Here is a 72,089-nt window from a genome sequence, read left to right as displayed (position 1 = left end):
TCGGTCTGTCTACTCTATGTAGACTATCTCATAACGAAGTCAAAAATGCACACCTCCCTCGTCACTCTTGATTTTTTAAGAGCCTTCGATCGAGTAGGTGTGCACTCCATAATCCAGCAATTGCAGGAATGGAAAACGGGCCCCAAAATAATAAAGTACATTAAAAACATCATGAGTAACAGGAAAATAACTGTCCGCGTCGGTCCGCATACATCAAACCCATTACCCCTATTCAACGGAATCCCACAAGGTTCACCCATATCCGTGATACTATTCCTCATAGCATTCAATAAATTATCCAACATCAAATCCCTACACAAAGAAATTAATTTTAATGCATACGCGGACGACTTCTTCCTTATAATAAATTTCAACAAAAACGCAAATACAAACTTCAGCTTAGACAACCTATTTGACGATATAGAAAATTGGTGCTCCTACTCAGGGGCATCGCTTTCCCTATCCAAATGTCAACACCTCCACATATGCAGAAAGCACCACTGCACATGCAGGATAAGCTGCAACAACATCCAAATTCCTACCGTTACTTCCTTAAAAGTTCTGGGAATGACCTTAAACAACAAATACAAATGGAACACACACATATACCTACTTCTACCCAAACTACACAATAAGCTAAATATAATAAAATGCCTATCTAGTCTTAAATTTAATTGCAACGCGCATACACTAATTAATGTCGCAAAAGCAAAAAATCTAGCCAAACTATAGTATGGTTTGTTTCTGTACGGCCATGCTTCCAAAAGCATTTTAAACAAAATAAAAACACCATTTAACTCCGCAATCCGTCTAGCTCTCGGCGCCTATCGCTCTAACCCAATAAATAACTTACTTTACGAATCAAATACTCCCTCTTTAGAAATGAAGCGAGACCTTCAAATAGCCAAACTATCTCAAAACCTAATCTTCTCCAAAAACACACCAATACATAAGTTCGTTAGGCATAAAAAAACTAAAAAGAAAAAAAACATCAACAATAGACCGAACCATCAAGCTTAGCCTAGAACTTAACCTACCCTACAAACTAGTAAAACTCCATAAATACAGGCCATCATGGACCCTCCCCAATATAATTGACACATCACTCAGAATCCATAAGATAGAACAAACATCTCCAGATCAATACTGAAAATTATACGAACACACAAAGAATAACCTTAAACCACATAATTTCATATTCACTGAAGGTTCAAAAATTAATTACACAATATCATTCACCATTACAACGGAGACAAACGTCTTGAAATACGGAATACTGCCTCCATATTCATCCTTCCTCACCTCCGAAACAATCGCCATCATAGAAGAAATAGAACTTAATAAAAACCGAAGAGGCAAATTTATTATCTGTTTCGACTCCCTATCAGCAATAGATTCAACCCAAAACACAAATAATAGCAACTTTTACCCAAGCAGAATACGATCGCTAATAACGCAACATGCACCCAAAATTAAAATAATGTGGATTCCTGGCCATTCAGGAATAAAAGGAAATGAACTAGCCGATCAAGCTGCAAAATCAGCAAGCAATATGCCACTTATCCTCACCACAAACATAAATACCACAGATATAAAAAAAACAGCTTAAAGCCGACCTTGCGACAAAAAAGAAAGAAAACATAATTAACTGCAGTCCATGGTACCAATCTATTAACACGAACACCTCACACACATGCGATTACCTCAAACAATCTCACCCAAATTGGACCAGACTCGACCAAATAAAAATGATACGACTTCGACTAGGACACACAAACATAACCCACCAACACTACCTAAATCCCAATTTTGCCAAGGTGATACTTCAATAAGCCACATATTAAACTCATGCCCATCCCTCCTACAATCCAACCAAGACATTTAACAACACCAACCCTCTAGACCTTCTTAGCAAACCCAATCCAGATAACATACAAAAACTCATACTTTTCCTCAAAAAAAAACAAATTATACCACAAAATTTAAAAACAAAACAAGCAATTGTACATAACAAGCCAGCAACTAGTTAGCAAATTAGCTATTAACTAAATTAAGATATAATAACATTGTAAATAAATATAGCTGTAAGCTCCGTAGCCAATGCTATACTATCTAAGTTAGTCTAGTTTTGTAAACTCTTCTATCTATCACAATAAAAAAATAAATAAATAGCCCAAATGACAATTATGATGAACATTTTCACGCTTTTATTATCAAAACTTGACAAATGAACATCTAACAATCGCCATCTGGAATGCTAACGGACTTTCACGCCAAAATTTTTTTTTTATTCGTTGCTTTGTTTATTGAAGCTTCTCATTATGAGACCAATAAGTTTGCAAATCATAAAAATTACTCAACTAACAGTCACTATTGCAACTGATATGAGATCGTGTGGCCCTAATAATTATTGTTGGGTTGGCATAGCCATGACGAAGTCGGGTTCGGCTAGATAGCCGTGTTGAGTCGCAAGCCTGTTCGGATGGGCTGTCATCTGTCAAGATGAATACCTAGATACGATTTTTTTGATTTTGGAATAACATTGTTCTTTAGTATGAGCGAAGGGCAATCTTGTCTCTTGAGGGTAAAAATTACGTGTTTACATTTCTGTTCATTGACTTTTATTCGCTAGTCAGAAAGCCATTTCTCTATATGTGCCAGATAGAGAGCAAGTTGGGCAGTAGCTTGCCATGGACATTAAGAGCGGCTTGCAGTGTCATCGGCAAATTGAGATATTGTTAGCTGCCTCGATGTTGGTATATCGGCTGTATATTGTAGATATAGTGTTGGGCCAAGTACGCTGCCTTGAGGAACCCCAGCTTCTATGATGTGGTCCTCAGACGTAACAGTGCTGCATCTAACTGAAAACACTCTATTGTGCAAGTACGACTTTAAAAGCCCATGCGTGCATTCAGGGAGTGTTGACATAATTTTATTGTGGTTTGCGTACATATATATTTAGAGTACATATTTACATAGAGCACAATGTACTCAGAATACTTGCATAAATCAATAACATAATTACATACGAATTGGCAGTGCTAGCATAAACAATAATGTTCAAGTGGAAGCGTCATATGATCCCCCGCTTCTGAAGCACTCTGCACAAATGCATGGTCAGCATTCCCACGCAAACCAAATGCCGATATATACATACTGTGCACACATAGCATTTTTGCTCAACATATATAGTAGCCGCTTCTCTACCGACTTCACCAGGCAGCGAAGGCGCAATTCATAGCCTAAGAAGAATATTGTATTAGCTTTAAGAATCAGTCGAGTTTTACCACTGACACGAGTCTTACTATAAAAAAAACGGAGCTATGCTCCATAAAGAAACATTCAAAGGATTTTCAATATTACATGGCGACCGTGACAGGACCAGGATGTAAGGCCTAAGGACAAATGGCCTAAGGACTACAAAGGATTAGGGACTACTAAAATCACAATCAAATCAAAAATTGTATTGGACTTGACTGGAGATACGGATGGAAAACAAAATTCTGAGTGAGTAGAGTGAGGCAATGGGAAACAAGCGCGGCGGTGTGCGGCAACAGTTAAAAACGAGAATAGCTCACCTAAAATGGCTATTATATTCTCATACGCCACCACCAGCCTGGTCAACTGCTCGCAAACTACAAGCAGAGCTTGATTTCTTACAAATAGAATTAAAAAAAGAGCCAATAAAAACCCAAAGCCCAACTCTCATTCATCAAAACCACAAATATCACAAAAATTAAATCTGCAACACCACAACCCAGAGCCAGCATACCAGTTTACAAGGAACAATGCCCGTTGGATTGCGAGGTACCATGGAGCGCCTATTGCAAGTACACTTGCAAACATTGTAAGGACATCAACCAGCAGAAGGAAGGATGCGCGACAACCAGCACCGGCACCGCTTATAATCAAAAAAAAAAAATTCCTTAAACAAAGAACTAATAAAATCCAAAATAAAATTACTAATAGTAATACCATTTTTAGCGTAAATGTCAATAGTGACAAACAGAATATATAAGGAAGAAATTTACGAAAAAACTGAAGAAATCTTAAAACCCCAAATGGGCTCAATTGATACAAAAACAGTGGATTCTACTGCCAATGTAATAAACAAAGTGGAGATAGAGTCAAACAATTTAAGCTATATAACTATACTCTTGTTAGCAATTTTTATATTAATGATAATACATGCATGTTTAAAGAAATGCTATAATAGCAGGGCCAATGGCCTAGAAACAATTTAATTTTTTCATAATGAGGTCAATAATGAAATAAAAATAATAATAAAATAAAAAAAAAAAAATCTTCTAAATGCTTAAAAATGTCTCAAATAAATTATAGATTGGCAAAATTTAACAGCCATCTTAAATGAAATAAAAGATATAAAAATATAAATGTTTATCTCAGAATAGAACAATCCAAAAACAAACTGCTAGTAAGCATATAAGCATAAGAGTCATTTAATCAGGCTAGATCCCGTTTACATGAACAAAGAGGGAAACTAGACAAAAAACAGTGGACAACAGCGTCCAAATTTTTGATTAGACTAAGAAGTAATCTAATAAATATCAAAGAAAGGTTCGATCTAAACATATTGATACCAACAATTCTTAATTTTGACTCTAGGTGAATAAGAAACAGAATAACTTAATGATTCTGACTCGGAACTAGAAATAAAAGAAGAAGATCTGAACGATCTTACAATACCAGCAATGTTGCAATTGCCAGAAGATTGAGGAAATAAAGAAGATCAGGAAATAAAATTAAGCAACATTACAGATAATTCAGCCGCCATCAGGGCCTACATAAGGGAAGTGTCGAGCGCAGTACCGGAGTTTGATGGACAAAAGATCCATCTTCAGAGGTTTATTATGGCCATAAAATTAGTAGACCTTGCAAAAGGACCATTTAAGGACATTTCAGTCCAAGTAATATAATCAAAATTGATTGGCACTACTCTGAACCTGGTACTGAGCGAATCAATTGAAGCAATAATTAATAAACTGCAAACTTCAATTGTAGGGGAAACATCCCAAAACATCAAGGCAAATTATCCACTGTACAGCAAAGAGGCAAAACAGCTACACAGTTCACAACCGAAGTTAATAATTTCCGTAAGCTCTTAGAAGCCTCGTATATCGATGAAGGTGTACAAAGTGAGCAAGTCAATAGATTGAGTACTAGGGATGCCACCGATGTTATGAACAAGAAGACCGAACACGAATGTGTGAAAACTGTGCTAGAAGCAGGTACGTGCACAACTATGGATGCTGCCATAGGTGCGTGCATAAGAACTAGCACCAGAGTAACCGGAAATGTGAATCATGTAATGTATTCAAAGAGAGGTTACTCTAACTCTAACTATAGAGGCCAAGGTTATAGAGGTAATGGTCGCGGCAGAGGCCATTACAATAACCGATACAATAACAATTACGGCAATAACGGTAACCAAAATAATGGTAGCAATTATAGAGGCCGTTGCTACTCAAATAGAGGAAGCCGATGACATTATAATAACAATAATATTGCTGATGTGAGAGTAACCCAAAATAGTTCGGGAAACTCGCAACAACCCTCAGATACAAGGCAATAAATAAAGCTCATGTGCATTTAATCAATCTAAGTTTAAATATATTCCTTACAATTAACCATGTGGCAACAGGAAAATATAATAAATATTCAAGGCACATACCAAGAGATTATTGAATCCAACGGCTGAACCTCAATTAAACTTCAAACCTAAAGAAGATTGGTTTATAATTAGACCCAATTATTTAAAATTTTCGATTTATGTTTCAATAACATACAACTCTGGTAATAATATTCTATTAGAGATCACAAGTTGTCCGAAAAATCAATATAACTTCAATTGAAGATACAAATATATTGATTCCAAGCCAAGAATAGAAACAATACAATTGTATTATTAATGTCCGAATATTAAATACGCATCATACTGATAAACTAGTAGATGCAAACAACTTAAAATACGAGCCATTTTCAAACTATGACTTGGTTCAACAAAATAAAGAAACAAGAGAACAAACTGTCATGTCTCAATTGTCAAAAAATTTCCCACCACAATTCAAAACCCAGCAGAAAATGCTTTGTAGTAACTACTCTGATATATGTGGTCTGACAACAGAACCAATATCGGCTAATAATTTATACACACAAAGATAAAGATTTAAAGATAATGAGGCAGTATATATTAAAAATTATAGAAATCATACTCATAGTCAAAAAGACGAAATTCAAGAACAAGTACAAAAATTGATCAATGATAAAATAGTCGAACCATCAGTATCGGAATACAATAGTCCATTACTATTAGTACCGAAAAAATCTCTTCAAGGCTCAGATGAAAAGAAATGGCGATTAGTAATTGACTATCGTCAAATCAATAAAAAACTGTTGTCTGATAATTTTCCACTCCCTAGAATTGAGGACATTTTGGATCAACTAGGTCGAGCCAAATATTTTTCATCACTTGACTTGATGTCAGGTTTTCACCAAATTGAACTTGAGAAGAGTTCAAGAGATATAACTTCATTTTCAAAACAAACGGTTCATATCGTATTACGTGATTTCCATTTGCACTGAAAATAGCGCCGAATTTTTTTCAAAGAATGTTGACTATTGCATTTTCTGGCCTTGAGCCAACGCAAGCATTTATCTATATGGATGATTTAATAGAAATAGGTTTGTAACGAACTGATTTTCTTATTTCGCTCGCTACGGGTTGCAGCGGCTAGCTCAGGGAGTTTGTGCGTTCGTCCCGACAAATTTATGAATTGTGTGATTGCCCGACCAAGGAAAAGCAATGGGTTCTTAATATAGTCGTTTATTCTGCTGTTTCTTATATTAATTCTTTGGAGATCTCACTACTCCTGCGGCGTTTCTCCTGCAACGCCTTGCCTCCGTGGTACTGCTTGCTCCTTGACGTGGACGACGAGTCGGCCCGGCCGGGACTAGGATGTTATGGGGCACGGTGTATAGTCCTTGGGCGAGGCAACGTTCGTCCTGGGACCACCTTTGCCGACCACTGACTCCACTGTCCTTCTCGAACCCGCTACGTCGCAGTCGTCTCCTCTGGAAGACCACCCGCCGGTCGGTCTGGGTTTAGGATGTTATGGGGTAGGGTGTATCGTCCTTGGGCGAGGCAACGCTAGTCCTGGGACCACCTGTACCGACCACTGACTCCACTGACCCTTACGGACACGTCAGTGTCTTGCCTTCCCTTCTGAAGGTCCTTCTGCCGGCCGGAACGGATTTAGGATAATTTGGAGCAGGGTGTATCGTCCTTGGGCGAGGCAACGCTCGTCCTGGGACCACCTTTGCTGGCCACTGACTCCACTGAACCTTGCGACACGCCAGATTCTTCTCCTCCACTATCAGGATCTCCAATTGCTTGCGGTGATCGTCCTTCGGGCTTCTTGCCGCCCGATGCTTGCACTGCTCCTTTCCTTCTGACTTGACCGCGCGTCCACACTTCCGAGATCCTTCCGTTAACACTCAGACGCTCGGCCTTCTTCCGTACGCGATCTCGCTGTCTCCTCCGCCTTCAGACCCCGTTCCGACTGCGCGCTGACCGCGCGACTTGCGCCGATACTCTCCTCGACTATCCTCGCGTACGTACTCCTCGCGTGTTGAGACTGACTGCCTCGAGCTGCACTTGCGCCGTCCCTTTATAGGCCGCGGGGATCCCGTTATTTTCCCTTTTGCGCACGGCCCGCTCGGGTACAAGGTCCAACAGTTGTACCGTTAGTTCACGGTGCGTCCTCTTTGTGCACGCACCGTTACCGTTCGACCCCTGTGCCCTTGGCCCGCTCGAGTCCAAGACCTAACGGGGTACCGTTAATTCACGGTCTCTCTGCTTTGCCCTGTCCGCCTTGCATCGCGGCTTTTCCTGGGCCACTGCCCTACACGAGATTTGTGGGGAGTTTTAAGACTCCTCACAGGTTGTTTCGAAAACCATATGATTAAAAACTTATCAAATGTTTTTGACAAATGCAGGAAATACAATCTAAAACTATATCCGGAGAAATGTTCATTCTTTATGCGTGAAGTCAGATTTTTGAGACATAAATGCACAGATAGAGGAATACTGCCAAATGACAAGAAGTATGACGCCATCAAAAATTACCCAGTACCTCATGATGCAGATAGCGCAAGGCGTTTCGTTGCATTTTGTAACTATTCACCTCACATAACTAGATTATGTAAAAAGAATGTTCCTTTTGAATGGACAGAAGACTGTCAAAAATCATTTTTACACTTAAAAACAAAACTGATGGAACCTACTCTCTTACAATAGCACAATACAGTCAAAACTGATCATAGACCACTAACCCTTTTATTTTCAATGACTAATCCTGGCTCAAAATTGACTCTTGAGACTTGAATTGGAGGAAAATAATTTTACAGTAGAGTAACTGAGGGGTAAAGGCAACTATGTAGCTGATTCGTTATCAAGAATAACCGGAAATATTAAGAAAGTCACTACAAGATTACAACAAACAAATCTGAATTGCATACTCAATCATTAAAAAAGCTTCAATGCCCGACGTTTACCAAGTCATCAATATTGACGAGGTACGTAAAGTAGTGACCTTGCAAGTTAAACATGGAAAAAAGATTACTGCAAGATATGATATCGATGATTTATATACAAATGGAGTTCTTGATTTAGATCAATTTTTCCAAAGGCTTGAAATGCAGGCCGGTATATATAAAATCAATCATCTAAAAATGGCACCGTGGGAAAATATCTTTGAATACGTTTCAATAGATAATTTTAAGCAAAAGGGCAATAAAATTATAACAAATTTAAGAGTAGCGCTACTCGACCCGGTGACCTTAATAAACAACGAAAAACAAAAAGAAGCAATTTTGTCTACACTACATGATGATCCATTACAAGGAGGTCATACAGGCATTGCAAAAACCTTGGCCAAAGACCCCAATGACTTTATCTGAAACCCCTGATCATGTTTTCGACAGAGTGATAGTGGACACTATAGGTCCTCTACCAAAGTCGGAAAATGGCAACGAATATGCAGTCACTCTCATTTGTGACTACATATTTAGTTGCAATTTCCATACCAACAACAGTCGCTAAAGCAATTTTCGAATCTTTTATTCTAACTTATGGTCCAATGAAGACGTTCATTACGGACATGGGTACAGAGTATAAGAATTCAATCATTACAGATCTTTGCAAAAAAATAGAACAAATAATTTACCTAGAATTTTCACTAATATAACTAGCATAGAACCAATATACAATACAGATGATTATGCTAAGGAAAGTAAATATAGATTAGAAGTAACATATAAAAGAGCTAGAACTATGCTTGAAGAGCATAAAAGAAAAAGTAAGGAAAATTATGATTTACAAACAAAAAATATAGAAATAACAGTAGGAGATAAAGTTCTATTAAAAAATGAAGTAGGTCATAATTTAGATTTTAAATATACGGGACCCTATATGGTAGAAAAGATAGAAGACAGAGACAACATAACAATATCAAACAATAAAAATAAAAAACGAATAGTACTTTATGTTATGTATGATCCATTAAAAGTTTTTTATTCATGATTTACATCATGATTTAATACAAAAAGCATAATAATAATGGAAAAGTACAATTTAAGATGTCACAAAGAAAAAAAAATAAAAGAAATAAATAAAAAAAAAAAATAATAATAATAGAATAAAAAAACAATAATAATAGAATAAAATAACCACACTATGTTACGTTATCTTTTAAATGGAGGGAGATGTGGTATGCGTATGTCGGCGCATACTTTTGTAAGCTGGTGGATGTGCTAGAATATTTCACAAGAATAATAATTCTATCAGTTCGGGGAAATCATTGGTATGTCATCATATTGTATTGTGTGTTAGAATATTCCAGAAGTACAGTAATTTCATCATTTCGGGGAAATCATTGTTGCATACTGCGTTGCTATTGGTCGGCTGTATTTTTGCAGCTTTGGCATCTCCCGTTACAGCGCGCGGCGGCAGCGTGTGGTCGCTGTCGCCGAGTGTGGTTCGAAGGATAGCACGGAGAAGAAGTGAGTGACACAAATTAATTGTGTGTAGATCTTCGGTGCGTTCGAAACTCGCTGCGCGAAATGGAGAATAATAATTGTGCTCCGACACGTACATATATATTTAGAGTACATATTTATTATTATTATTATTATTATTATTATTATTATTATTATTATTATTATTATTATTATTATTATTATTATTATTATTATTATTATTATTATTATTATTATTATTATTATTATTATTATTATTATTATTATTATTATTATTATTATTATTATTATTATTATTATTATTATTATTATTATTATTATTATTATTATTATTATTATTATTATTATTATTATTATTATTATTATTATTATTATTATTATTATTATTATTATTATTATTATTATTATTATTATTATTATTATTATTATTATTATTATTATTATTATTATTATTATTATTATTATTATTATTATTATTATTATTATTATTATTATTATTATTATTATTATTATTATTATTATTATTATTATTATTAAATGGGTTTCTATGTGTACTGCGACCTAGTAGGATCTATTGTACTACTTCATGACTCAAAGATCTCCCTAAAGTCTAATGTATAAAAGCCAGAATATTGGGGTTCAGGGCTGCAAATGTTTCCCGTGGGACTACATACATGCCCAGGAGTCTGTTCCTCCTGATGGAAAGCGCCGTGCAGTCACATATAATATGTGCAGAGCTCTCCTCCTCCATGCAACAGAAGCCACAGAGTTCACTGTCTGCAATGCCAATCTTATGCAAATGACTGCGAAGTCGGCAGTGCCCCGTAAGAAGAAAGACCTACGTTTTTCTTCCTCTATTGACTTCAGTAAGCCCAGTTTTCTGTGTTGACCAACACCACAGAATGGTTCGGGCCCAATTAGAGGGTTCTCTGCCCCTTTCTTGGCTAGGTTGTCCGCTAGCTCATTTCCCGGGATGTTGTTGTGTCCCGGGATGTTGTTGTGTCCCGGGACCCACCTTATTGAGAGTTTGTTGACAGCTCCTAGTTTGTTATCTTTGCTTTGCTGAGCGCCTTCATGGCTGTTTGACTACCAGACAGTATAGCAATGTCCTTGCCACGATAGTTCCTTTGCAGATTAAACTCCGCACAGCGTCCAATAGCACAGACTTCAGCTTGAAAAATGCTGGTGTATCTGCCCATTGATTCGTGGTATTTTAACCTGGGGCCTACAACCCCCAGCCCACTTCCCTCGTCGGTGAGGGATCCGTCTGTATACCACTTTATTGTTTGTGGTTTCATAGGGTGTACTTTCCCCAGGGTTGTCCAACTGTTTTTATTACTGAGATGAGTGCTGAAGTTCTGAGCGAACCTGTGCTCAGCTGGCATCTCATCCCTTGGTTGCATCAGCAAAGGGATATCACATTCAGCATCCTTTCTTGTAAGGTTGCAGTCATTTCCTGCTCCCTCAATTCTTATTAGGGTGGCTTTCCGTTTCATTTCAATGACGATTAGTACTTCTAGGGCTGCAGTGGGACAGGTACGCATTGATCCTTTCATGCATATGCAGGCCATTCTTTGGAGCTTAAGTTTCACCTTAGTGGTGTTAAGGCGTGCTCTATCACCCCAGGCTATTACCCCATAGGCTAGTATGGGTCTGACTACCATGAGGTACAGCCATCTTATAATGCTTGGTGAGGTTCCCCACGATTTTCCAGCAATTTTTCTACACGTGAAAAGTGCTCTGGTGCACATATCAGTTGTGTTATCGACATGAGTTTTGAAGCTAAGTTTGGAGTCAAGGGTTACCCCAAAATACTTAACTTCTTTGCTGGCCTCTATGCGACATTCTGACAGGGTTATTGCCTTCATTCTCTGTAGCATGTACCTATTTGTGAAAGGAACAATAACAGTTTTGATAGTATTTAGGCTCAGGCGTACTTCCTTGCACCATTCGCTGGTCATATTGAGGCCCAGTTGAATGATATCGCAGAGTGTTTCCTCATATTTACCTCTGGCTATAATGACGATATCGTCAGCATAGCCCTGGCAAAGTATACCTCTGCGGGTCAGTCTGTCCAGCAGCTAATCTACCAGCAAGCTCCACAAGAGAGGCGAGTGGACACCCCCTTGGGGGCAACCCCTTGTGGTAGATACTGTGGACGACTGTCCTTCTATAGTGGCCATGGCTCGCCTTGATGCCAGTAGTGATTTGATCCATCTGCTGGTTGTTGCATCTAGTCCTCTTCTTGCCAGGGATGCGTTGACAGCCTCATGGGAGGTGTTTAGCTATTGAGCTTTTTCAATAGCTGTTGCGAATAACAAAACCGAAGAAAGTTTTAGTTGGCGCTTGGAACGCCACTTGGAACGCTGCTGGAGCAACGTCAAGTACTCTTCCTTCCATCGCGACCAAAATATTTCCTGAAGAAAGGAGATGCGCTGCCAAGAGTCAAGCCGATTATAGTTTAGGCCCGTTATATTTGGCTCGTCAAACGACGAAGGCGGACCACCATTGAGAAAATGCGCCGGAGTGAGGACATCCAGATCGGCGGGGTTCTCTGAAATGGGAACTAAAGGTCTGGAGTTAATAACTGCCGAGATGTGGCACACCAGCGTCCTCAGCTCGTCGAAGGTCAGAACCGCCGTACCCACAGCGCGGTAGAAATGATGCTTGGCCGTTTTTACCGCTGCTTCCCAAAGTCCACCGAAATGGGGCGACCGTGGAGGGGTGAACCGCCAGTCAATATGCTTCGGCTTCCGCCGGGTGCATATGAACCTCTTGAGTCCGCACAGAAACGCAACTGTCGAGAGATCCTTGATCCGCTCCAGGTGCACTGCCTTGGTTGCAAAGCATATAAATACGCAGACGTAGCATTTACTCGCGGGCTTGTTGCGACTATCCGACTTGTGAAAGAAGGGTCCACAGAAGTCTATACCAGTCACCTCAAAAGCGTGAGATCCTTCCAAACGCTCCTTGGGAAGGTCCGCCATTATGTGCTCTATCAGCCGCGGCTTACTCCGAAAACATCTGATGCACCTGTTCACGGCCTTGGTAACCGTCTTCCTCCCCCCAATAGGCCAATATTGGGATCGAATTGCACCCAGAAGAGCCCGAGGTCCGGCATGAAGATTGCTTTCATGATAATGCGAGATAATTGCTAGAGTCACCGGATGGGACCTTGGAAGGATTTTCGGGTGGCGGCCATCAAAGTCCAATGACGAATTCCGGAGGCGACCGCCTACTCTAAGAAGTCCAAATTGATCCAGGAACGGCGAGAGCGATGATATGGGACTAGACGACGAAACTCTTCCCAGCGTTTTTAGGGACTGCAGGTCCTCCCATAAATGCGCGCGCTGCACCAACCGCAGCATCATATGAGTACCCTCTTGAATGTGTGCGACGGTGAGCCCAGGATGACGAATTCCATTACAAAATTTGTAAATGTATGCAAATACTCGTTGCAGTGAGGGGTAAGAATTTGCGAATTTGGAGCTAGCAATTACATCCACGTACGGCGACTTTACGATGAACACACTTCGACGAAGCTCAAGCACCGGTTTGTCAGGACAAACAGCTGTTGGCCAATCTCTTTCAGGCTCCGTAAGATAGGCGGGTCCATGCGACCAGAGTGACGATTCGCTAAGCTCAGACGGCAGGGATCCTCTGGATAAGATGTCAGCCGGATTTAACGCTGTTGGAACATACCGCCAAGCCGTGACATCTGTCAGCTCCTGAATGGCAGCAACCCTATTTGCCACAAATATGTTGGAGAGGTCCGGATGGCTGTCGATTATGCTCGTGAACACGGAGTTAAAATCCGCCCAGTTTGCGTAGCCTCCGCCAAACGTTGGCAGCTGCACAGGCGGCAACGGCATCGGCCTCGGCCGCGGCTGCGTTTGAGGACCACTACACTGGTGGGGCACAACACCTTCCGCAAGCGTTGAGTGCGGCGCGAAGTGCACATTGCGTTTGGCTATTTCCGCGCGCACACTAGCCTTGAGTTCAACGATAAATTCATCAAAAGACTCGCTCATTTCACTGCCAATTTCGTCGAAATCCAATTCCTCCAGTTCTGTATGCAGAACATTGAAGGCACCTTGCAGCTCATTAATCTGCTCCAGCCTCACCGTAAGAGTGGGTTCGTCGTATCCGCTAAGCGTCTCATTAGACAGCGACGTTTGTAGCCTCTGCAACCTGCTGAACAGCGCATTGGCTTTGCGCTTTAAAAAGGTCACCCTGTTTTTTTCACCTTCAGCGGGCATAGCAACAAATCGCCTTTGATTCGGTTCAGCGGGAAGATGAGCACAAAATAGATGCCGAAAATGCAAGCGGGGTCAATGCACGCAACGATATATGTAGCAATGTATGTATATATGCAATGCTAGCTCGCTTAAACACAGCCACTATCACCGAAATCTTCACTCACTTGTCCAACCGATTGCGATTTAATGTATTTATATTTATTTATAAACGGGATAAGTGCATTAATTAATGCATGTAAATTAACACGATCACGTCGGGGTCACCAAATGTTTAGCTATTGAGCTTTTTCAATAGCTGTTGCGAATAACAAAACCGTAGAAAGTTTTATTTTTATAACGACAGTTTTTATTTTGCGAATTGTTATTATTTTACGATAGCGATAATCGAATGCGTAAGTTTAGTCTTTTCCGAAACACGAAGAATTGGCAACTGGCGGGCAGGCAGCCGAAATGCAGCGCCCAAGCTTAACGTAGGTGGCTAACAACAACAAACAAGGAATGAGCGCCGTACAGATAAATGCGTGCGAGAGCAGCGGTTTGCACTATGGGCATCGCAACTGCTACCACTGATTAATTTGTCTTATAATATTAAAGAATATGATTAGTCTACTGTACAGTTTTGGCGGCTGCATGACCCAACAGGAGGTATTGTCGAATTCACCCTGTATGTCTAAGAAGGCACATAGCGACACTTCCTTATGAGTAAGTGAATCCTCAATAAGGCTTTTCAGGTGATATAGGGCAGTATCAGTTGATCTGCCCGCCCTGTAGGCATGCTGCGTCCGTTGGAGCGGATGCTGTACAAGCAGAGTGCTTCTAATGCTGACATCCACTAGCTTTTCCAACGTTTTTAGCAAAAACGATGTCAAGCTGATGGGTCTGAACGACTTAGGATCAGTGATGTCTTTCTTTCCAGCTTTTGGAATGAAGACCACTTTTGCTACACTCCAGGCAGTAGGTATGTGTCCTAAAGCTAGGCTGCTGATCAGTATTTTCCTGATCGGCACTGCGAGCTGATTTAGCGCTCGTTGTAGCAGGATTGGCTGAATGCCATCTTTTTTTTTTTTTATTCGACTTACGGTAGGAAAATTAAAATCTTCTAAAGATACCACCTACTGTTCGTAGGTGGCATGCACGATTCACAAGCCCTATTGGAATTATGCCCACGTACTAAAACAAAAACCTCCGCGTGCTCTTCACTTTAGCTGCTCCCTCTCCGCCGTGAACCTGGAGCAGTGCATTAGCACATGTTCTGCTGTTTCCTCACCGTCGACGCAGAACAAGCATCGGGCTGACTCTACGTGACGGAACCGGAGTAGGTAGTCCCCGAAGCAGCCATGGTCCGTAAGAAACTGGGTTAGGTGGTAGTCCAAGCGTTTGTGCTGGCACTCTGCCCAGACCGTCAACTCAGGGATGAGCTGATGAGTCCACCTCCCCCGTCGCGAAGTTTGCCATCTGCTCTGCCATTCACCTGTTAGCCACTCGTGTGCCTCTTGCTTGGAAGCGCCACTTCGCATTAGGCTGAGAGCCTTGATCTCCAGATCAATTGGCGGCAGGCCTGCCAGGGCTAGCGCCGCGTCCTCGGATATGGTCCTGAAACCTCTAATAAGCCTGAGGGCCATTGACCGTAGCACCGAACGAGCTCCTTTCAGGTATGAACCCCTGCTAGTGGCATTGCTCCAGATTGGTGCAGCGTATAGCAGAGAAGCCTTTGCTACTGACACCAGCAGTTTCCTGGCCGGGTGTCTTGGGCCACCGACGTTGGGCATCAGCCTAGCCAACGAAGAGGCTGTGACTGCTGCCTTCTTGCTGGCGTAGCTCGCGTGGTCCTTGAACGATAGCCTGCGATCTATCATTACTCCCAGGTACTTTAGGGACTCTTGAGAGGTCACCTGTGTTCCATTGACGGAGACCAGCATGTTCTCCACCTTTTTCCTGCTGCTGAGAAGGACTGCTTCGGTCTTGTGAGCCGCTATTGCTAGCCCGGCTTTCTCGAGCCACAGGATGGCAGCACCGATCGTAGAGTTGCATTTGTCCTCCAACCCTGCGATTGTTTTGGAGACATCTGTGATTGCCACATCAGCAAAACAGTGCAGCTCTACTCCTACGGGCCTGTTGATGCCCAAGATCCCATCGTACATAATGTTCCATAGGATTGGTCCAAGTACCGATCCTTGGGGAACACCTGCCGAAACTCGGTATCTTTTTGGGCTATCTTCCGTATCGTACCATAGAACCCGGTCCCTAAAGTAGCTGCCAACGACTATCCTTAGGTACTCCGGGATCCCCATGCGGTTCATGGCTGCGAGTATTACGGGCCATCTGGCGGTGTTGAATGCGTTCCTTACGTCCAGAGTCACAATTGCGCAGTATTCCTTCCTGCCCCCTAACCATCTATCACCAGATAAAGCGGTCTTGGCGATGTTACTAACGGCCGAAAGAGCGTCCAGTGTGCTCTTTCCTTTCCGGAAGCCATATTGATGGCTTCCCAGGCCGTTGGTGCTCTCGGTGATTGCCTGTATTCTAGTATACAGGATACGTTCGAATAGTTTTCCTACTATATCCAGTAGGCATAGGTGGCGGTAGCTGTTTGCAGCATGTGCTGGTCCCTTGCCTTTCGGCAACAGGACTAGCGTCTGGCTTTTCCACCTTGTTGGGAAGGTTCCGTCCAGAAGGCATTGCTGGAAGGTGGCCCTGAAGATTTCAGGTCTACCCAGCGCCACTGCTTTTATAACAGCTCCAGGAATACCGTCTAGTCCAGGGGCTTTGTTAGGTTTGATGCGCTTGGCTGCCTCGACGACTTCAAATTCTGTGACGCACTGGAAATCGGGGGCAGGGCCTCTGTTGGCCTCCATAGTGGCCTCCATAGTGGTTTGCTTTGGGAATAGCTCCCCTACTATGTTAGCCAGGACCCCCGGGTCGGATGGGGTTGCCGCTCTCCTCCTTAGCTTGTTGGTAACAAGTTTGTTGGCCCTCTGCTGACAAAGGTAACGTCAATAAAGGACGTACCCCTATCGTTGTTGAACGTCGGCTTCCGTCCGTCGTTCAGCAGTATAAGGTCCAGCAATCCCATGGCGTCAATCACAGCTCGGCCTCTGGCGTTGGATGTCCTGCTGCCCCATTCCACTGCCCAGGCATTAAAGTCGCCGGCAACGACCTTCGGGCTTCGCCCTCTCGCATGGTCCACGAGCGCCTCCAGAAACTCCTCGAACTGATCGGGGGTGTCGCTCGGCGGAGCGTAGCCGCTGTACTATACATATATGTGCACGTGGTTAAGCTTCGCATAAGCGATACCCCGCATAGGTAAAGCAGCCAGTTCCTGGACGTGGAGAGAGCTGCAGCATTTGATAGCTGCTTTACCTGTCTCGTCAAGGATCATGGATGATTGTCCACTACCAGAGACGTAGGGTTCGCTTAGGAGCATGATGTCTACATTGCGCTCAGCCGCAGTCTGGGCCAGGAGGCTCTGAGCTGCTGCGCAATGATTGACATTGAGCTGTACTACGCTAATGTGGGCGTGCATTAAGGTGGCTCTTGGCTTCTTTCAGGGTCGCTCTGTAGGTCGGGCACGCAAAGCTACCCGTCGGGTGGTTTCTGTCCACCTCGCTGCTGCAGATCAGGCATTTTGGAGCTGCAACGCACCCCTTTGCTTTGTGCCCACGCTCACCGAATCTAAGACAGCAATCTGCCCTATCGGTGTCCTTGCAGGTTGCTGAACGATGTCCATATCCCAAACACCTGTAGCATCTCGTGGGTCGGACGTCCTGGGTGAAGCGACATCTTGACCATCCCACGATTACGGTGCCCTGTTTAAGGACTGGTATCGCCACGTTCGCGTTAAGCAGCACTGAGGCTATCTGCGTGCCATCCCGCATTCTGCGAAGGCCCCTGATATCTTCAGCGTTTATCTGCAGACCCTGGAATTGGGCGACCATGCAGCTGTGGAGCTCATCTGCTGTCGTAGCCTCGTCCAAACCGTTGCATGATAGGGCTATTCTTTGCGCACCCGTGCGCACAGAGGCCAAGTCATTGAGCGCCGCTTCCAGGTCGCTCTTAAGCTTGGGAACGCTTTCCGAAGCTTTCCCCTCTACCTCGAGCAACAGCTCACCTTTCTGCGTTCTCCGGATTTTTCGTACGTGGCTGCCCAGTTCGCTAAGGCTCGGGTCCGATCTTAGCTTCCGAAACATCTCTGCGTACGAAGCCTCTCCTGTCTTTTTTACAATGAGTGCCTCAGGTTTTTTACGCAGGCGCGTAGGCTTCACCTTGGTCCACTCTGCACCCGTGCTAGCATTCTTGGCGACAGATGCGTAGCTGCGGCTTGGACTCGTTAGGTCTGGACGCCTTTTCTTCACCGTTGCTCGGCTTAGGCGCCTGGGCGTTTGGCACTTGCACCTTGGGTACCTGCGCCTTTTGAGGAGCCTTTTTGGAAGGCTTTTGTGCCTCCGTCTGGGTAGCACTGCTCTTCAAGCGGTGCTCGCTAGAACTACCTTCGTACAGCTCTATAGCCCTGTTGTTAAGGGCTGAGAGTTCGGAAGCTATGCCCTTTGTCTCTCGTGTCACGTGCCGTTGGGTCTCGAAAGCGGATAGCAGGATGTTGATCTTGCCATTCATCCTGGTGAGAATGCCCCTCAGGTCCTCGTTCTGGAGAGCCGTGGTCAGGTCCGAAGACCGATGAGGGGAACCAGCTGGGGACTTCCCACCCGTCTTTTGCGGTGGCACGGCAATTTGGTCCATCGTCTTCTGACTTGTCGCGGTCGTAGATGCTGTAGGAGCCAAGTTCTCCACCTCTACAGCATCGCTGCAGTCGCTAGTCAACAGCGGCTGGGAGCCTGCGTGCTCACCCCTCGCCACCGACGGGACTGAGATTCCGTCACCATGGGTCGGGTTACTGACTCCTCTGGTGGGGGATCTCGAAAGTCGGGAGCTCCTCCTGAACGGGTCGTTGCGATCAGGGGGACTGCCCCCCACTGAGCTGTCCATCAACTGAAGGATGGCGTAAGGTTACCTAGGCGAAGCACCAGCCAGAAAGGGGGTTCCCACGTAGGCCACGGATTTCCCCCTGGCTTATACGGATGGAGGTTTGTACCGCCTCGACTCGGACACCAGAGCCTCTGCTTAGGCACCAACACGGTGAGAGGATGATATTTGGTCTGTCCGCGACCTTTGCGCCTTTTCCCCTTTCTTAACGACTTGTGCGCTCCCAGTAACCAGTAACAAAATTAAATTTAAATTAAATTTCAACGTTTTGATTTTGAATTTAATTTTGAATTTCGCGCCCTACTGTCGCAACACAACACTGATCACACGGTTGATCTGGCAACGCCGCCCTCTCCAGATCACCCGTTGCGCCTAGTTGGCAGCGCTATCAGCTGTTTTATCCGCTGCAACAAACGCCAGCTTATAAATTACCTATTTACCTGAAACAGGCGCGCAATTAACTCGCGTGATTGCAGCGCAAAGCTGTGGCGCGACTCCACCGTGTGGTTTTGTCAGTTTGCCGCACACACCGGCCGACACAACTTTTATAGTTTCGAATTTTCGCGCAGCGTTAATTTAAGACGTCCGAGTCCGATGTAGACTTGGTCTCCGCTGAATGCCATCTGGACCAGGAGATTTGTAGGGCTGGAATGTAACAATTGCCCATCTTATTCTCTCCGTTGTTCCTATTGATTTTGCTTTGGCCCAATCAGTAGCACACGGTCTACTTTGTGCCGTTACCGGTGTATTCCCATCCGTTTGAAGCGTGCTTCCCGGAAAGTGAGTTGCCAGTAGTACCTCAAGTTTCTCCTTACTTCCTATAGTATAGGAGTTATCCTTCGTACGTAGTGCCTGATTTGATTCTGGCACTCCTTTGGAGATTTCTCTGTTAAGTCTTGCGCCTTCACATGTGTTTACTATTGCCTCACAGAAGGTTCTATAGTTCCTTCGTTTGGCGTTCCTGATCTCATGGTTATACATAGTCAGTTTATTCCGGTAGGCATCCCAGTTCCCTTCTCTTTTTGCTTTGTTAAAGAGACGCCTGGTCGCTTTCCGTAACTTCTCCAATTGGTCGTTCCACCATGGAACATCTTTTTCCCTCTTGGCTCGACCAAGGGAGCAGTTTTCTCCAAACGCGTTAGTAAGACACGAGTTAATATCTTCTACGGCTGCCTCCAGTTCTAGAGTGGTACGGAGTTTCCCGGTTACCCCAGAAGCTGGATTCCGCAGTAAGGAGGCATTGAACCCTTCCCAGTTCGTATTCCTGGGATTGCGCCTACGCTCGCTGCATTCTAGATTCAGCCCTATGTTAAAACGAATAATTCTGTGATCTGACATTGACTCCTCAGGAGATACGTGCCAGTCGCTTATATGCGAAGCCACTGATCTGCTGGAAAGTGTAATGTCTAGAACCTCAGATCTTACCCTGGTAACAAATGTCGGAACATTGCCGACATTTAGGATTTCTAGATTGTTATTCAAGATAAATTCTAAGAGTGACTCATCTCTTTGATTTACGTCGCTGCTGCCCCATATCACGTGATGTGCATTTGCATCACATCCGATGATGATGGGTGAGTGTATCCTCTTGCAGTATTTTGCCAGTGCAGTGATTTCGGGCGGTGGGCACGCCTCGTCACCGGCAAAGTATACCGATGCCACCACAGTCTTCTTGGCTGCTCCCACATCTTCTACCACGATCGGTACACAGTCCCGCGTGAGAAATTCTAATTAATACTTCTACATGCCAGGATACAGGCTCTAGGGCTAGAGGCCCGTTGATCCCAAATCACCTTGGCGTTCTTCACGTACAGTCCTTTTATTCCCTGGTTATACCAGGGTTCCTGTACCAGGGCTAGCCCAAGATGTTGTTTGGTGAACATCCTTGCCAGCACAGCCGAGGCCGCCTTGGCGCGATGGATGTTCACCTGAGCTATCCCTGTACTTCCGACCATTAGATGGTCGTTTCCATCGTCTACATTGCTGATCTGGAGATACCCAGATCACCATCCACCGGTATCGCTTCTTCCTTACTCAGCAGGTCTAGTTCCATGTCTAGCTCCTGAGAGGAAAACGGGGTCTGATCCCCCATCTCGATGATGGTCGCATCAAGATCCTCATCATCCGCCAGATCCTCGCTGGATTCGGAGAGCTTATTGGGCTTCTTCTTCTCCGCGGAGACTGGTAGATTTCGAGGAGTCTCGACCTGTCTTGTGCCGGATTTGATCGCTTTGGCCTTTTTTAGACCACAAACTGAGATGTCTCCAAACCTGAAGCTCAGCTTGTGGTCACGAGAGATAATCTTGGCGCATGAGTTGTCATCAATGCCAAGGCTGAGGAGCGAGCCACCACCCTCATTCTTCCTTGATATGAGATGCCAGTGCTCAGTGTCCAAGTCATTCTGTTTCTTGATCAATTCCATGATCCACTTTGTTGTTTTGTCCCCTGTCCTGGGGCAGAAGATGGTGTTGTTGTGTGACGATGGCAGGTCGTCTCCCATCCTTACCTCCAGGGAGACACCGCTCCACTTACTGAGGCTGGGGACTGCTGATTGCAGCCACTCAGCAGTGGTTGCGTTGCGGCAGTCCACTATCAGGTGGCCCACCCTGAAGTGGATTCCTCCAAACTTGATTGGAGAATCCCAACCGGAGAGGACTAGTTCCTCCAGTAGTGCGTCCTCGAGCTGTGATAGGTTTTGCCCTGCTGAGGATGACTTTGGGGTACCCCTCTGGTACGACCGCAACCTTAATGGCCCCAGATATGGTCGCATATGATGGCTTGCGTACCTCAGTTGCCTTTGCAGCCCTTGAGGTACTTGGGCCATCGAAGGGATGGGGGCTCTTCTCCACCTTCTGCCTCTTAGGCGTTTCCGTCGGAGGCGTCAGGGTGGTGTTTGCCCGTTTCGAAGCAGAGTTGGGCTTTTGCTCTAGCGGCTGCGGTGTTTTGGCCAGAGACAAAGCTTCTGCGGGTGACCTCCCCTGCTGAAGGTAATGAAGATACCACTTCGTTCTGGCCCCGCTCAGCGCCTTAGGGTTAGGGTCATCCCGGGCCCCAGGCTGACCAAGTTGCGGTAATGGGTTTTTAGCCCGTCCCGCTTGGCCGGCTTGGACCACATTCGAGTGACTCGGCGTGGCTGCTTGATCCTCCCGCAACTGGGCGTGCTTGTGCCGTTGGCGCACTCCGTTTAGGAGCATTTTTTGGTGTTACCACCGAAGTAGGCCGCTCTCCGTCAAGGAGACGGTCCTCGTAATGTCTTGCGACATTTCCCGCAGTCAAGGCCTGCGGTATTTTAAAATTATTTGGTCTATTGCTCATAGTACCCACGAGTTGCAGAGAAATAAACGGTCCACCCGGGCAGAGATCCGCAGTACGCGGGTAAGGGTTAGCCTTGACCGGACGGACGCCACTTGCCCGGACTCTCCGTTAGCGACTGGGCTAGTTATTACACGGGCCCCCAGCCTGGCAGACGTTCGGCACGGGTCGAATGACACCTAAGTCCGGCCCGGAGGTGTGGAAATTTTTGAGAGTTACCAGCTCCAGCCCAACTACGATTAGCCAGCACTCTTAGCAGAGACATGACCTAACTAAGAGCCTGTTTCCAGCCGCCCTCGCGTGGAGAGTGTAGTTGCACTTCCAGTAGTGTGTCACAATTACGGCGCGTACCACCTTTGGTGGCGCGTTGATCCCCTTGTGATACCTAACCTATACCTATGTACCCAAGTACATAATAAATTAAATAAGTACATAAATAAATACAATCTAAAGTAAGTTAAGGAAATATAAGGAAATGGTTTTCTTCCCGGTGTATAATTTGAAAAAATTCTGTTTGTTAAGTTCATTAAGTTCATTTCTCTACGTAATTTCTTTTAGTGTATTTCGTGTGTCATTTCCCAAATAATTTAATCCTCAACGAAAGTTCTCCCGGCGCAGACGGGCTGAAATAAAAGGGCGGCATTTTCCACAAATACTTTGTAAATGTACATACGAACACACAGATAATTTCACTCGACATTCGAATCAAACGACTTTTAAATAGACTATAGTAACTTATGTAGTTACCGCTTTATTTAATTACTTAGTGCAATATATAATTATTTTATACCGTAAGCTTGTTGCGCGGCGGAGTTGAAGTTTCAGTGTGTCCAGTCTGACGATATCAGAAGATATCGTCCTCCAGGAAAGGTCTTGGCGTTAGTACCTGTTTTCGCCGTCATGCCAGACCGGGCTTCAGTCTGGGCGCCACAAGACTTTTTTTCCACATTTAACCCGAAATTTAAACGCTCACTCTCTGAAAATGTATCCATCTTGGGAAAATAATTAGATGAGGTAAGATTAAATAATATAAGAAAATATTAAATACTAAAAAGAATTCGATTTAAGAAAAATTAAATATTCAAAAGTAATGTAAACTAAGTCTCCTCCACGGGTACACAATTAAAAAACATTATTGAAAAACATTATAATATATAATTTAAAAATATAATGTTCGGATATAATGTTTTGTCAGCGTAAATTCGCAGTTCGCTAATTTTTTTTGGCGATGCAGGGTTAGGTCACACAGACTTTATCAAGCCATTTATATATATATATATTTTTATTTTTTATATTTACTTCATCGGACACTTATATCGCTCTCTTATATCCAGCAATTATCGAACGGTCTCTGACGGTCTTAAACCTAGCTCTTCAATTAAATACCACTGCTTCTAAAGTATACATTAATTAACACTGCGTTAAAACACACAAAGTAATACAAATCCAGTAGCCCCAACATGGCCGCTGTGCCTCCTAACCTAAGCGACAACCGGTATGCACCGCTTGCCATCAGCCAGCCCCCCATCGAAAAAAAAAATACAACCCCAAAAACTGGACATTGCATCGCCCTTCCTTCCAAAAGCGTCAGTCGAAAATCCTAAATATATCTTCATTGCCTCCACTAAACCCGAAATGACAATCTCTCAGTTTTCATGCCGTTTACAGAGCCTCAAAAATGATACCTAAAAGTATTGTGTCAATTTCGAACCTCAGAGATGGGAAAGACACTAGAATTACAAGATGCGAACCGCCATACGTTTTTTTGCACACGAACTTTTTGGGCTTTGACTTTATATTAGAATTTTTTTCATAAGAGTATTCAGCTTGCGACGTGTGAAAAATTAATAAGAGAATGATTGTTTGAGTGCTGTGTGTCTGCACCTCGGGCCTTAAGATATGACTTTTGCAATTTGTATTTGTAATGACTTCTTGTTGCAAAATTTATGTTTTAAATTACAGTAGTAATCCTTTATATTTAATTATTTATTAAGTCATTTGACATAAAAATAATGTATGTAAATGACCCATTTTTATTATTTTAAATTCAAATTAAATTCAGTTTAATTATTTTGTTATTTGGAAAAAATTGAAATCTATATTAAGCTATTTCGTGACCATAACGAATATAAAAAGCGATTGCCCAAAAGGTCTTATCTTTAAAAACATAAATATTGCTAAAAATATTGGGTTCAAAGTAAGGCTTGTTGTATATGATCAAGGGGGTATCGATAGAAAATGTACCTCACTACTTGAAGTCACCAATGAGACCACTACTTTACCATAAATAATAAAATATATTATATGTTTTATGACATTTCGAATCTCTTCAAGTCTATAGGAATAATTTTCTGAAAGAATAATTTTGAAACCCCTGACGGACTAGATGACTTTGATGTCATCCGTCAGAGCTTTTTATACATGAGAAAAACTATTCAATATGCTTGGACTTCGGGAAACTCAAGGCCCCATCTGATCTATTTTTTAATAATTGTAAAATTCACATTAAAATTTTCGAAAGTATTTAAAAAATAATAAAAAACAAATGTGTACAAAAAATATATTGTTGAGCAATGCATTAAGTGCACAAATGGAAGTTATACTTTCTCATTATGGTTTTATGTAATCAATGATTGTTATGCGGATAAAATAGATCTGTTAAACAAACCTATAAAAGTGATAGCTGAAAGGCAAAAAGCGCATTCTACAGCTCTGTTAAATGAAAAAGTAGTGCGAAGGAAACCAAGAAATACAAAGGTATTTTTCGATGTCCTTTTTCGGAATCGACTTTTTATTTCACTTATTTTTGTAAAATGGAATGTGAAGATAGGAAAAAAAGAATATCGCTTTAGTTTTTTATCCTAGTTGTTATCCTTTTTTCCTTTACATTCTTGAGCAAATTGCCAACTTTAAGGCTGTTCATAGGAATAGCAATGATCAATATTTTCTAAAAAGTGTGTTTGGTTAAGTTAATTCCTATATTTAAAAGGGCAATTAATTAAAAATATAAAAAAAAATGTTAGTTCTTAAGCTAAGAAAGGAAGGAAAAACATATAAGGACCTTCAAAAAACCCTTCAATGTTCTGCCGAAATGGTATCCGATGCCATTAAATATGAATGGAAGCCCGATAACCGCAGTGCCATACGTAAATCCGCAGATATAGACGACCTGTATCTCATCAATAAAAAAGACACTAGTGTCTAGTGTCTTTGATGTTACTATATATTCGCTCAACTATACGGTTATCACTTTTTGTTCTGGCGGCTTACCATTATTACAAGTAAATTATTCAGAAGATCCGTGTGTTCATTGTTATTTCCTTTTGTTTAGTTGCTGCCGTGCTCGTTTTATGTCCATTTCAGGCTGCGCCAGCCTAGTCGTGGTCAGGATTGAATAATGTATTCTCCGAAATAAGAATAAAAGTCTTCTCCGTTTGGGAGTTCAAAATCCAGAAAACTGTATTTATTTCTTCAATATGCCACTTCCCTCCCCTTACAAAGGTTGCCTACGCTTCGGCTGGAATTACAGGGTATACTGCAGGCAACTGGTTTTGTACCTGTTTTATTTCTTGTAGTGGTTCTTTTTGCTTGTGGTTCTTGATAATTTTTTTATTCTTTGCTAATTTTTTTATTTAAGAAGGATAATGGATTAAGTGTACAAATTGTTGATATGTCAAGAAAAACTAACAATAATTACAATTATTTTTGTTATATAAAGTGTATTATTATTTTCTGAAATTAATTTCAAAACGTTATCATGTTCTGCCATTTTTATCTTGGTTACATTAATCTCTCTATTCTTCCTAATTTTAAAACTTAACTTTGCATTGTTTAGTCTTATAATTTTGCATCCTTTTATTTTTTTATAGCCATTTTGTTCTTGACAATTTTGAGAGATAGTAGCTTCAATTAGATTCCATGAAAGTATTACATTTGTTTCAACGTATAGGATAATTTGCTTCGAGGGAGTCGGCATAAAATTACAAATTGGATTCCGGGTTGACTTTTTTTAATGTGTGAAATATAATTAATAATAGAAGTAATAATTCGTTATTTTTAAAAGTATAATCTAGTTGTCAATGCTTTCTAACTTTTTGTAATTGAGTTGCAATTCGATTCCTCCTGCTTCAAGCCATCAAAGGCTAAACTGGAGAAAGCTCCGCCTCTGTCTGCCTTTAGTAATTTGGGTTTACCTAACTGATTAGAAATTCGAATTAATGAGTTCCGGCATTCTATCCAGTCCTTTGTTTTAATTTGCTACAATTTAGCGAATTTAGAATAACTGCCAACTCATGAAATGTTTTCCTTCAGATGGATAAATATCTACCACAAATTTGTATCGGCAATGTTCAGGATTAGGAGTGAATATAAAAGGCATTTTGGTGTTTCTATGTTCTGTTTTAGCCAAATTGCCTATAGTGCTTTCATTGATTATATTCTGATTTAGTAATTGGCTATTTGCAAAGAATCGATTTTCTTTAAATAATTTTGCCATTTTCTGTATATTTGGATGTAAAAGTCGTTCATGGGATTGAAGTATAAGTATAACATGCTTTAATAGGAAAATATACGCGCTCTCCATATAGTAGGTAATGCGTCTATGAATAAATACGGACAGGGTCAGATCGACTCGGCTATTTATCCTGATCCAGAATATATATACCTTATATTGTCGAAAAAAAAAATGTTTTTGGTATACCGATAGAAATTGGGCAGACATAAATTTAAATTATAAATTCATATTATACGCATGAAACATCAAAAATAAAATGTGCATTAATTCGATACATTATCTTCTATTTCGGTAAAAAATATTTAATGTGATCATCATATAAGGCGTCTATTTTCTTAGTTCTTGATTCGTCAATATAAGAGACTTGATGATAAAAGCCGTTGGCAAGAGTCCCGTCACATATGTATTCGCCTCTCGCCTGCTGTAGTTGTTGGCCGGAAACACACAATTAGGATAGGACACTAGTAGCTGTGTGAGTAGCTGTGCAAGAAAGATACATAGAACTCTCCGCTTCAATAATGCTTCGCTCTCCTCGTAGCATTCCCTTTCTTTAATGAAAAATGTATAAGTATAAATAGAAGCGTCCTCAGCTCAAACACCTACAGTTTTATAGTGATCACTCTTGTGAAAGGTTGTGTGCATATTATCGGATGTTACCACCTTCAGCAACTGAGTAAGTGATAGCATGGCATTGCTAGATTTTTTATAAAAGTGTGACATTAGCTCGTTACCGCGCCCTAAGGGAAAATGTACTGTCGTTGAAATGCTAATAGAAATGTCTAAAAACGTAAAAAATAACGGAAAAAGCTTGTAATGTTAATGTAAGTTAGTAAAAAACTTATTAATTGATCAACAACAAAAATAATGCGCATTCTCAGTTGTTCCATCGTGAAAGCAAAACGAGGATATGAAGACCGATCAAAGTTCTTGGCGTTCAATGAACTCCCACAAAACGGCTAAAACCCGAATTGGTTCCCTGCCTCAAGTAGATAAACTCAAAACTTGTTAAACCTCTTTTTGATTTTGGTTTTTTTTTTTAATTCTTTCATACGCTTCTTACTGTTTCTTGCTATACGTTAATTCGCTGTCGTACTTTGTCTGGAATCACGAAGAAATATATAAAATTAATTTTACACCAAATAAGCAAACCGGTTCATAATAGCCTAATAAATATGTGAAATGAACACAAATGTTCTCAGAAAATATTCTTATGGTATTTAGCAAATGGATGGTAATATATAGAATTCATACAATTAACTAATATAAAATTTTCTGAACTATTCATTTATTTATAGTTAAGAACTAATGAAACACGAATGAGCATCCATGGCAACATAGAATTTATATTACGTGAGTTATACAATATTATTTTTTTCTTTGAACAATTTTGTTGTGGTACTTTCTGTAGTAATTGTATATTAAAAAAAATCAAATTGGTTTATACCGATTAAGATCAATTACAAAGCATTTTCAATTAATCTTCTCATATTTTTTGGCATATTCACAGAAATCGGAAAAATAAATATATAATCAAACCAAAGTTTTTGATATACCGATCGAAATTGGCCAAAGGAAAATAAAAAATAAAATTTTTTTTAAAAATGTGGACTTAACAGTTTTTGGGGCTTGTGATAAAACAATAGTAATTTGAAAAAAATATAAATATTTTCCAATAGTTTTGTCGTTGCAGTTTTGTGTGGCTTGTTAATTTATTTAAATATTTTCTTGTCCACCAGACCTTTTTCTACCGAAGTGACTGTGTCTTACATAGTATATTTATAAAGTAAATTAATATATTAAAAGTTTTTTTTGTTAAATGTATATTTTTATACCAGTTACTTGTACAGTAAAAGCGTATACTAGATTGGTTGAAAAGTATGTAACAGGCAGAAGAAAGCGTTTCAGATCATATAAAGTATATATATTCTTGATCAGGTTCAAATGCCGATCTGGCCATGTACGTCTGTCCGTATGAACGTCGAGATCTCAGCATCTATAAAAGCTAGAAGGATTGAGATCAAGCATACAGATTCTAGGGACAAAGACGCAGCGCTAGTTTGTTGACCCATGTTGCCACGCCCACTCTAACGACCACAAACCGCACAAAACTCCCACGCCCACACTTTTCAAAAATGAGTTGATATTTTTCACATTTTTATTAGTCTTGTAAATTTCTATCGATTTGTATAATTGATTTTTTTCTACTCCCACTCTAACGTCCTTAAACCGCCCAAAACTGCCACACCAACATTTTTGAAAATTGTTTGCATATTTTATCATAATTTTATTAGTCTTGTAAAGTTCTATCGATTTGCCAAACAACTTTTTGTCGCGCCTCTCTAAACCCCTTAAGCCACCAAGCCGGTCATGCAGACAATTTTGAACAATTTTTAAGTTTTTTTTCCTATTTTCTTCCCAATATTTATCGATATCCCATAATAATTATTACATTTCGCGTTCCCATTCACACTAGCTGAGTAACTAGGAATCTGAAGGTCGGACAACTTGACTATAGCGTTCTCTCTTGTTTTGGTTTATATTTTATATTAATGGCAAGTGCTTCGAGATCGCTTGAGATGTTGAGGATGGTGAACTGAATTGACTTATGAACTAGTAGTGCTACGCCACCAAATCTGTTGGTGGATATATTTGTTAACAGTTTGTAGTTTATTGGTGTTGGTATTTTATTTGTGTATTGTATGTGGGTTTCTTGGAGGGAAATTATGTGTGGGGGGTATTTGTGTGTTCATATCTTTTTAAATTTTATTGAATTACAGTTATAGACATTTTTGATAAATGGGGCTTAGAATTTGACTTAGAGGATGTGTTGGGCTTAAATTTTACGGTTTGAGGGCTTACAAAATTAGTAATTCGTATTTGTAAGTTTTTTAATCGAAGTCTGTGCTGAGTAGTTCATGCTCGCTGCGGCCTTCGGAGGGCTACTTTTCTAACGGCTTATGTGCAGAATTTGTTTTTGCTTTCTTCTGAAGATTGGTTTTTATTCTTGTTTGTTTTTTTTTAAAGAAGATTCTGGTTGATGCGATTACTTGGGTTGCGATGCGAGGAAAGCGCGTTCAATCTTAGCGGATGGTAAATTTGATTTTCGAAAATTATCGAACTTTTTCGAAAATTCATATCGCAAAAACTGGCGGTCAAACATGGGCAAACGATTCCAGTTTTCAAATTTCAAAAATTCGATTTTTCCGAACCCAGTTTTTTTGATCTGACACTAAAAAATCGATGTCTACTAGACCATGTTTACTCTAATTTTGACACAATTATTTTAAATTATTTTTTAAATTTATTTTGTAATGCACATAGATATGGCTATTACTATTTCTATGCTATACGAAACGAAATTTTTTTGATCAATGAGCCCGGCAATTATGTCTGAATATGTAAACCCAATCTCAGCTTAAAACTGTGTATTTCGAAGGATTGTGTGTTTGGGAGAACCGGTTGACGGTAAGATAACGTTCAAGGAAAATGTAAATAGTTAAATATATTTATTTAAATTCTGCACAAATCAAAGTAGATTCACTCGCTAAGCGAAAAAGTCATGATGATTATGAATATAAAAATCTAATACATTTTAGGAATTTATTAAAAACCACCGCTGGATAAGGGATTACAAATAGAAATTCGGATGACAGAAAAAGCAAATCCGTTCGCTTGGAAAGTCATTCGCTTTCGTAATCTATGCACCTGCGAATCGTTGTCAATTATCCCCGTAACCAACTAATATAAATTACATTCATTCGAAAACCATATTGTATTATATTGTAACGATTCATAAGGCTAGGGTGGTGTTATGAAATATTCCAGGACTCTCGCGCGAAGATACAGCTGCTCCTTGTCGGTTATGTGGGGTGCTGGTCTTGTCTTGGAATCTCAGCCTAATTTCATTCTAATGATTATCGATGTGATTGCGTGCTACGACAATTAAGAAAAGGGTGGCAAATCGCCATGCACGACACAGCCAACGCACAGGTAGCTTCTTTTACCCTACACGCTTTCGCTCGATCCTCAGATGTGTTGGAGGATCGTGTAATGCCCGCCCTACCTTGGCCATTCTTTAACAAAAATTACAAACAGTTGTCATCCTGAATTGCCCCTTTTGGTCGCTAACCGCGGCAAACTCTTACTCTTACTCTTATTACTCTTCTCGCTTATTCAATTTTTTTTTCTGAAGTTCCGTTCAACTTTGGTCAGCACTATTTTTTTTTTTGACCGGCTCTTGAACTAAATGGCGCCTTGCTCTCATTTACACTTACACATATGGCTACAAAAAATACTACTAAGAAGTTATCACGAACTTAATCTACTTTTCTATTCCGGACCGAGCTCGCTACCTCGTTGCGGAATCCCTTCGCGGTCGCCAACTTGGCCCTGAGATTAACGTCGACGCGTTCACAAGGGAACTTTCCGATCTTATCGTAAGTTTTATTCGGGATATCTCCAGCTCTCGATAAGAACTCCGCAGGTCCTTGCCATCTGCTGTTCTGCGTCGTTTCCTCGATGTTCGTCATCCTCGACTACCCGGACCAGGAAGTACACGTCTGGTATGACCACAGAACTTCATTCCTCCCCCTGTCGCACCCTCACCGTGTAGATCTTAACGTTGCACTCTCAGTCTTGTAGACTAATGCACTTTCGTTCACTCTTGGTGATTGTACGCCCACTTTAGATTCTTCCTCATTGGACTCCAAGGCGGGTTCTCCTATCTTGGACGACGTTACCATCGGACTCCGTTGCATCTACCATTCGTCAGCGACGAACCCATTCGCTATGTCCACGTTTTCTCCCATAAACATTAGAAATGTGTTATAATGAGCTGGAATTTTGTGCTATTTCAATATTTCCTTTGAGATAACATAACATAATTATTTGTAAATCAAATATGATTATAATTTAAAATTGGATGACACAATAATTAACATAAAAAGAAGAGTATTCTGAAACAAATAAAAAAATTTTCAATTGCGCGTTCAAATGAATGTTTCGGTCGCCATGGTAACCATGGTTCGTGGTGGAACATTGTTCCACAATATCGAAGAACCGGTTGCCATACCGAAACCTAATCAACATTATGGTTCAAGTCATGTTACTTTCCTTTGTAAAAAAAAAAGTTTTACTTATACTTATTATTTGGATAAATATTCGATGTGGACCTGAAAAAAGGATGCTCTTAAGTGCTGGTATAAGGGAAATTTGACGCTTAAAACTACACCTTATAAGTATTTAATATAAAATTCTGTATTTCTAAAATTAGCAAATGCTTGGCCGAATTGTCATACTCACTTTGTACTTACTTACTGGGAATTTAAATGCATGTCACAGAAAAATTTTTTCTTAAAAAAAGAGCAAACTTAATATTTGGAATTAATGCCCATCGATTTAAAATGTTTCAAAACTTTGACGCTAGTTTATTTGGCAAATATGAGGTTTTACAAAATAAATTAAAATAGATCTGTAATCTGTGACCTGTAGTCAAGCTTTTGTGCAAAACTTATTAAGTGCAGTCCTTAGCTTTTTGTCCAGAAATGCCTAGCAGCTCCTGATTAAGAGTCCTAAGTAATGGGTGCTTGCCGCAACCGCAAAGTCCACGAAAGTCATCTAAATCAAGGGCCCAACTCATGCCGCCACGTAGCTGCAAGAACATTTACAGACCATTGTTAAGGAGATTCAAAATGGGGATTGTTCTTACCTACCCCTCATTAATAAGATGGAACTTATGCAATAAGTAAGATGTTTTTTGTTGATATAACCACTTTGCAGGCTACTTAACAGCTAAAAAAACCTAGGATTTGATCGAGAAGTAATATTCCGAAACCAAAAGATAAAAGTTGGATATGTGTTTTTTTTCGTGGTCGTTGGGTTTTACATAACCAGCACATTATTTTATAATCCATAGTCAAAAACAAGAGAAATTGCTATTGTAACGAACTGTTTTTATATATTCTGCAGACTACGAATTGCAACGGCTAGCTCAGAGAGATTGTTCGTCCCACAAAATGTATGTTTTGTTTGACCAAGAAGAATACAGGATTTTAGATTAAATTAGCTTTATTAAGATACCACTCGATAATGGATTCCTACAGTCCTCGCCGTCTGCTGCGCGGCGTTACTCCTTCGTCGTCCCTCCTTTGTTGTCACGCGACGTCCTTGACAGCGGCCCCGTGCCGGCTCGAAAGGGACTAAGGATGTTATGGTGGTGCAGGTGTATCGTCCGTTATGTCGCATTTGCCGACCAATGACTCTACTGTCTCTTCTGACCACGACAGGCCCTTGTCGTCTCTAACAACGGATCATCTGCCGGCTCGAAAGAGACCTAAAATGTTATGAAAATAAAAGCTCGTCCCAGAACCACCTTTGCTAACCAAAGTCTCCACTGTCCCTTCTGACCAAGTTGAGTCCTCGCACTCTTCTGCGTCCTCGTCGTGGGTTTGCCTCCTTGCTCGGCTCCGTCACTTAAAGTGACCGAAATCATACCGCGGCTCACTGACTGATTGCCTGATTTAAGACTCCTAACACTATAGTCGAGTTCCTCGACTATCAGATGCACGTTACTCAGCTAATAATATTTATGGCATATCGATAGATATTGAAGAATATAATGAGAAAAATTTACAAGACTACTAAAAATATAAAAAAATCTCAAAACACTGTTGGCGTGGCGGTTTACAGGCGTGGAAACAAAATTGCTTCTATGCTCTGGATTGTTAATATCAACATACGGACAGACCGATATTGCCAGTTCGACTTGGCTATTGATCCTGATCAAGATATATATACTTTATATGGTCGGAAATACTCTAGTATACTTTAGTATACTATGCTATAACTGTAGATGCTATAACAGTAAAAGCTGGTTCATCAAACCATTCACGTCTAGATGTAAAAGATGTATCAGGTAGAAGGAATGGTTCCGAATCCACGTCCACGCCTTTCCACGTCCACAAAACGCAAAACACATACACCAAGTAACGATTACACTTAATGATATAGCCACCAAAATGCGCCAAAAAGAAATTCAAGGTTTTTTGTTCTTTTGTTTAGCACACCTCCCTCGCTCGCTTGCTTTACTATATTATTTACTTCTCCTATTCGCATCTTAAAATGAAAATGAAGTTAACAAAAAAAAAAATAGCTGAAACTAAGCTTATTAGTGAAAAAGTGTTGAACATCAATAGTTATGGAATTTAATAGTTACAAGGATATGAAATTTGAAAGAAATTGTTTAACTCATTTGGGAAATATACGTTTGAAAACAATGGGCGTAGGAAATTAAGCTATAAAGTTTAATTATCCTTAATTCCCCTAACAGGACGCCGGGATAATAGTTATGATGTCGATATGAACCTATTTCTCCACGGTTAAGTTCCAAAGGTTACACTCTTTGCAATTTTTCTGCAATTTACCTTGTATGCACGGTTTATGGTATACATGACCACATTCAAAGCTGGTTATACAATTAAAGTGTGTGCCTACCATCAGTACTGGACGGTGGCACAATGAGCACATTTGTTCGTTGGAAACCTGCTGACCTCGTCTTTGCGTGGTGACTATCTCCGAGTGAATTTCAAAATAGTCACTAAGTTGAATTTGTTGGGCAGAGGATAAAATTTCACCTTGAAGATTGTAGTGCCACAGCATTTTAATAAGTGATTGTCGTAGGTTTGGAATGTTCTGTCCCATTTTTATCTTTCCAACAACCACCGCTGGGCTAAAGTAGTCTAATGCAAACAAAAAAAAAGAAGAATAATAGAACATGTTACCATTGAAAAGTATGTTACCAACTATACCGTCCAAAACTTTCGTCACGATTTCAGGATGATTGCTAAATTCATTAATAAGTGCATTCCAAAGATCGTTGTCATCGTGCTCCTTGCAAAACTCGATGGCCATTTCTATGTCTCTGATCTAAAAATTTTTAATTTATAATTACAGTTATCACCCACCATTTTGCCTTACGCGGTGAATAATGATATTTAGTGCTTCGGCCGCTTCTACCCATACAACCATAGCAGGTAGACTATTTCTGGATAAAAGTTTTCCTGTTTGCATATGACCAACGCCTCCTGAATGTCATAGTTCTTTGAACGCTTTAGAAAGGGCAGAGGAATGTAAATGTATCCTCAGGTGTGGTGAAGGATCGTGTTATGCCCGCCCAACCTAGGCCATTCCGTACCAAAAAAATCACAAACAATTGTCGTCCCGAATGGCCCCTTCGGTCGCTAACCGCGGCTTACAGGGAATACCTCCTAGTCATAGGCAAACAAATTATTTTTTCAACACATTATAAAAAAGGATTATATTAGAATAAATATAATTTCTTACAGCTATCATACATCTTAATTGAGACTTAATAGAATTAGAACTTAGAATTCAGACCGCCAATAATAATATTTCCATTTACAGCTTCAAATTTCTCTGAAAATAAATACTTAATTCAGATGAAATAACACTGGAGGGGAGAGACAATTTTGTGCCTTCAAAAATCCATTAAAAGTTAACAAACATTTCTTTTCGGACATATGGGCGTGTGTACGGCCAGCAGCCAAAAATTAAACGGACCAAAAAGAAACAAAGAAAGAAGCGGTATCAATCTGCAAATCGCAAAGACAAATAGCAGAGAAAAATTGTGCCCTTAAAAACCAATTCCACCATTCCGGTCTGCTAAAGACCTTGGCCTTGAAAACGATACTAATCCTACTAATGCTTAGGCGATAAAAATATTGGTGCGCCTTGCGCACCGTGGGACCAGGACCCCTATTACGTGAATTTAATTTATATTTTTTTTATCTCATGCCTTTTTTTCCATTAAATAAATCAGTTAAAAAACCCCCCCATTTTTGGGAATCCACCGACGAAAGCGCTTCCGGGTGATTTTCCTGTGGAATTCAAGTCTTATGCAAATAAAAGATTAACAATAAAAATATAAAATAATTTGGAGACATGCAGCGCCACTTGCGATCTTTTTTTTCTATTCTCGCTTATTTCATTTTTTTTCTCAAAGGCCATCCAATGTTGGGCTTCTTCATTCTAAACCAAATGCGGCGTCTCGCTGTCACTTATAAAAAAACATACACATATAAAAAAACCACTAAGAACTTAACACTACTTAAACTAATTAATTATTTCTGACCGGACTTAACATTTCTTTCGACACATCCACGATTTTAATAGAGACAAAAATACTGCCACAAAAGCCGCATCAATTGCTTTGGGCCAGACTCCGGGAACTAATCAGCTCGATCGCCGCGTTCTCTTCCCGCACCGTTTGGAAGCTTAGAACGCGGGCGGGAACCAGGAATATCACGCTGCTCTTAATTTATCTTAAGCATAAGCAAACTCTATGCGTTGCATCGAACCAAAAATTGCGCTAGGTCGCGAATTTTTTTGGCGACCTTCGGAGACCGCCGGTTCTTTGAAATTTTCTAAAAAAAAGCGACGGCGACCCTCACAAATGCATGCCAGTTTTTCTTAATTTAATTTATATTTATGATTTCCACTTTCTCGGGCTTCTAGGCCCCCTGTTCTGGTTTTCCGCCAAAAACAGCCTCCGTCGTTCTATTTTCGCTTGGTGATCCAACGCTTCCCTCCAAACGACTTCGCCTTTGCTCACTTCCCAGTTGATCTCGAAGTTAATATATATAATATATAATATATTTAAATTATGTTTCAGAGATATCTAACCTGAATTTCCCCCGGCACTCGCTTACCCTTTTTTTCGAATCCAGCGCCTCAATGATAATCATGAATTTTTTCTTCACTTTTCGCCGGCCACAAAAAAACTTTTCACTGTTTTTCAATTTGGCATTATACCCCGCTTGGAAATTATTATGCCTGTAATTATTACGAAACACTTCCTGGGCCACATCATAAGATATTATTCAGGATCGGAGGTTGTAAAGCCGCTCATTCTTATCATTTTGCTTTCTCATTACTTCCACGGCCTTATTCCTCACTAACTCCAAGGAATCCTCCCTAGCAAAAGCCATGGACGGATCCTGAATCAACCCCAGAGCTCTTAACAATTTATATGTAGATCCTGATCGAACAAAGTGCTGCCCGAACACCATATAATATGGAGTAGTTCCCAAACTGGAATGCCCCGCGGATCTCAAAGCACAGCACGGTGACATGATCCATTCTCCTATATACAAGGCCGTTAACTAATTTAATATCTGGCAACAAGTTGTTGTTCGCTTTCAACCGCTCAACAAATTCCTTGTACTTGTCGGACTTGAACTCTGGCGAATCCAAATCGACTATGAACCCTTGACTGGAATCTAACGCGGCTATATTCTCCTCATTTACCCGAGATAAATCGTCTGGCACAACATTCAGCTTGCCGCTGCGGTGCTCAATATTGAAACAACCTTCGGTTGTTTTTTTTAACCAAAACTCCTCCTCCTTGCTAGCGTCACACTGCACAAAGAATGGCTTTTCGAAATACGGACTACGAAGACCAGGCGCTGAACATAACATCTCCTTCAGCTTCTCAAATGCTAGCTTTCCTTCAGGAGTCATGACGAACTTCTGTCTTGTCTTTAATAAGTCAGTCAAAGGCTCTGCTACTGACGCAAAATTATTAATAAACTTGCGATACCAGCCAACCATTCCTAAAAACCTCCGAAGACTTTTTAACCAATTTGGTAGCGGAAAATCTGTCATCGCCAATATTTTTCTCCGGATGTGTTTTTATTGCGCCCTTCCCGACAATGTGCCCTAAATATTTCACCGAACGCATGCAAAATTTACTTTTCTCTACGTTGAGCGTCAGGCATTCCGTCTTAATATGACCTGCAACTTCTCTTAGAACCTTCAGATGTGATTCAAAGCTATCGGAAACTGCCAATAGGTCGTCTAGGTAAACAAACACTCCGTTTCGCAGTTCTGCCCGTATGACCTTGTCCATCAGGCGTGTCATCGTTTGCGAAGCATTTGTCAGCCCGAAAGGCATCACTTTATATTGATAAAGGGGCTTTCCGGGTATGGTAAACGGCGTCTTAAACCTAGAATCTTTGTCAAGGGCTATCTGCCAATAGGCATCTTTCAGATCGAGACTACAAATAAACAAAGCTTTTGGGAGGCGACTCCCATCTATCTGCGGGAGAGGATTCGCATCTTTTCTGGTGACAGCATTCACATTTCCGCTATCCAAACAGTGCCGCACTTTCCCGGGTTTTTGCACGAAGACAACTGGTGAAGACCAAGCGCTATCGGATTCTTCAATTATCCCAAACTTTAGCATACGATCAATCTCAGCATATAGAAGCTTTTTCACAGCTAGGAACACTGGAAAATGCCACTGCTTTACCGGCTTAGCATCTCCAATATCAATTAAATGGGATAGTATAGAAGTTTTCCCAGGCCAAAATCGGAAAATGAAGGAAGTGCTTGCATTACATTTTGTAACTCGTCTTGTTGCTGTGTGGAAAGATAGTGAGTTAAGGAAGTTATTTTAGAAATTTGCATCTACGCCGGCAGCAACTCAAACTTAGACCAAAAATCAATACCTAAATATAAATCTTGGCTAAGAAAAGGAATCAAATGCAGGTCGAGAATTTCTTTCCTTCCATACTTCCATACGCAGTGCTTACCGAAGATAACCCTTGCTGCGCTAGATTGCTCTCTAGACTCTTACTGCCGCTCCCATTACTATCCGATTTAAAACACACACTTCAGCGTATGGACGCTTGTCTTTCGCCCTATGTCGAATTGTGTTAATTGTTTTCAGAGCCATCCAGTAGTTTCTTATCCGCTGAGCATTTCTGGAATAAGATTTCTGACGTACTAGTGGTTGTGAGACGCGAAATGAATTATATATATTACGTTGTGAAACGTGGCCAGTTGATCTCTTTATTTTTTTAGAAAATTCAGCTGTAGTTCCGACGCGTTTCCCGAATGCTCTTTTATTCGTTGTTCTTAAATGAAGCTGGGTTCTTAGCACTGACTAGTTATCCGTGGCCAGAGAGACAACTAATAATAATTATCCCCTCTGTCGATCCAAGCGTCTAACTAGCCGTCCGTTTGGTCCACTGTATTCCTATATCAACCGTGGCTAACTGAGCCTTCAGCTATCGATCCTATTCAACTGATATAAGGTTCGAGCGGGAACACCAGAAAATGTACTGAATGTTTTGTCAAACGTTGGCTAGAAAGTAAGTTTCCACAGGTGGTAATAACGATTTTGGCCACCATTTTGGGCGCCAGATAATAAAGAATGATTATAATATGTATATATATATGATGATATATTTCAAATTTCATTCTAATGATTATCGATGTGATTGCGAGCTACGACAATTCTGAAAAGGACATAAAGATTCTTTTACCATACATACTTTTGCTCGATCCTCAGCTATGGTGGAGGATCGTGTAATGCCCGCCCTTCCTTGGCCATTCTATACCAAAAATTACAAACAGCTGTCATCGCCAACCGCGGCTCTCAGTGAATACATCCTAGTCAGAGGCAAACGAGTTAGCTTTTCAAAACATAATACAAATATATATTTAAACACGACTAAAATTTCGTACAGCTTTATAAATGCTAACCAAAACATAAAAAAAAAAATTGGACCGCTAATAATCATTCAATTTGCAGTTTTCGATTCCCACTTGAATAATTTATAAACAGCTCCCCGCGCTTAATGCATACGGAAAGCTGATCCCCTTGGAAAATATTTAACTTAGATGAAATAATTTGAGAGTTGAGAAGCAATCTTGGCACCTCAAGAAATAATTAAAAATAAAAATACATTGCTTTTGGACATAGATCACGATACGTGCGTGTGCACGACCGGCACCCAAAAATTAAACGGAACAAAAAGAAACAAAGAAATAAGCGCTTTCAATCCATAAATAGCAAAGACAAATCGCAGACAAAAATTCTGCACTGAAAAGCAATTCCACCATTTCGATTTGCACGAGACCTTGGCCTTGAAAACGATACTGATTCCACTAATACTTAGGCGATAAAATATTACAGCGCACCGTGGGACCAGGATCGCGAATAGGAGAACATAATTTCACTTCATTATTCCATACTTATTAAATAAATCTGTCAATATGTTCACTTGCCCATTTTCGGGAATCCACCGACGAAAGCGATTCCGGTTGATTTTCGTGTGGTTTATTTAAATACAATGGTTAACGTTAAAAAAAAAAAATAATGCGGGAACACTGCTGCGCCACTTCCGATATTTTTTTACTCTTCTCGCCTATTTCATTTCATTTTAAATTCCCTCCAGTCTTGGGCTGCAAAAAGTGGCTACAAAGCGCCGCCTCGCTTTCATATACACTTACACATATAAAAAATATCACTAAGGAAGAAATAATCACGAACTTAAACTACGTGCGGAATCCTTTCGCGGTCTCTAACTTGGCCCTAAGATTAACTTCGACGCATTTACAAGCTTCTCAAAAAAGAAAGACGCCTCGAAAGCCGTGTAAATCGTATATCGCTTTGGGCCAGACTCCACGAACTAAACAGTTCGAGAATGCGGGCGGGAAACGGGAATATCACATTGCTCTTAAATTCTCTTAGCGTATGAGAAATTCTTACGCTGCATCGAGCCAAGAGTTGGCGGTTCGATAGCTTTATTTTTTCCGGACATTAAAATTTTCTTAAATCCAATTTCGACCCTCAGAAAGTCAGGCCTCATGTCCCCCTGCCCTGGTGGCAAACAAAGTAGCCGCCGTCCTTATACCTACGGCTGGTGATCCAATGATTCACTCCAAACGACTCCAAACTCGATGATAACTTGCATGTCCAGAAAAAATCTCATCTGCCTCACCGCTTAGTCGGACCGTCAGAAATGGAAAAAGCCATCTTGGTATTCGGATTCCGGCCGGACCCATCTCTCTCTCTCTCTAAGTACCACCTCCATTCTCCTGGAACTGACAATTGGCTCTGTTTCCTCTTTCAGTCCGAAATTCCTGACCTGAAGAATTCTTCTTCTGCCCCATTTTTAGTTCTGGAAACCGAACATAGATGGCGGCCCCAAACCTTCCTACCCCTAGATGACGCTTCCGACACTAGCTACCACAAGCGCTATAGTATGTTTATCCATACATCGTCGTCTAAAAAGGCTAATAAAACGGAGATTTTTGTTCTATTATTTGCAATCAATTCAAGTTCAATTTCTATCGATTTGCAAAAAATTTGTTTGCCACGCCCACTCTAAAGCCCTAAAGTTACCAAGCCGGTCACGCCCACACTTTTGAGCACTTTTAAATATTTTCTCATTTTATTCCCTCGATATCCCAGAAAAATTATGAAATTTCGCGTTCGCATTCACACTGTAGCACACATTCGACTATAGCACTTTCTCTTGTTTTTAATTAGTTTTTCGACTGTTCCTATGAACGCTACTGACAGTCTGATTTCTTAATAAAATTATATATTGCCAAAAGCAGGTATATATCGAGTTAGAATATTTTATAAACAAATTGATGTTATACATGTTACTAAAGAACCTATATAAAATACTCGTCATCCGATTTTATTAAATCTTAAACCGAAATTAGAAAAAAGTGTAATCGAAAGAAACGAAACTGTGTCTTTTTTTTCGATACAAATTTATAAATTTTGTATGCACCTAAGGAATCAAATTATGTAAGCACTGTATCAGAATTCTCAGTTCATTTCAATATCCCACTAAAGTCTCTAAATTGATGGTATTGGTATATTTGTCATTTGCGATCATTTTTTTTTAATCTTAAATTTATACGTAATGTAAGTTCTTCAAATTTATTCGGACTTTATGGTTTCCAAGTTAATATTAAAACGACACATTCGCCGTTTCGTTACCTCCGCTTGCTTGCACAAAATTCAAAAATTTCCGTCACTGGCGTCGTTCGAGCATAGTCTATCCGCTTCTGGCTCCGTTATATCGCGCAAGCGATCCAACTTTCTGCGCGTTTAAATTTCCTTACGAAATTTATCCATGGTTCTGAGTCTAAATTCACCATCCCTACCTCAGTGCTGCGGCAGATATTCTAATTCTAGACTTCCAACTTTTGAATTTAGAACTTCCAAATTCTATTGGTTGACGATGGAAACTTTGCCTCAGATTTAAAGCCTTTGCACGACAATTAAAAATTTCCAACTAATTTTATAAGCTGGGCCAAGTGGAGTTTGTATTATAATTAGTTATACCCGACCATATATAGTATATATTCTTGATCAGGATCAATAGACGAGTCCGTCCGTCCGTATGAACATCCAGATCTCAGCAACTATACATCTAGAAGGTTGAGATTAAGCACACAGATTCCAGGGAAATTTTCTCGATTCATTCTGCCTTAAACTGACACGCCCATATATTTTTATTACACTTATAAATTTTTATCGACTCGATAAAAACCTGCAACGCCCACACTTTTAAGAAATGATTTAATTTGTTTCGATTATATCAGTTGTTTTGCCCAGTTCTACCGAGATGCCGAAATCACGCTTTAGATCATGTTTTCCCCATTTTCTACCGATATTCCTGAAAAATGTTCAAAATTCTTGGTCCTACTTGGACTAGCTGAGTAACGGGTATCTGATAGTCGTGGAACTCGTCTAAAGCGTTTTCTCTTCTTATTTGCTGAGTCCCTTACCAAACATTTACATTTAAAAAAGGTAAACTAGATCAGAGCTTACTTGCTCTGACCGATTACCATAAGTTTATCCCAAATTTCGCAGTGACCAGGATCAGGATCAGTCGCACAGGCCATGTTCATCCGTCCGTATGAATGCCTCGATCTCAGACCCATTAAAGCTAGAATATTGAGATTAAGCATGCAACTTCCAGAGACATAAACGCACCGCAAGTATGTTTCCACATTCCCATTCTAACAGTCTTGTAAATTTCTATCGAATTGCCATAAAACAATACAACAATACAAAGAAACTTTGGCCTACAAAACGCCCAAACGCCGTCATTCTTACACTTTTGAACAATTTTTATTTTGTCAACCAATCCGGAGTCAATCGCAAGTCAAAATTGTCATCGTTGTGCCGTTTAACTTTGGGTCGCGAAAAGTAGGTTAGACCAACATTCTTGAAAAATTGTTGTTTTTTTTTTTTAATAATTTTATTAGTCCCGTAAATATCAATAATTTTTCCAAATAACTTTTTGCCACTTCCACTCTAAAGCCTCCAAATCGTCACGCCCACACTTTTTAACAATTTTTAAATTTTTTCTCATTTATTCCCCACTGTCTATCGATATCCCAGAAAAATGATGAAATTTCGCGTTCGCATTCACACAAGCTAAGTAACGGGTATCTGATAATCGGGGAACTCGGCTATAGAATTCTCTCTTGGTTTGTTGTGTTTTTATGTATTCAGAATTAGGATACTTTATGATTAGAAACAACGAATGTATATTTTTTTCCATTTATACTCTATATGGTCTCGAATGATTCCTTTGTTGTAAGGCAAACATTATGTTTTAAAGTTATTGCATTTTTACGTTTCAAAATATGCTTTAAGGTTATATAAATATTTTCATTTAAGGATACATCTTACATTCGCCAATGTCACCATTAACAACATTTTAAAATATTGCTATAAACAGGTATGTTTTAAAATATATCGTTTAAAAATTAATTCGTTTTAATACCATTTCTCTTTAGCGTTAGTAATAACCTGCCTTTCCTTGCATATAAAATAGTATTGTCTTATCGCAGGGATTATATGAAGTTTCAAAATGCATCCGTATGTCCCGTGTGTGCTTGTGGTAAGTCACCTCCTGCATCCCATTTATTATTTAGTCCAATCCCTTGCTTGTTTAACAGGTAGTCTTGACTATATCTGTGAAAGCCCACATTCGCGTTGATAAGCTGCAGATACATTCGGAATCCAACTATAAACCTGCATTCATACGTTCTGCGGTTGAGAGCATTCCTTTGGATACTGATTCCATACTCCGACTCCGTAACAGTGCAAAACCTGAGTTTGGGGACGCTTTCCTACCTCTGCGGAGTGCTGTGGAGAGTATTCCAAAGCTTTATCAGAGCAACACGTCTAGGCTCAGGAAGAACCCTGATATACGTTCTTTTGTGCGTGATTCTGTGGAGTCATTGCCAAATGATGAAGATGGGCAGGAACATATGGAAATTTTCACTAAATATTATAACAGTGTTAGGGATGTTGTAGGAGTTGATATGAAAAGAAAAAAGTTAACACATGTTAATGTAGATCCTGGGACCATTTCCGATAAGTACGCAGCTTTTATTGCCCCCGGAAACTCAGACGACTATTATCCGAAGTCATACCGAGCCGGCTCGCCGCATCAAGAGTTGCTTAAAATGTTGAACATCGAACAGTTTAAGCACACCGATAAACTTGATCGGTACTCTGACCTGCAGTCTTACGGTGTGTTAGGTCAAAGTAACTTGCAACACCAGCAGTCCTACGGAGCTTTGGAATTTGCAAACAGGAATGATCTCAAAGTGACTAAAAAAGTTCTTTGTTACATGTCGAACTGGGCATTCTACCGTAGTGGTGAGGCTCATTTTGTACCAGAGCATATTGACCCTAATCTATGCTCTGCTATTATCTATTCTTTTGCCTCACTGGATCCTGATCACCTTACCATTCGAGAATTCGATTCATGGGTGGACTTGGATAACCAATACTACCGTCGAGTGACATCGCTTGGTGTGCCTGTACTAATTGCATTGGGTGGATGGACGGACTCTAGCGGTTCCAAATACTCCCGCTTAGTCAGTGACAATCTTAAGCGTCGTGTTTTTACATCTAGTGTGAGCAGCTTTTTATTACGTCATGGATTCAGCGGGCTCCACCTAGACTGGAACTACCCGAAGTGCTGGCAGAGCGATTGCTCAAGGGGACCTGTGACAGACAGGCCAAACCTGACTAAGCTTCTTCGTGAACTTCGCACCGAGTTTCAAAGTGTTGATCCAAAATTTCAGTTGGGAGTGGCCATCTCTGGCTACAAGGAAATTATAACGGAGGCTTATGATTTTCCCGCTTTGTCAGACATTGTAGACTATATGACAGTAATGACCTACGATTACCACGGAGCGTGGGAACAGAAAACAGGTCATGTTAGTCCACTTTACGGCTTACCATCGGACACGTATCCTCAGTACAATACAAACTATACCATGCAGTTACTCCTAAAAATGGGCGCGCGAAGGGAAAAACTTGTATTGAGCATTCCGTTTTACGGCCAGAGTTTCACATTGGCAAACGCCAACCAAATTCTTGCAGGCCCGGGAGTGGCAGCCACTGGACCTGGAGATTCCGGTGAATTGACAAAGCAACCTGGAATGCTAGCTTACTACGAGATTTGTCAGCGCCTAACAAAGTTTAATTGGATGAGTGATCGGAATTTAAGCCTGATATTCGGTCCATTCGCTATGCAAAACGACCAGTGGGTAGGATATGAAGATACGACTAGTGCCCAAGCGAAGGCTCGATATGCTGCTAATAACAACTTTGCCGGAGTGGCAGCCTGGACCATTGACCTCGATGATTTCCGAAACCTATGTTGCAATGAATCTTATCCTTTACTTAGGGCCATTAATAGAGAATTGGGTCGCTTGGACTCGGAGCCGCCAACTGAACCGAACTGTAAGCGTCCTACATTATTGGCGACACCGGTGCCTCCCCAAATGACAACAATTAGTAGCGATGGTTCTGGGGGCTTGGGACAAAATCACGATCATACAACTTCCTTGCCAAGCGGGGAGAACAGCAGTAGTCCTGTAAGTACCACTATCACAAGCCCCTTCCCTTGGTGGAGTTCAACTACAAAACGTCCGCGCGAGCCGACTAGGACTACAGCAAAACCAACTCATACCACAATCCCCATTCCATCAGGGATCAGCCCAGTGGTACTGCCCTCGAATTGTAAGAGCGGCGAATTCTTCCCTGACTCAAAAAATTGTAACGCTTACTATCAATGTTTTTTTGCGGGAGAGTTACAGCATCACTTTTGTCCAAGCGGTCTTCACTGGAACAACGAAGCCAAAGGATGTGATTGGCCGTCTTCCGCCCAATGCTCACTAATACCCAATCAACACCTAAGTACTTCTTATCCAAACCCGATCCAAACGTCTAAAAAGCCGGAGACGACTTCGACACCTAATAAGAAACCGTCAGAGACTTTCGCACATGATCAGGTCAGTTATACCTCAAGCCGACCGCAACATATGCGTCCAACTATATTGGAGTGCACTGAAGGGGATTACTACCCACACAGAAACTGCAGGAAATATTACATCTGCGTCAATAAGGCACTGATACCCAGTGAATGTGGCGGAGACTTGCATTGGGACGGTATCAAAAAACTTTGTGACTGGCCTGAGAACGTACAATGCGTAACTAGCAAAAAATATTTAAAAATAATCAAATCGAGTAGCGCCAACGAAGAGGACCCCTGCAAAGGCGAAAAGCGAGTACCCTATCCAGGGAACTGTTCGAAATATCTCTTCTGCCTATGGAACCGCCTTCAGGCTAATGACTGTCCACCGGGGCTGCACTATAATGAAAGAATTGGGAACTGCGATTGGCCTGCAGCTGCAAAATGCAATCCAAAAGATGGTGAGAGCAGCGGAGAGGTAGAGCTGAACGCTATGCCGAAGCCTCCGACTCCACAAACCCCGAGTAGTAATTTGCGACCAACATACCCCACGGAAAAACCAGTTCCCAAACCTCGTGATAGTCACTACAAAGTTATTTGCTACTTTACAAACTGGGCCTGGTACCGCAAGGGAATAGGTCGCTTTACTCCCGACGACATAAACACGGAGCTGTGCACTCACGTAATTTATGGGTTTGCAGTGCTAGACTATTCCGAACTTTTACTACGAACACATGATTCCTGGGCTGACGTTGAAAACAACTTTTACACGAGGGTCACAAGCCTCAAAAGCAAAGGCATCAAGGTGAGCTTAGCACTTGGTGGATGGAACGATTCGCAAGGCGATAAGTACAGCCGCCTAGTTCGAAGTCCAATGGCCCGGGCTCGTTTTGTGCGCCACGCCCTCGAGTTTATTGAAAAATACGGCTTTGAGGGCCTTGATTTAGATTGGGAGTACCCAGTCTGCTGGCAAACGGAGTGCAACAAAGGGTCTACCGAGGAAAAGGAGGGTTTCACTGCTTGGGTACAAGAGCTTTCTGAAGCGTTTCGCCCTCGAGGACTTCTGTTGTCCACTGCAGTCTCACCTAGCAGGAAAATCATTGATGCAGGATACGACATTCCTCAGCTCTCTCGCTGTTTTGATTGGATCGCTGTCATGACATATGATTTTCATGGGCATTGGGATAAAAAAACAGGACATGTGGCACCTCTGTATCATCATCCCGATGATGACTTTGAACATTTTAACGTGGTAAGCAATGAAATTTCGAAGTAAAATACTTTTTTAATTCCTTGTTTGGCAGAACTATTCCATAAACTATTGGATGGAAAAAGGAGCACCATCACAAAAATTAGTAATGGGTATACCACTATACGGCCAGTCGTTCACTTTAGGAAATACCAACAGCAGTGGCTTAAATGCCAAAGCCCCAGGACCAGGTGAAGCTGGAGAGTTTACCAGAGCAGCTGGATTTCTTGCATACTATGAGGTAAACTAATTTTAAAACGTTAATTTTGAAAACATTTCTCTTTTATTTCAAATAATATTAGATAAAAAAGAGGGGACGCTATAGTCGACTTACTGCACTATTAAATCCCCGATCCTTACTTAGAAGTGCTATAACATTTTTTTGGATATTTTTTTTTAGAGTTTTTAGATTAGATTTAGATAGATTTTTAAGAGTAGGCACGAAAATGCTTCTGAAGTTAAATTTGTATATCCGTTACTCGTTGAATAAAAGGGTATACCATATTCGATGAAAAAAAGTATGTAGCGTGTAGAAGGCCTCGATATAATGGTGATCCGAAAATCGATCACCCAACACCAACAGATTTTGTTCAGGCTTAACAACTCAGTAAGCGTTCAAAGGTTTAATTTTATCTATTTTCGCACCAACATTTTAATTATTTCTGTGATCAAAGTTTCGTAGTCACAATTCATTAACAAAATATGTTTATCAAAATGATTTAAAGAATAAATTCCACAAAAATCGATGCCTGGAACTTAAAAACATTAGCTGAAACTGCATTGTAGTTCTGCTCAGTTCTGGACCAGTTGAGAAATGGTATGATGTTGTATGAAATACACATTACTTTAGCTCTCAGGAGCAGAATAAGGCCAATAGAATGCATAGTCTAAATAGGAGCAAAAAGCCTGGTGGGCGATGGCCGTGTTCACGAAAGTATGTATTATTTTAAAAATCAGACGTATTAGTATTCCCTACAAAACCTTGAAATGATATAGTTGGGGAATAGTTACATCATTAAGGTGTAATAGTATCAAATAAGTCAATTACGCATCGATTGGAATCTCATGTATAAAAATCTGATGCTCTGTGTAAACGATATTTTCGAATCAATATTTTCCGAAACTTTTCGAAATGATTACATATCTGTGAGTGCAATGCAGCGTGTTATTTCTGGCCATTTCCCGTTTATGAAGGAGTGCAAAGTATTGTTGGTATAGTTTTGGTCAAAAACTTGTCAAACCGACGAGATCCTCCACAAATACAATATGAATAGCTGAAATACTCTGACTGATAGCTGATATCAATATAAAATATTTAGTTCATACAAATTTATTTACGAATACTTTCGGATTCAGCCATTCGCAGAGTTGGCAATAATTCTTTATTAAAATAGAGCACTATCACTGAGTACTCTTAAGCGCTTTGTGAGAAGACCAAAGCCCAATGAAAAGACCTTAGAAACCATAATAATGGTCGCTTGGAATACTTATGAAGATACCGAACTCCCAAGGTTGTTGAAGAGTACATGAAGAACTATGAATTCAAACGAATTCTAATGTTACCATTGAATTTTATTATAAATCTATAATAAGCATTAGCTGAGTGAAGGTTTTGATATCCGAAGAGCAAATGGTAAATAAAAACAAGAAAGATTGGTATAGTCGAGTTCCCCGACTATCAGATACCCGTTACTTAGCGAGCTCGAATTTGAAAACGAAATTTCGTAATTTTTCTGGGATATCAATAGATATTGGGGAGTACAAGGAAAAAAAAAATTAAAAATTGTTTAAAAGTGTGGCGTGACTGCTTTGGCGGCCTTAGGGGGTTAGTCAGTTTTTTGGCAAATCGATGGAAATTTTCAAGACTAAGATTATGAAAGATTATGAGACTAAGATTATGAAGGTTGAGATTAAGCATACAGAATCTTGAGACATAGACGCAGCGCAAGTTGGTTGACCCATGCTGCCACGCCCACTCTAACGCCTACAATTGTCTGACTGCTTCCAGGTTGTCCACGTGGCATTATTCCCTGCATTATTTTCGACATTGCTCGGGCAATCATGTTTAGGTCCAATCCAATTGTGTTGACTGACCACTACAATTCAAAGGACAAAGCGAAGGACCATTTCCTGACCTGTTTTGCGAACTTAGCGCTATCAGGCTCTAGGGTTTAGGTGTCTCGGAGAATGTCTTTCTCTCTCCTGCGCAATAAGGGCTCGTAAATTTTATACTCGGACGTCGTCTGTTAGGGTATGCTGCTTCCAAACCTCGTATGTCTACTCCCCGACTACCATATATTCAGACTCTATGCCTTATATGCACCTTCTACCCATTCTGCTTTTCCCGGCAAAAATTCGACAATCATGTTTGGGCGCTAGATGTAACGATTTGATTTTGTTGTTTTTGTCCCTACGAAGTACGCGGAAGAATGTGTGTCTTCGTCGGGCTTAGGGAAAAGTACCCGTTGTTTGACTGTGCTCCGCAGTGCATTACCGCAAATTGCGATTCAAACATTGCAAAATTGATTGATTTTTATATTTTATGATCTGTCTTCTTTTGCTTGCTTGATAGGCCAAAACACAGAAACAATCACTCTAATGCTAACATGCCGCAAACCTTTAGTTGCTAACAATTGTTAAAATGGTTTTTTGATATTATTTTACTATTTATCTTGGCAATATCTATTGCTTTGGCTAAAAACATTTGAAATCAAGGAAATCGGCTAAAGCGTTCCCTCGTTCTTTTATTCTGTATATTTCCTTATGTAGATACAATAGCTTCGCTTTGCTCATGCATGCTTATAGGTAGAATACTAAAACTAAAAACTGCTGTGAAATTTTTATTTGTGGTTTAACTAATTCATATTACTGCTTTATATCAGATTTGTGAACGAGTTAATCGCCAAGGCTGGCAGGTGGTGCAAGATGAATTTGGCCGCATGGGACCTTATGCTTACAAGGGAACTCAGTGGGTGTCATACGATAGCCCAGATATGGTCAGGAAAAAGTCACTACTGGTGAGGTCATTGAAACTGGGCGGAGGAATGGTTTGGGCCCTTGATCTGGATGACTTTAATAATCGTTGTGGAAATGGCGTGCATCCTTTGCTAAGTGAAATCCATAACGTGCTTAAGGATCCACCTAATTTATTGGAAATACCGGGTATGTTAATTCGTAAACAATTATGTTATCATTGGTTCAGTGTCACTAAATTATTTTACGTGGTTTAGGTCATACCGAATCGACTCCTACAGAGTACCCAGGCATTGAAGGAGGGATACATGAGTCTAATGGGGAGGGTCCCGAGGTGCAGCCGATTGAAGCGGTGATGCAGACCAGCGATAACGAAGGTGAAGAACATGAAGATATAGTAGACCCAACCCACGTCCTAGAGGAGGAAAACATAGAAGATACTGAAATGGCCACGGAATTTAAAATCATTTGCTACTTTACCAACTGGGCGTGGTACCGTCAAGGTGGTGGTAAGTTCCTGCCGGAAGATATCGATTCAGATCTGTGTACCCACATAATTTATGGCTTTGCCGTGTTGAGTCGGGACAAGCTTACGATTCAGCCTCATGACTCTTGGGCGGACTTAGACAACAAGTTTTATGAGCGGATTGTGGGCTACCGCAAGAAAGGCGCAAAAGTAACTGTGGCAATTGGCGGTTGGAATGATTCTGCTGGCGATAAGTACTCCCGACTTGTAAGGAATCCAGAGGCAAGATCTCGGTTTATCCGTAATGTCCTGGATTTTATAGAGGAATATAATTTCGACGGCTTGGACCTGGATTGGGAGTATCCAGTTTGCTGGCAGGTGGATTGCAAGAAAGGGACGGCAGAAGAGAAGAATGGATTCACAGCTTTGGTGCGGGAGCTTTTTTATGCCTTCCAACCCAGGGGATTAATTCTATCAGCTGCCGTGTCACCTAACAAGAAGGTCATCGATGCTGGATACGAAGTTGCGGAGCTATCCAAATACTTTTCTTGGATATCTGTGATGGCCTATGACTACCACGGTCAGTGGGATAAGAAGACTGGCCATGTAGCTCCAATGTACGGTCACCCAGAAGGAACACCAGATTTTAACACCAATTTTTCCATGAACTACTGGATCTCGATGGGAGCTGACCGGCGAAAGTTAGTAATGGGAATGCCTCTGTACGGCCAGTCATTCTCTCTGGCTGAGACTACTAGGCACCAACTAAATGCTCCCACGTATGGTGGTGGTGAAGCTGGAGAGGCTACAAGAGCCAGAGGATTTTTGGCATACTATGAAATATGCTTGAAAATCCGACATCATAGGTGGAACGTTGTAAGGGATACCAAGGGTCGTATGGGACCCTTCGCATATCATGGGGATCAATGGGTTTCCTTCGATGATGCACCCATGATTCGGCATAAAAGCGAGTACATCAAGGCAATGGGTCTTGGCGGAGCTATGATATGGGCTCTAGACTTGGATGACTTCAAAAATGTGTGCGAATGCGAGTCATATCCCTTGCTTAAAGCTATTAATCGCGTACTCAGAGGTTTCGGGGGTCCCCAACCAAAGTGCGTGCTTGAACAAGCCAAAAGCACAATGGGTAAGAAACGTCTAGCATTATTTAGCAAAACAAGACAAATTTCATACCGTTTTCCAGAGCCAAACATCAATCCGCCTTTCAGGACCACAATAAATGCCACACCTGGACCTAATCTTGATTCTCCTCCGAAAAATGTATCCTTAAATGTTCTGTCCATCAAATGCCACAACAAAAACTATTTGGCGCACGAATGGGATTTCACCAAGTACTATATCTGCGATCATGGAACGTACGTGGAGCAAAGGTATGTACGTCGCGTTGTCTACAAGTTTTTGCTGTCCGTATGAACGCCGTGATCTCGGGTACTACAACAGCTTGAAAGTTTCTAGAATTTAGTTTCAGAATTTTATTTTTCAAATTTCTATATATATGCTAAAACATTTTGGCTACATCTACTTTAAAAAAATGTTATCATTATTTTTTTTATCATTTGAAGTCCCAATTTAAATTAATAATCCAAAAGAATTTTCCTCTTCGCACTGAAAAACGGATACCTGATAGTCCAAGAATTATTTACTATCTGCAATAAAAATATGTTATTTCGCGAAGGTGACAAAAGCCATTCCTGTACTGCACTAGCCACTTTTTACTCGGTCAAGGGAGTACTGGGTGACGAAACTGGAATATCTGCTGTGTAGAGGGTATACAGGAAAGGTCCAAGTACACTTCCTTGTGGAACACCAAAGTCTCTCGCTGCTTCCTCGAATGACCAATGGGTGATAAAGGACTTTAAAATTTAGTTGTGGGGTTGTGGAGAAATATCCTTAAATTTGTCCCTTGTGACATACCTTGCTATAGGCTTGCTTAACGTCGGGGAACGCTGCCACCGTGTAGAACTTGGACTCGAGGCCGTGCGTTACGTGATTGACTAGATGGCCAACTTGTTTCAGGAAACCATGTAACGTCCTGACGCCAAATTCATGTTGGGGTAAATAGCAGTTCTTCTTGACTTGACGTGATATACACAAGATTCTTCGCCTCTTAGGTGAATAGTTATAGGGTTTGAAATTCTTGGACTGTCATTTACAAACAAACTTTTATAGCCTATCATGCCAACAAAGAAAAGGTGGTCTTTTTAGCATTTTTGGTATTCAAAATGATGTTTTACCAATTTTTATCTATGATTCCTGATGTTGTATACCCTAATAATTCTTTCACATGTTTAAAGATTTAATTTTTTTGATTTTATCATTATTTTTGCTAATATATATCTATATGCCTAAAAAATTTTGGTAGAGCTGTGTCAAACGCCCACAAATGACAAAATTTGTGGATGTGGTCGTAACGGAAATGGTTCCTTTCAAGAAAATATTTATTATTTATTGTAAACAAATATATTCGTATAATTAAATAAACCATGTGAAATATTAAGTTCTTAAGTTCAATATCTTTTTAAATATTATTTTTACGTCGTGTCGTAATAATAAATAAATTAGGTCACATAATTTTTGACTTTATTTGCCAATACATCAATATATATATATATATATATTCAAAGGAGAGAAATTTTTTTCTTTAAAAGGCAATATCTGCATTTTCCCCTTTCTGACCTTTTATTTGTTTTTTTTTACTATATGAATGTATAAACAATAGTCCTATCAGTAAAATATGTAGCTTGAAGTTGATTTATTATACACGTAAGTCGTAAGGTAAAAGGGTATACTAGATTCGTTGGAAAATATTTAACAGACAGAAGAAAAACAGTTCCGACCATAAAAAGTATATATATTCTTGTCCACGATGGATAGCCGAGTCGATCTGCCAACGTCCGTCTTTCCATAAGAAAACCTCGATCGATAGATTTGCAAAAAAAAAGGCACACTAGCTGAGTAACAGGTATCTGATTGTCGGGGAACAAAAATAATAATATTTTATATACTTAGTCTTATAATATTATTTTTCTGCTAAGTATTATTTTGTGATCAATAAATAATATAGTTTAAATAAAAGAAGTATTCATAATTGTTTGATAGTCCGTGTCTTCTCATCGTAAAAATAAGGCAAATGGTGAGAAATAGGATAAATAGGGAAAATTAAGGATATGTAGAGTTCGTGGTTTGTGTGAGAGTGGCAAACACAGTATCTCAGCGTAGGCGGAGGGAAGATTCCTTAGTCAGGAATTCCGAACAGTGCGTCAATACAGTTTTGAGAAGGTCGAGACGCTTGATTCATCCTGTTCGTGCGATTGAGCAAGTATTTAACCCTTAGTTTCGTTTTCAAAGGCGTCTTGATCCTACAATTCAGTCGAACACAGGGAAATACGATTGGGTCCTACTCTTCGTTCAATTGAGAGGGCAGCCGTCGTGTTCTGAAAGGCGGCAAAATAAAAAATCTGGCTTTCACTGTTAATCTTTTTAAGTTTTTGCAAAACTTGTCACAGCAACATAAGAGCCGGTCAGGCGCCAAAAGGGGCCATTTTAAACGGTTTAGATTTCCCAGAAATTCATACCTCTTTAAGGGGCCCAACTCCTTTGAAAGAACGACTGATCGCCTTCCATTTATGATAATTAAGTCAATAGGTCACGATCGTCAAAGTGCTATTAAAGGTCCTGTTGTTAATGTCCCTATTCCAGTTAGCAATGTAGTGACTCCCCTTCCACAAGCTTTCAATGAGCTGAGGTAACTCAACTGCACCTCAAACGAAGTATATAATATGAACGTTTCATGACAGATAGCATACGGCCTGCCAAAATTGCTATTAGGTACTTAGTTAATACTGAGTTTTATAGAAATACTGTTTCTCTCGTAGCATCTCAAGGTGATGTAGCTTTTGTAGAGTCATCATGACAACTAGTCATCCAGCGATGCGATGCTATGAGCGAGATATCGATAGATATTGGGGAAAAAAATTAGAAAAAATTTTAAAATTGTTCAAAAGTGTGGGCGTGACCGATTTGGCGGCTTTAAGAGTGGGCGTGCCAAAAGTTTTTTAGAAAATCGATAGAAATTTACAAGACTAATAATGTCCAAAAATTGTTCAAACATATGGGCGCGGCAGTTTTGAGCGGTTTCAGTGCGTTAGAGTGGGATTGGCAAACAGTTTTTTGGCCAATCGATAGAAATTTACAAGTCTAATAAATGATAACGTGGGCGTGGAAGTTATGGGCTGTTTTAGGGCGTTAGAGTGGGCTTGGCAACATGGGTCAACAACCTTGAGCTGCGTCTTTATCTCTAGAATCTGTATGTTGAATATCAACCTTCGAGCTTTTATAGTTCCTGAGATCTCGATCTAGATCAAGAATGTATATACTTTATATAGTCGGAAATGCTTCCTAAAGTCGGCTACATACTTTTCAACGAAAAGTACTCTACGAGTAACGGGTATAATTACCCTTGAGACTAAATATCTTGGTATGCGTAATCTGTAGTAGTTTTAGAAATACCTATTCTGAACAATAAACAAGTCTTCGAAAAAAAGTAAAGTATTTAATTTAAAATCTTCACATAAATCAAGTTTCGACAAATTTAATTATAAGTTATCTTGTATTTATTAATTCGTATTTTCAGCTGTCCTTTGGGACTTCAATGGAATAAAACCTACTGCGACAGGCCTACCAATGTTCAGTCCTCATTGGGATCAGACCAGAGAACTCAGGAGCCAGCGGTCCATCGCCCCAATCCTACATCACAGATCATCACAGATCCCCCAATCATCAATAAGGCATACAAAGTAGTCTGTTACTTTACGAACTGGGCATGGTACCGTCCGTCACAGGGCAAGTATGTGCCTGAAGATATAGACGCCAACTTGTGCACCCATATCATATACGGCTTCGCCGTGCTTGATAGCAAGTCGTTAACCATTAAGACGCTTGACTCCTGGACCGATATAGACAACCGTTTCTATGAGCGGGTTGTAGAATACAAGCAAAGAGGCCTTCGAGTCATGTTAGCCATTGGTGGATGGAATGACTCATTGGGCAGCAAGTACGCACGCCTTGTACTTGATTCACAGTCAAGGAGCCGCTTTGTTGAAAGTGTGATAAGTTTTGTAGAACAACACGGCTTTGAGGGTCTGGACCTAGCCTGGGAGTTTCCTGTATGCTGGCAAGCTAACTGCGACAGAGGTAATCCCACGGAAAAGGATGGATTTGTTGCTCTTGTCAAGGAACTGTCGGAAGCCTTTAAGGCAAAAGGCCTTATTCTTTCGGCAGCAGTCTCGCCCAGTAAAATGGTTATTGATGCCGGGTACAACGTGTTTGAGCTTTCTCTGTACTTTGACTGGGTGGCCGTCATGACGTACGACTTTCACGGTCACTGGGATATGCGGACTGGCCAAGTAGCCCCACTCTTTCACAATGGGTTTGACGAAAACATATACCTTAATGGAAACTTCAGCATCCATTACTGGTTGGAAAGGGGTATTCCAAGGAATAAGCTGGTTATGGGAATGCCAATGTACGGTCAGACGTTTACGCTAGCTGACCGAAATCACCGGTCACTAAATGATAAAACAGTGGGTCCAGGGAAGGCAGGAACCTTTACTCGAGCGGATGGATTCTTGGCATACTATGAAATCTGCGAAAAAGTCGGCAACGATGACTGGAAAGTGGTGAGGGATGAAGAAGGTGTATTCGGATCCTATGCATATAGTGGCAACCAGTGGATATCATACGATGATGTCAGAACTATTCGAAGAAAAGCTCAGTTTATCAAAAGCTTGCAGCTAGGTGGCGGCATGATTTGGGCCCTTGATTTAGATGACTTTCGTGGACTTTGCGGTTGCGGCAAGCACCCATTACTTAGGACTCTTAATCAGGAGCTGCTAGGCATTTCTGGACAAAAAGCTAAGGACTGCACTTAATAAGTTTTGCACAAAAGCTTGACCTGTAATCTATTTTAATTTATTTTATACAACCACATATTTGCCAATTAAACTATTTAAATAAAGCGTCAAAGTTTGAAACATTTTAAATCGATAGGCATTAATTCCAGATATTCCAAGTATTATAAGTACAAAGTGAGTATGACAATTAGGCCAGGCATTTGCACATATTAGAAATACAGAATTTTATATTAAATACATATAAGATTCGGTTTTAAGAGTCAATTTTCCCTTATACCAGCAATAAAGAGTATCCTTTTTTCAGGTCCACATAGAGTATTTATCCAAATAATAAGTATAATTAAAACTATTTTTTACAAAGGAAAGTAACATGGCTTGAATCATAATGTTGATTAGGTTTCGGTTTGGCAACCGTTTTTTCGATATTGTGGAACATTGTTCCGCAACGAACAATGGTTACCATGGCGAATGGGTTCGTCGCTGACGAATGGTAGATGCAACGGAGTCCGATGGTAACGTCGTCCAAGATAGGAGAACCCGCCTTGGAGTCCAATGAGGAAGAATCTAAAGTGGGCGTACAATCACCAAGAGTGAACGAAAGTGCATTAGTCTACAAGACTGAGAGTGCAACGTTAAGATCTACACGGTGAGGGTGCGACAGGGGGAGGAATGAAGTTCTGTGGTCATACCAGACGTGTACTTCCTGGTCCGGGTAGTCGAGGATGACGAACATCGAGGAAACGACGCAGAACAGCAGATGGCAAGGACCTGCGGAGTTCTTATCGAGAGCTGGATATATCCCGAATAAAACTTACGATAAGATCGGAAAGTTCCCTTCTTCTTGGTCGGGAAATCACATTAAAACATATATTAGGGGAGACGAGCACACATCCTGTCTGAGTTAGGCGCCCCTACTCGGAGACGTCAGAACGTAGGAAAAAAGGTCGTTATAATAAGCAACATGTTAATATCAAGGCATGGTACGATCGGAAAACGGCTATTAAAAAATGAGTTAAAAATAATCGAATAGAATAGACCGCTTCTTGTGGTCCATACTACACAGTCAGCCACAGTCTACGTTCCCGCAATTCCGATGTCAACCCAGAGGTGACAGGAGTGGGTACACGAATTAAACTTTAAATAGAGCTCGAGTGAGGCAATCGCAGTCTTTGGCATTGCGACAGGCATTATAAGAGAATAATAAGATGCTAAGAGAATAAAGAAAGTGGCTGGGGCAATAAAGAACCTGGCTGAAAGAGACCAGAGACCCATTTTGACCATTTTGACGACCACAAACCTCCCAAAACTGCCACGATCACACTTTAGAAAAATTATGTAATATATTTTTATATTCATATTAATCTTGTAAATTTCTACCGATTTGCTAAGAAAGCAAATTTTGCCACGCCCACTCTAATCCTCACGAACCAACCAAAATGACGACCCCACACTTTTGAAAAATGTTTTGATATTATTTCACATTTTTATTAGTCTGGTAAATTTCTATCGATTTAAAAAATTTTTTGCCACGCCCACTCTAACGCCCTAAAACCGCCCAAAATAGCCCACCTTTTTGAAAATGTTTTTGATGTTTTTTAACATTCTTATTAGTCTTGTCAGTTTCTACCGATTTGCACAGAAACTTTCTGCCACGCCCGCTCTAAAGCCCCAGAACCGCGACACGTAGCCTGCCAACTCTCACACGCGGATCTCTTTTTGGTTGTCAACTTGGTCGAAATCGGCTTATTGGATTTAATGAAAATAAAGACAATGCTATATTCATCTTCCCCGAATATGAGATAGATATTGGTAAATAAAGTGAGAAAAAAATTAAAAATTGGTCAAAAGAATGCTTGACCGTTTTGGGCATTTTGTAGGCGTAAAGAGGGACGTGGCAATAGTGGTTTCACGTTGGGCTCCAGATGAAACGAGTTGCAGCGGCTAGCTCAGAGAGTTTGTGCGTTCGTCCTACCAAATTTATTATTTGTGTGATTGTCCGACCAATTCTGAAGGAACACTCGATGTGGACTCAAACGGTTCTCGCCGTCTGCTGTGCGTCGTCTTTCCCTCGCCGTCCTTCTCTCGTCGTTCTACTTCGTCCATAGCAATGGAAGTCGTTCGGGCTATATTTACCCCTAGGATATTATGGAGGTGGGGCCGCAAGGTGTTAGGTCAAACGTCTGTTATGACAGCTCCTATACAGGACAACAGCCACAATTCCTTTCTGATCACGACAGGACCGTGCTGTCTCTTCCTGCTGTATCCTCGCGATGTGGATCTCAACGTTAGAAGACGCCAAACGAGGCAACTAGCACATGTACGCTACCATATTTACCCGTAAGCTGCCACCAGCAACACAACCAAAATAAATAACAAACAAAATCAAAGACGATCTCATACAGAAAAAGTCACCTGGCTGCGACTGTATAAAACCGGAAATGATCATCGAGCTGCCACATTCATGCAGATCTTTTATGCGATCAAAAAACTTTTTTACTTCCCACAACGATGAAATGTTAAAATGTAAAGTTTCCAAAGCCTGGTAAGGAAAATACAGTTCCTTAATCTTACAGACTAAGTATACTCTCATGTATTTCGAAACTAGTCGAAAAATGCTGGTCAAACGACAACAACATCTATACAGACGACATCCATAAAAATAGTCGCCCAACGGTATGAACATTTGGCGACGATGCAACTATACTTAGCCATTCAGGTCCCCAATCCAAGCTAAATCACAGCTGGCATTGCTCCTCGTAGACATTGAGAAGTGGCTCTCTGACTGGCGAATAAAAGTAAACGAAAAAATACAAGCACGTGACATTTACGCTAAACAGACAAAATTGCCCACCACTTTTGTTGAACAACATACGACTCACGAAAGCGGATGAGGTATAACGTACCTGGGAGTACACCATGACAGAAGACTCACATGGCGCAGGCACATTGAAGCTAAAAAAAACCCATCTCAAACTCAAAGCCAACAACTCACACTGGATCATCACCGCTGGTTCTCTTCACAGTCTGGACCACAAGGTCTTACTCTATAATTCTGTACTGAAACACATCTGGACCTATGGCACACAGCTATGGGCCAATGTCAGCAATACAACTTTGACATCATATAGAAAGCACAATTAAAGATTCTGAAAGCCAATACTGACATGATATGATATGATGATGTTATTCCATCAGTTATCAATGCAATTACCAAAATTTAGAAACACAAGAGAGAATGCTATAGTCGAGTTCCCCGACTATCAAATACCCGTTACTCAGCTAGTGTGAATGCGAACGCGAAATTGCACAATTTTTCTGGGATATCGATAGATATTAAGAAATAAAATGAGAAAAAATTAAAAAATTGTTCATAAGTGTGGATGTGACCGGTTTGACGGCTAACGTGGGCGTGGCAAAAAGTTTTTTTGCAGATCGATAGAAATTTACAAGACTTATGAACCGTAAAAAAATGTAAAAACATTTTTCAAAAGTTTAGCCCTGGCAGTTTTGTGCGGTTTGATGGCGCTAGCTTTTATTTCTAGATTAAGTTAGCTTTTATTTTTTATTTTCTAGCTTTTATAGTTCCTAAGATCTGGACGTGCATACAGATAGAGGGACATGGTTAGATCGACTTGGCTATTGATCCTGATCAAGAATATATATACTTTTTATGGTCGGAAACGCTTCCTTCTGCCCGTTACATACTTTTCAACCAATCTAGTATACCCTTTTACTCTACGAGTAACGGGTATAAAATCACTGTATAAGGCATTTCAAGCTATTTATTTAATTACGAACACGGTCTATCATTTCAACAATCAATGTATGTTTGGACTTAATGCTAAACAAGTAAAGAGTATCTTATTTTCCTGGTTGAATAAATACTAAAGTACGATCGTATTTACAAAATTATATTTCCAAATTATAATTTGGATTTTACACTGAAGCTTATATAGAATATTTTGTTTAAGAAATATTTTAGAAGTCCATATGTTATGGTCGTAAGAAATGTTAAACTCAAGTACATTGACACACGTGTAATTAAGATCACAACATAATTTAAAAAAACTTTCCCAATCACCTAATGTAGAAAAAATGAATTCCAAAAACTAGGAGCAAGACAAGCAAGGAGATTGATTGAAATATCAATCAGATATTTCCAAAGATCGAATAGAAACCGTTAAATCAGTAGCTAGAACTAGATGAGATTCAAGCATTAATATCAATTCATATTCAGGAACTTCAAGCTTCAATCTTAATTCCCCTGTATAAATAAATAAATATAAATAAATAATTTAGTCCATAAAAAACTTTCGATTCATTATTTATATAGGGAAATTTTTTCCAATTCTATTACAAATTCAGTTATTATTGAACAACAGGAAGAAACATTTTCTAAAACTTGCCTTTATGTATTTCTGCAGATAATTTCGAGAACTTTGGGACTAGCTCTAAGAGCCGACCAAGCCCACAGACTTACAAAAAGCTAATGATTTAGCTATATAAGAGAGAAAACAAAGAAAAGAAACAGCTCTATAAAAGAAACCACTCAAAAGGATAGCCTTAGGTTGGACGATTACAAGTCAAGCCAGAGCTGTATATACAAACACCAATCGAATGATTTTATTGAAGTAGACAAAATTATTGATCACGGATCTATTGTGCCTAAACGAAAAATACCTATAAATGTCAATCTAGTAACCGAACAATGATGCAATGAATTTCCAAATTTATTTTATAAGAACGAAGAAAAACTAACTTTTTCAAGTACCGTTAAACACAACATTCAAACAACAGTTAACAATGCTGAGTTTGTCCGAACCTCTTAATACAGTCAGACTGAAAGTGTCGAGACATTCCAACAAGTTTCTAATATGGGAGAGGAAAAAAAAAAAAAAAAACACCAGCCACTCACCATGGAGTTTACCAGCATTCTTAGTGTGGAAGAAAAAGAGTGGGCGGTCATTATGAATTCTTAAGAATGCTCTTTAGGCTTTAAAATGCTACAGCAGAATTCTATGCCAGCAGAACCTTATCCAAATTAGAATCACACTACTCTACAATTAAGAAGGAACTTTTAGCCACTGTATGGTCGGTGAAATATTTAAGACCATATTTTTTTGTCAGAAATTTACTCTAGTGACAGACCACAATTGTCATTGCTCTCAAAAATTTAAAAGAATTCTTTGATGGTGAGATAGAAGCTACAGCTTCTGGAATATGACTGCGATTTAGTGTATAAAAAAGGATCCTTAAACGTCGTAGCAGAAACCCCTAGTAGAATAATTTTTTAAGGACACATCAATGGTATTTTTAACACTGACCCAATCTTGGACATTCTGACCTTAGACAAACCATTTCACAAATTCATGATTCAATGGATCCTAGCAGTCGCACAAAAAAAAAAAAAATTAAGTCCCCTTTAAAGACAAAAGTAGATGATTAATAAAAATACCCATCCACAACAAATTCTATTTATACTACGGATAAAATCTTTAAGATTGTCCAACGTGTATATACAAGCTCCTTGGGATCAAGCTCTCTTTACAAAATGACTAGATGCAAGTATTTTTTGACAGAAATTGCAACACCCGAAGAATAGAATAGTATATAATAGAATACATTACAAGTCCCGAAAGGCATACAAGTTATCCAACCTGTAAATGCTATAGAGCATTTGTGGAGCGTCTTTAGAGCATTTTTATAGAGCATCTGCCCCAGTTGATAAACAAATTTCAAACTCCAATCTCAGCAGCATATCACAAATAATATATTAAATTATAATAAAATAAAAATTATTTTTTTAATAATTTTTTTTGACGCCCAACGTGGTGCGGTGTACTTCAAAAGTTATAAACAAATATGAACGATAATAAGTTAAATATAAAACGGAACTCGCTCCGCCAACAACTCACATTTTAATTGGAAAAATTAAAACATCCACATTAATCCCACTACATCTAACTACTGTGATAGTGATCGTGTAAGAACTTAATTGGAAATTAATTAATGCAATAATCCATTTAAGAATTAACTACTTAAAAAGGTGGAATACTTAATACAAATTATAAGAAAGCAAAATTATTAAAAATCAGACTCAACAAAAAACACAAATAAAACCAAACCAAAATCTATAACCAAAAATATTAAAAAAAAAAAATTAACACCAAGAAGGAAGGAAGAGATGAGTGCAATCCCTCGCTACAACTTAATACAAATTATTGAAGGAAGACCCAAATAGATAATAATCAGGACAATTAATCTGAAGGAAAACCTCAACAGAAAGTAATAAGGACAACTAAACGGAAGGAAGGTTCAGCACCAACCTTTTCTGCGGTCGGGATATCCAGCGCCACCAATCCGACAATGTAATTAATTAACCGATTAAAAAATGTACAATTGGGTGAAGTGACGACCAAAATTGAAGGGATAGAAGGAGCTACACGCTAGCAGAAATGTAGTGGAGGATTATAAAATACAAGCAATTGACCCAACTATAAAATGCGAAACTACCCTAGAAGTAGTTTAATCCTTACCAAATTTAACAGGTGAAATAACCCGTTATGTAGGCTGGAGAAAAGCTGCAGAAACTGACATGAGTCTATATAAAATTCAAAGCGAACAATATTTTATCGCTTTAACAATTCTACGTAATAAAATCATGGGAGCAGCACATGATGCTCTAACTAACCATGGTACCGTTTTGAACTTCAAAGCAATTCATTCAAGATTGGATTTTATTTATAACGATAAAACCCCAATACACATTCTCGAATCAGAAATAAGCATACTTAGACAGGGACGCTTAAGCATTACAACGAAGTAAATAAGAAAATGACATTACTCATAAATAAAATAATAATGACATATGGAAAGGGCAGTGAAATAACCAAAGAATCTAATAAACCAATTAGGAGTAACGCTCTTATAATTTTTATTTCTGGATTGAACGGTTCAATCTCAGAAACACTCTTTTCCCTAAATCCACCAGACTTGCCAAATGCTCTGGCAAAGTGTCAGGAACTAGAGTCTAACAACTTTCGAGACCAATTCGCAAATATTGAAAAAACGGCATTTTCTATTGACAACGGGAATTTTGAGTTCTTAAGAAACGCACATAGAATATATTAAAGAGCAATGGAAGATATATTAAGATAACAAGTCGGAAAAACTTGTCATGTTTATAAGGATGATATAATAATGTTTTCAAATACAACTGAACAACAATATAGCGATCTAATTCAAATAATTAATATTTTACAACAAGCTAATATGAAAATCTCTCTTGTAAATTCAAATTCTTTAAACTAGAAACAAAATTTTTGGTTATATTATTTCTCACAATGTAATTAAAACAGATACTGAAAAAATTTCCACAAATAATATCCGATTCCAAAAAACATTATAGAGCTTTGATGATTTTTAGGCCTCACTGGCTATTACCGAAAACTAGAACTTTAACAAAACACTTAGAAAATGAAAAAATTAATCCTAAATCCTAAAATTTCTAGGAAAATGTCTACAAAAATAACAATACAGTTAGATGACCCAGCTGTGAAAGCCTTAAACGAACTCAAAGACAATTTAATAGCACAAGTGGAAGTAGTTCAACCAGATTATAACAATAAGTTCACTTTGACAACAGACGCATCAGATGTAGCTATCGCAGCCGTTTTATCACCGGATAATAAACCAATTACTTTTATATCCAAAACCTTAAATAAAACCGAATAACTTTACGCCACAAATAAAAATGAATTGTTAGCCATAGTTTGGGCTCTTAAAAATCTCAGATATTATTTATATGGAGTAATTTTTGGTATAAAAAAACAAACAGACCATCAATCTTTATCTTTCACAACCACGACATATAATCGAATATGAATATTAAGAGAATATTTACCACCAAACATAACGGTAGGTATTCATTGCACATTAAAAGATCTATATTATATCCAATTACCTTTAAAAAATAATTGTACTAACAAATTTATTTTTACTAAAATATTTCTGCAAGACGTAGGGAATAATGAAGATAAGGCTATCATAACAGAAGAAACACACAGTCGAGCTCACAGAGGACTAGACGAAAATTACAAACAAATCAATAGATTAAATTATTGGCCAAATTTATTTATCAAATTAAAAGAATACATAAAAATTGTACACTTAGCTACGAAAATAAATATAACAGACATCCAATTAAAATTCCTTGTGGGGAAGCTCCTATTCCAACTAAAGAAGAAAATTTACACCCCGATATTTATTACGCGCAAAATCTTATTTTCTTAACTTGCATTGACGAAGTTCAAAGTTCCTAGTAGTAAAAGAAATTCAAAATAAACTAAACATCGAGAATAAAGTAATGGAATTACTTCAACAATTTCCACACCCCAAAGTAATTATGACTAATAATGAACCAAGCTTCACCTCTGCTCAATTTAAATACTTTGCACAAAAATGTGTTTTAACTGTGGTTTATATTTCTTTTAAAAATGACACAAAATGCATTTCTTATTACTTTTAATACCATTCGTAATGATAGCCACCCGAAATAATTGATTACTCCAATCACTCATTTTTCCTGTTCAAAGACAAAAAAGATGTTCTTACTTTTGAATCAATGCCGTAACTAATTAGGTTACGCAACTAATTTAAGTTTTTATAAAAAAATAATTATTAATTTAATATTTATTTATTTATTTAACAAAATTAAATATAGTATACAATACTAAACCTAATTAAATTTAATGAGTACTAGCTACGGGGGCCTTCGACTCGAGACTTATGGGTTAATTGCATTATATAATAAACTTAGCTTTTTGGACAAATTTGTAAATTTTTGAGATATTTTCACAGGATGGGATACTTAAACAATTCGAGAGACTATGTGTACCAAATAAGTGAGATCTAATTGAGTGCAATTGACTGCAGGCGTTGAGAATATGGTCAACGGTGAGCTCGTCCCCGCATAGTTGGCATGTTGGTCGCGCCGATCTCATCAGTAAGTGTTGATGTGTGGATTGGGTGTGCCCGATGCGTAGACGGATGAAGGTCGCGCATTCCCGTTTATGTACGTTCGTTGGTGGCTTAAACATGATGCAGTTCGGATTGATAGACTGGTACCTGTGCATGAAGAGTGCCCATTCGGAGAGTTTCTTTTCTTTGAGGTATAACTTTATTCGACTTTTTAGGTCCTTGGAGTTAAACGGAGTGAACAGGATTGATGGTGTAAGCCTCATCTCTTGGGCGGCTTTGTCAGCAAGTTCATTCCCATGAATACCTTGATGACTGGGAACCCAGAGTAAGGTGATTTTTTTTGGGTGAGAACTTAGAATGTGCCTAACTTCTTGTGTTGTGGGGTCATTATGGTTCCAGTTGCGTATAGCGGAAAGAGAGGAGAGGCTGTCTGTGCAGATAACAGATTTTCCAGCGTTTTTGGAAGCGAATTGGCATGCTTTGAGAATGGCGAAAGCTTCGGCTGTAAATATGGAGTTGTAGGACGGAAGCCTACCTCCTGCAATTATTTTACGGTTAGGGTCAACAACCGCAAAAGTGGTTGCGCCGGTGACTTTAGAACCATCGGTGTAGATCCAGTTTTTCACACCAAGATCTTCTTGTGCGCTCATAAAACGTTTTTGGTATTCTAGGCGACCTGTATCCTTTTTGGCAGCATTGTATATTTGAAGGTTTATGTTAGGCTGTTTGGAACCCCAAAGTGCTGGCGATTTGAAGGGCCTCCTGGGCTTAGGCAGGGGAAGGTCAAGTAGCTTGATGTAGTTGGCGCAACGTCTTAGGGTGGATATGCACTTGAATTTCCGTTTTTGTTTAAATATGGCTCCGAAGTCTTTGGTTAGCAGGCAGTTTGACGTGGTGTACAGCTTCGGGATAAGCATCAATGTAGTTTCTTCTACGCGTGATTGGATACTCGGGAGACCCGATTCTGCCAATGTGCACGCTACTGGAGATGTGGGAAATGCGTGAATGGCGCGACGGACCGCTCCGTGATATGGGACTTGTAGCTTTTTTAAGTGTGATTTAGCACACCAACCGAAGATTGGCAGTCCGTAGTCAATTTTAGATAGCATTAAAGCGCGCGTAATATCTATGAGAGTCTTAATATGTATGTAAGAATATTTAGATGATAGAAATTTAATAATGTTAAATCTAGTTTCCAGTTGTTTTCTTAGAGTCTGACAGTGCTGTTTAAAAAGTAGTTTGGAGTCGAAGGTTATCCCCAAGATTTTTAAAAAATTTACATCTTTTATTGTGCGGCTGTTAAAGACAATGTCGGAAAGGTTGCAACGTTGTTTCCGACAGATATGTAAAGTTTGGCATTTTTCAATGGCAAGAGAGGCCCCAGAGGTTGCTCCCCACGAGTTAATTTCTTGCAATATTTCTAAGAATTTTTCTCTAACTGTGTTAATATTTTTTATTTTAGTAAAGCTTATTGCGTCGTCTGCGTATAGTGAGATGTAAATATCTTTATGCCGAGTTACAATGTCATTTATGTCTTCAATAGCTATCATAAATAAAACCACCGAAAGTGGCGAACCCTGCGGGATTCCATTGTGTAAAATGTGGGAGTTCGATGTGACATTGTTTATTCGAACCCTGAAGGACCTATTGGTCATGAAGGCTTTAATAAGGTTATAAAGCCTAGGACCAATGCCCCAGCGCTCGAGTCTGCAAAGTACGGCGTGAATCCCCACGCGATCGAAGGCTCTTTCAAAATCCGTCGCCAAGATAGAGACGTGATTTTTGGTCGAAAGAGCGTTCGACGCGAAGTGTTGGATACGCAATAACGCGTCCATCGTGCTATGATTACTTTTAAAGGCAACTTGATTATGGGAAATTAGGTTGTGGCGTTTAATGAACCAGGTAAGTCTTTGTGCTATTATTTTTTCTAGTGTTTTTCCCAGACAGGATAACAGAGAGATTGGACGGTAGCTGTTAATATCGGAAGGGGGTTTGTTAGGTTTTGATATAGGGATAATGATAGCCGATCTCCATGTATGTGGGTATTTTCCAGTGGTTAATATTTGATTAAAAATGTCTAAAAGTTTTGTTTTTAGGTGGGGAGATAGGTTTTTGAGCATAGGGTATGATACTCTGTCAGCCCCAGGGCTTTTCCCTTTTGCTTTTGCTACTGAATTTTCTATTTCGAGCAATGTGAAATTGGAATCTAAGGATGTAGCCGATGGGGAAAGTGAGTCGATGGCATAGGGCTCTGAAAGATACCGATTTTTTACTCGTATACATTCTGCTGAAAAATTTTGGTCAGAAGAGTATTTAGACCAAGATAAGGCAAACTCTTCGGCGATATCAAATGATCCAGTTAGAGTACCCGAGTTGGATTTGATATATTTGAACGGAGTGGGAGGGATGCCGGCTAGGCGTTTTATATCTGACCAGACCTTTTTTGTGGAGGATACTGGGGAGATTTTGGAAGTAAATTTTTCAAGGGAGTTACGCTTGGCCGAAAGTACAGCTTTTTTGAAAAGCGCGTTTGCTTTTTTGTTTTGGATAAGGTTTGTATCATTCGTATTGGCTTTGTAGGACGAGAACAAGCGTTGCTTTTGGTCCCTAAGCTGTTGAAGGTTAGCGTTCCACCATGGCACCTTGGCTTTGTGGATCACCCTTTTCGTTTGGGGAATGCTATAGTTTGCAGCTGAACGTATGACTTTCGTCATTTGTGCGACTTGCTGATTTAGGCAACCGACCGTCCAATATGCTGCTGATTTTTCGCAACTTTCGTTAAAGCGTTTCCAGTTCGCTTGGTCTGTCTTGTATTTAGGCAGGGGGAAAGTGTTATCGGGACGGGTAGGTGTGTTTATGTGGATGGTTATGGGAAAGTGGTCACTTCCATGGAGATTATCTGATATAGACCAGCTGCACATATGGGCTATTTGTGGAGATATCAGTGAGATATCAATGTGGGTGAACGTATTGTGAGTTGAAAGGTGAGTCGGGGAACCGTCGTTAAGAACAATTAGGCTGTTTTCAAGAATTACGGTTTCAATTTTTTTACCCCTTGTATTTGTGCGAGAAGAACCCCATAAAGGACTCCATGAGTTAAGATCACCCAGGAGTATTGTGGATCCGTTAAGATTTTGAAGAATTTCTGATATGTCAGAAGATGAAAAAATTTGACTTGGTGGGATGTACGCATTAACAATATTAATGACCTGTTCAAAATTAAGCTGCAGTGCGGAGCAGAGTATGCTGGAGTTAATGTTACGGTATGTATGTGGGACATTCCTTTTAATAAGAACACCAATGCCTTGTTTGGCTGAGGTGTTATAAGAAAAATTGTGGAAGTAACCACTATATTCTTTGGGGCAAATAAAATTTGTAGAATTACATGGAAGGTTGGTTTCCTGCAAAAATACAATATCGGGTGCATGGTCTTTTATGAGTAGTGTCAGTTCGTTGTAATTATTAAAAATGCCGTAGATGTTCCATTGTAATATAGTAATTGTCATGATTAAAATTTTATTTTTTTTTTTTTTTTTTTTATTTATTGTTTTTTGTTGGACTGTTATTAATTTGTGGTGTGTGTATATGAAGGTAAGGGTGAGAGGATCAGGACTAGGAATCGGGATCGTCCATAGTGTCTGAGTCTGTTGTGTTGATTTTTGTTTGTAGATTTGAGGTTTGTGAAGCAATTGATTCGTTTGAGTTGGATCTTGAGGTCATTAACGTATTGTTGTCGTCGTTGTAGGTTTGTCCTAATAGAGCGTTTGCTTCCGCCCTAAGGGAGCGAGATCGTTCGATGCATGTTTTTTTTAGGTAAGAGAAATCAGTTTTGTCAGAGGTGCTTGGGGAGGAAGTAAGATTCTCTTCGAGATTCAAAGAGTTCGTCCGAGAAGTGGGATACGTTGGTGAGAGCGGAGCTGGTACTTTTGTCGAGCTGGTGGGCAAGTCGGTGTTTGTATTCGTTTGACAAGCATCACGGATGCTGTGCTTTGGTTTGCGACGGTCGAGTAGGTAAGCGTGGGGTTATTTGTTGTGTTTTGTTGTTGTTTTAGTATAGTGCGAGCTTCATGGAAACTGCATTTTTTGCTTGTTTTGATGTGGAGCAGTTGTTTTTGTGTTTGGTATTGTGGGCATTCGGGTGAGGAGGCTGGGTGTTGGCCGGTGCAGTTTGCACAGAAAATGCGAGTGCATGGCACGGGAAGGTGGGGAGCGAGATTGCATGATACACAGGCAGGTGGGTTTTTGCAGTGCTTTGATGTGTGGCCTAATAATTGACAAGACTTACATCTCATCGGGTTGGGTATATATTCTGACACCTTAACTGTGTGCCAGGAAACCGTTAGTTTACTGGGAAGAGTGAAACGGTCGAACGTTACGAGAACTTTTCCAAAAGGTTTGGGGGTGCCGTCGATCATTTTGGTGAATTTAAATACGCTGTGTACATTTTGTGATTTTAGTTCCTCAACAATTTCGTTTTCTGGAATGTTAATAAGACAGGGAGCGTAAATGGTGCCTTTGACAAAGTTAAGAGTGTTGTGGAGCTTGCACTCGATATCGCATAAGCCAGGTAAAGAAGTCACTTTGATAAATTTGTCACTAATTTCCCTGGAGTTAACCAGCAAGAGAAGGTTACCATCCCGAAGATTAGAGATGGATGTGATGTCTTTGCTGATATACTTAAGGGCTCTATGGACAGCAAAGCAGTTGTAGTCGGATATGGTTTTCGGAGAGTTTTTTGATGAGACCACTAAATATCTCGGATTTTTGCACTGCGTTTCAGGGAGGTCTGGGAAATCAACTTGTAATTTTTGAAAGGGTTTTTTTTTTTTCTTAGCTTTGGGGCTAACGCTGAGACTGGCAAAGCGATTATCCCCCAAATTGAGTGGCCCGGGGGCCATGGTTAATACATTTATGGATATTGAATGCTTTTGGATTGGCACGTACGCGTTGATAAGAAGATCAATAAGATAAGATGATAAATATCAAGTAACGGCGATGGTAATTACGCGATAAGCAAAGCGCACACAATTGGAAAGACACAGACGTCCGCACTCGAAAAGAGAGATAATCGGTGACTGTAATTTAATATATTTAATATAATAATTTTTTAATAAATAATTAATTTTGTCACACCTGATATCAACTAGATCAAAAAGGGGAATAAATGAGTTAGGCACGTCATTACAACACAGAATAAAATAAACGATAAAACGAACTGATTTTCTTTATTTCGCTCGCTACTGGTTGCAGCGGCTAGCTCAGAGAGTTTGTGTGTTCGTCCCACCAAATTTATGATTTGTGTGATTGCCCGACCAAGGAAACGCAATAGGTTCTTAATATAGTCGTTTATTCCGCTGTTTCTTATATTATATTCCGGAGATCTTCTACACCTGCGGCGCTTCTCTTGCAACGCCTTGCCTCCGTGGTACTGCTGGCTCCTCGACGTCGACGACGAGTCGGCCCGGCCGGGACTAGGATGTTATGGGGCACGGTGTATCGTCCTGGGGCGAGGCTATGCTCGTCCTGGAACCATCTGTACCGACCACTGACTCCACTGACCCTTAAGGACACGTCGGGTTCTTGCCTTAGCTTCTGAAGGTCCTTCTGCCAGCCGGAATGGATTTAGGATGTTATGGTGCAGGGTGTATCGTCCTTGGGCGAGTCAACGCTTGTCCTGGGACCACCTTTGCTAGCCACTGACTCCAACGATCCTTACGACACGCCAGATCCTTCTCCTGGATCTCCAATTGCTTGTGGTGATTCGTCCTTCTGAGTCCTTCGGGCTTCTTGCCGCCCGATGCTTGCACTGCTCCTTTGCTTCTCGTTTGACCGCGCGTTCACACTTCCGAGACCCTTCTCGTAACACTCCGACGCTCGGACTCCTTCCGCACGCGATCTCACTGTCTCATCCACTGTCCTACTCCTCCGCCTTCAAACCCCGTTCCGACTGCGCGCTGACCGCGCGACTCGCGCCGGTACTCTCCTCGACTATCCTCGCGTACGTACTCCTGGCGTGTTGAGACTGACTGCCTCGAGCTGCACTTGCGCCGTCCCTTTATAGGCCGCGGGGATCCCGTTATTTCCCCTTTTGCGCACGGCCCGCTCGGGTACAAGGTCCAACAGTTGTACCGTTAGTTCACGGTGCATCTTCACGCACCGTTACCGGTCGACCTCTGTGCCCTTGGTCAACTCGAGTCCAAGGTCCAGAGCGGTATCGTTAGTTCACGGTGCGTCTTCTTTGTGCCTGTCCGACATAAGCA

General features: G+C 40.2%; 3 protein-coding genes across 7 annotated transcripts; 1 reads left to right on the top strand and 2 right to left on the bottom strand.

Moving 5' to 3' along the window:
• Nucleotides 1-20,606: 20,606 nt before the first annotated feature.
• LOC123327232 lies at nucleotides 20,607-22,083 on the bottom strand. Its single transcript, XM_044923099.1, has 2 exons — nucleotides 21,086-22,083; nucleotides 20,607-21,019 (listed from the first exon to the last, which is right to left on the bottom strand). Exon 1 carries the CDS (start codon nucleotides 22,060-22,062, stop codon nucleotides 21,268-21,270), a length of 795 nt encoding a protein of 264 aa, XP_044779034.1. The 5' UTR covers nucleotides 22,063-22,083; the 3' UTR covers nucleotides 20,607-21,019; nucleotides 21,086-21,267.
• Nucleotides 22,084-27,686: 5,603 nt separating this feature from the next.
• LOC6739552 (probable chitinase 10) lies at nucleotides 27,687-56,962 on the top strand. Of its 3 annotated transcripts, none has more exons than XM_039290983.2 (10): nucleotides 27,687-27,790; nucleotides 28,413-28,467; nucleotides 43,634-43,694; nucleotides 43,807-43,856; nucleotides 43,915-47,481; nucleotides 47,534-47,719; nucleotides 50,361-50,640; nucleotides 50,709-52,064; nucleotides 52,122-52,308; nucleotides 55,572-56,962. In XM_039290983.2, exons 4-10 carry the CDS (start codon nucleotides 43,827-43,829, stop codon nucleotides 56,866-56,868), a joined length of 6,903 nt encoding a protein of 2,300 aa, XP_039146917.1. In that variant the 5' UTR covers nucleotides 27,687-27,790; nucleotides 28,413-28,467; nucleotides 43,634-43,694; nucleotides 43,807-43,826; the 3' UTR covers nucleotides 56,869-56,962. The 3 variants fall into 3 exon arrangements, with proteins under 3 accessions (XP_039146917.1, XP_016025899.1, XP_016025900.1); XM_016174417.3 differs by having other exon boundaries at nucleotides 43,753-43,856; XM_016174418.3 differs by lacking the exon at nucleotides 27,687-27,790 and adding an exon at nucleotides 28,211-28,348 and having other exon boundaries at nucleotides 43,753-43,856.
• Nucleotides 32,514-35,239, bottom strand: LOC120284230 (vacuolar protein sorting-associated protein 41 homolog). 3 transcript variants are annotated; one of them, XR_006541479.1, is made up of 4 exons: nucleotides 35,092-35,239; nucleotides 33,488-35,040; nucleotides 32,829-33,448; nucleotides 32,514-32,767 (listed from the first exon to the last, which is right to left on the bottom strand). XR_006541479.1 is itself a non-coding variant. In XM_039290984.2 (3 exons), the coding sequence occupies exons 1-3, from the start codon at nucleotides 35,182-35,184 to the stop codon at nucleotides 32,630-32,632; spliced, it is 663 nt and encodes a 220-aa protein (XP_039146918.2). In that variant the 5' UTR covers nucleotides 35,185-35,238; the 3' UTR covers nucleotides 32,514-32,629. The 3 variants fall into 3 exon arrangements, 2 of the variants coding, with proteins under 2 accessions (XP_039146918.2, XP_039146919.2); XM_039290984.2 differs by lacking the exon at nucleotides 32,829-33,448 and having other exon boundaries at nucleotides 34,609-35,040; nucleotides 35,092-35,238; XM_039290985.2 differs by lacking the exon at nucleotides 32,829-33,448 and having other exon boundaries at nucleotides 34,539-35,040; nucleotides 35,092-35,237.
• Nucleotides 56,963-72,089: the final 15,127 nt, after the last annotated feature.

The sequence above is a fragment of the Drosophila simulans genome, chromosome 2L (genome assembly GCF_016746395.2).
Source record: "Drosophila simulans strain w501 chromosome 2L, Prin_Dsim_3.1, whole genome shotgun sequence".
Taxonomy (NCBI): Eukaryota; Metazoa; Arthropoda; class Insecta; order Diptera; family Drosophilidae; genus Drosophila; species Drosophila simulans.
This window is presented reverse-complemented; position numbering and strand designations above follow the sequence as displayed.

What these genes read in the sequence shown, in the direction of transcription:
- LOC123327232 (XM_044923099.1), bottom strand. Translation starts at nt 22,062, where the DNA reads ATGCGACCATATCTGGGGCCATTAAGGTTGCGGTCGTACCAGAGGGGT.
- LOC6739552 (XM_039290983.2), top strand. Translation starts at nt 43,827, where the DNA reads ATGCATCCGTATGTCCCGTGTGTGCTTGTG. An exon ending in ACAAGCCAAAAGCACAATGG is followed by an intron (nt 52,065 to 52,121) that starts GTAAGAAACGTC and finishes ACCGTTTTCCAG; the next exon opens with AGCCAAACATCAATCCGCCT. An exon ending in GGAACGTACGTGGAGCAAAG is followed by an intron (nt 52,309 to 55,571) that starts GTATGTACGTCG and finishes TCGTATTTTCAG; the next exon opens with CTGTCCTTTGGGACTTCAAT.
- LOC120284230 (XM_039290984.2), bottom strand. Translation starts at nt 35,184, where the DNA reads ATGCAAACAGGAAAACTTTTATCCAGAAATAGTCTACCTGCTATGGTT. An exon ending in TAAATATCATTATTCACCGC is followed by an intron (nt 35,041 to 35,091) that starts GTAAGGCAAAAT and finishes AAAAATTTTTAG; the next exon opens with ATCAGAGACATAGAAATGGC. An exon ending in GCCACCGTCCAGTACTGATG is followed by an intron (nt 32,768 to 34,608) that starts GTAGGCACACAC and finishes ATGTTCTTGCAG; the next exon opens with CTACGTGGCGGCATGAGTTG.